This window comes from Protopterus annectens, chromosome 1.part2 (assembly GCF_019279795.1).
Source record: "Protopterus annectens isolate FY-2018-M chromosome 1.part2, PAN1.0, whole genome shotgun sequence".
NCBI classification, from domain to species: Eukaryota; Metazoa; Chordata; order Ceratodontiformes; family Protopteridae; genus Protopterus; species Protopterus annectens.
In genome coordinates, this window is record NC_056727.1 from 681,627,007 (window position 1) to 681,699,095 (window position 72,089).

The window sequence follows — 72,089 nt, forward strand, 5'->3', positions numbered from 1 at the left end:
TATGGGCATAGGTCCGAATCTGCCCCATTAGTTCACTCTTTTCTAATTCCAATTCCCACGGGCCACCCCTAGGATTCCTTGTTACCTGTTGGATGACTGTAAACAAGAGGTTGTGGGATGGAATTCCCATACTATGTTTAGCAAGGGCATTTGTAGTTACTTTTTTGTTAATATTATATAAATGTTCATAAAATTGAAAGCACTTGCAACAGGACGAAAGCTAGGAAGAAAACGTATTGCTATTTTCAGCGTTAGTGTGTATTAAAGTGAGCTTCCTTCGGGCTTCATTGTGTGGCCATTTTTATTGTTTATTACAGTTCTTTGGACTCTGTGCCATTTTCTTCTAAGGTGGTTCATCTCCTGAATAGGGGGGGCAAGTAAAGAAGCATCATTAACACGGCCTTCTTTTCTTCATTTTCAGTGCACTCCTCATAACCCCAAACAGTCTGCATTTCTATTGCATAGAATACAGTCTGGATGGAGGGGGTCTTTAGTGTTGGCTATCTAAGTCCAAGGAAGTCATTACCTCACTGTATTTGCACTCATCAGACCTATCATTGAGTACAATGCCCCCTTTGGTATGTACCTAACCAGGCATATCCAACAACTGGAACATCCACAGAGGCTCCTCACTAAAAGAATACAGGACATAAGTAAAATGTCCTATGTAGACCGCTTTAAGGCCCTATCACTGTATCTTGTCTCCTACTGGCTTTTGAGGGGAGATCTATGCTGGTAGAGTACCTCTGATTCCCTGTTCTTTGCTATTGCAACTTCTTTCTTAGCTTCTTTGTTAGTGTAGCATGTCCCCATCTCCATGGAATGTCACACCCCACTCTGATGGACCTCCTACATATTCACAAAACAAGCAGCACCAGAATGACCTGTTCTAAAGACTTAAACCTTGCCTGTGATATAAATAGGACCTGCTGGAGAGACAGGTAAGTATCCCAGAGACTACCCTACCCTGTCTATGGAATAGGCTTCCCATCATGTGAAGCAGATTTCCTCTCTAACCCAATTAAAGTGCAACATGGACAATTGGATGGGGAACAGGAAATTCATCCCTGGTGTGGCACCTATGTCTCTAATGGACACAGGGAACCTGTACATTTTTCATCTTCCAGGCACCTGCTTGAAAATGTTTCATCTCCCAAACCCCTGCTTACACTTATCAAGGGTATCAGAACTTGTCAGAGATTTGAGATGCATGGCTAGGTTTATAAATCCCCTTGTGGTTGTTAGCCTAGTAAACACCTATGAACCTATCTGCATTCAATGGCTAGAGTTTCCAAAGCATCTGTCATTTATGAATGAACTATTAAGGAATACTCTTTCCAATCTGCTGACACATACATCACTGGCAATACGATATCAACAAATGCAAAAACAAAATGCAAAATTAATTTTTGTGGCGTAGACTGTCCCCATCTCCATGCAGGGGAATTTGTCCCCTGAACACCCAAACTTTATTTTTTCTAATCTAACACCAATATTAGCACATAACAGGGAAAGTAGTATTACTGTCTGCACCAATCTTCATCAAAATATGCTATCTTTTGCAGCAGAGATATGTTTTGGTCACACATACACAGCAGGATTGAATGCCAAAGATCTTCCTCAACAGTCAGGTGAACATACCATAGTGACGTACAACAAGAATAAACAAGCTGTGCTAAAAGCATTTTCAGAAACTAACTGAAAACAAGGATTTCTACTCAGCTTCAACAAGGTGAACTATTTAGTTTCTGAAAGGTCATAAACATAAATCAAGGTTTTCTGCAAGCAGTGTACCACAATGCAGTTAAGGCAGAATATATGGATGGGGAAATATATAAAAGAATAAAAAGCATGAATGGTGGTCCCAGACCTACAATGAAAAAGGGATTTCATGAGCTGGATCTTAGAGAAACATACAGCCCTGTCGAATATCTGCAAAAAGGACGCTGAGCAGCAGTGTTGTGAATGAGACAATGCACAGAACAATGAGAATGGTATGACAACTCGTGACTGATTGTCACAGTATAGAGAGTAATCCTTCTGTGATAGGGACAGCACTATTATCATACCAAGGCAAGCCAAAAGGTAGGCTCACAGTATGACAGTAATATTAAATAAGCATAACTGCCAGCATTATGTCTGTGAGAGAAAATATGAATAAATATTCTCAGCATGATCTGAAATGAAATTGAATAGGAAGTGGTTTTGGTCTGGTAGACTAAATAACATTAAATGTTCTCAGCATGACAATGCACACAATAAAACACAGTAACCATTTCCTATATTAGATTAAATGAAATTAAGTGCTCACAGAAAGTCAGTTAAAAAATAAGATGTGGAAGTGCCTTTGGGTCTGGTAGACAAAATAAAATTAGATGTTTTAACATGGAAATTAAAAAAGCAGCACTGTTTTCATGTGTATTATGCAAAATGAAATGAAGTGCACACAGAAGTAGAAGTGTACGATATGGCAGTCGCAAACACTTACAATGTGCAAACAAAAACATGTGTGATAGGCACAGGGAACATAGCGACACCCCAAGCACAAAGAGATGGCATAACATTATGATGTGTTGACTATATGGATCAATACAGACTGATGTATTTATGTGCTACTGGCAGTGTGCAATGTGTAAGAGTGTGTGTGTGTGTGCGCGCGCGTGTGCCCGCGTGTATGTGTGTGTGTGTGTGTGTGTGTGTGTGTGTGTGTGTGTGTGTGTGTGTGTGTGTGTGTGTGTGTGTGTGTGTGTGTGTGTGTGTGTGTGTGTGTGTGTGTGTGTGTGCGTGTGTGTGTGTGCACGCACACACGGTTTGTGCAACAAACAGATACACCTCTATAAAGAGTCAGTGTGGGAAAATGCACACAGGTGTTCTGTTCTGTCCTACAGGTCCTCGAAAAAAAGAATTGTAAGAGAGAAAGACAGCTGGTCAATTAATTGCATACTTTTTGCATTAAGACAGTAATAGTCAGAAACTTTGACTGTTTTCCTGAATTGTAATTTACTGGCAAATGCTGACCTAGATGTGACAATACTCAACCAACACACAAAGGATAAAGTGGAGGAACAGACTTTTCAACTTTAAGCATGAAGAAGTATAAAAACATTGAAGGATGAGTCAGAGACATAGCAATTACAGCTAAGTTCATAGACTGAGTTTAATAAAATGACAGAAGAAAGAGAAAATGTTTGCCTTAGAGGACCTCAAAATGAGGGGCTGAGCAACATTTGCTGAAGTGAACCACAGAAAAACTGAAAACTCAAAAAAAAGTATAGGTTGGAAAACAAAGTAGAGCAGTGGCAAATCTTTGAGATTTATTCAACATTGTCCAGGAGCTCGGAATAAACAAGTCAGTCCTGGAAAAGCTAGAAAGAGTGGAATAGACTGAAAGACAGAACTTAAAAGATTCACCTGACTTATCTTCAGAGCCCTATGAGAAAAACAGCATATAATGACATTAGAGAATTCTGTGGAGATGTGCACGTCAACTCTCTGACTCCCAGGTCACCATTGTTAGGTACCCAAATGCAACAGTAGACAAGAAGACGTACAACTGACACATTTAAAGGAGACATTGCTGAATGTAGAAAGTTTATACGGAAAGTTGTTTATAGGTGGGTATAATACATTATGCCCTTCTACAAATATTAGTACATAAATACACCTTCCACACTGATGAGATCCACCACAATGAGGGGTATGATCTATGTAATATCAGTATTTTTCTAATGCAAAGCAAAAGTGTGAAGCATTGTCACAGCAAGACAAGCCAGGCAAAACCTATACAGCGGTAGGTGGGTTTTCTTTTAGTCTCGAGTGCAGGACTGCAAGGGTTAATACAAATATATTGTCTGCAGATAAAGTCTGTGCTAAGGCAGGACATCCACAGGAACCATATTGACATAATCACACATCATGCATAGGGGCTGGGGGATTATGGGTAGCGAAAGGGGGGACAGCCTCCACTAGTGTCAATGTGATGTTAGGGCAGAACCCTCCTATCTCCTCTATGCATTGCTCAGGAGACTAAACATGGGCAATTTTTTAATGGAAGACAATGAATGATAGGACAGCACCAAAACTACTTTTGGAAAGTGAGTCCACAGAAATAGAGAGAACATATGACCATATAACAAGAATTCAGTGGAATGCTAGGGTTGAATGATTTTGTTGAATTTTATGGCAAAGTTTTAAGCTTTCTCATAATCTCTATAAATATTAGTCATTCTGCAGATGTAATATAAAGAAACTACTACTGCAGCTACTATTAGCTGAAAAGCAAAAGAAAGAACAGGCATTTTTGTGAAACAAGATCATAAATCATAATGCATAATGGAGCTTTGCAGTGTTTAAGGAAAAACAAAATGTGTATGTAAGATAATGAGGCAAAATAAAAGCCTCAGAGGAAAATGCTGGATTATGAATGGTAAAAGGCTTTATGTACTCTACCCTCAGTTCATGAAACATGGAGGAAGTCAATTTCTTAAAAAATGGATCTACCAGCCTTAAAATAGAAATATCTATACCTGAGCCTGCAAGATGTTACAAAAGCAAAGAAAAATCCTGTAAAAAAATATAACATAATATGATATGGTAAGTTGAGGCCAAAAATGTTTCCATGCCAATAGGAGGGTCAATGTCCAGGACTCATAAACCTGGTCCACAGCTGTATGGAGCTGGTATGTGGTACAAATTCCATATCAGAGCCCTATATAATTCATAAACTTTTAACTAATGCTGGACTGGGATATAGTACCTATATAAATGGGGACATGCGTCCATGTCTGTGATTCATGATTCCTAAGCAGACAATATATTAGCAGCCACAGCTGTGTGAAAATATGGAATTGTGTGTTCAGACTAACATCTAAATGAACACAGGAAGTCTCAAACTACCTGCAAGGCTGCTGTATCACCTAGCATAACATGGCTGGGCAACAGCAGCAGCCTATAGGTTATTATAACACACACACAAAAATAATTACTATCCAAGTCATTGCCTGAGAGTGACAGCTTGTGTAGTAGTGGATGCCTTTGTTTAAATATATGGTAAATCAAAGTGCCCTGTAGTCATGGCCAGAGAAGCTACAACATCTGTGAACTGCTACTGACAATGGCTGTAGAGTGTTACAAACAGCAGACAGCCTTTCCCTACCATATTCCATTGCCATAATAGGTGTAAGTACACATAGCAGTATCCCTACACAAGACACTGTGTGCTCTGTAACACCTGCTATGTACACTCATGTATGTAATCATGCAGTATGTGCAAATATAATGCACACATAAGCAATGACAACCCAGATCCTGCAGCCACGTCATGGCAGTAATAATCCCCTATGTAGGCTATTGCTTTATGCAGCACATTATTATCTGGGCTGTGAAATGAGTACTCAGAATTTTTAAATAATGCTACCTTGTTCTCTAAAACATTTACTTGGACTGAATCATAAATCCAAAACCAGATGAGGCCGAGGGTCAATGTCTCTTTAATTATGTTTGTTTGGAGCAGTCGGACTTGATGCTTAAATATGCTAAGAAGGTCTGCATGGCTGAGGGCATCATGGGATATCAAAGCCCACTGATTTGTTCAGTGTAATCTCTATTTACCTTTAAGAAGCTGGCTGAGTAGGGCATTGAGTTCATGACTATGACATACCTATGCTACCTACACTGTTAGTTTCTGTAAATGTATATATGCCGATTGATATGAAATGTACTTATAAACCAGGAACAATTTGTATAAAAGTGAACTGGTCAGACATTCTACCATAATATAGCAGTAATACCATCAAGCATTCTTTTAAATTTAAGAAACTGATCACAAATTTATTTACTGCATCTCTTATGAAATGTAGTGACCGACTGTGTATCGAAATGCTAACAAAGTAAAAGATAACTGATACATTATAACTAGGAAATAGCCTAACTATGCATAAGCATCAGTGCACAAAGCCACTGTAAAAGAATATACACAATATTCCGGAATCCCAAGCTCCATACATACACAATTCCAAGCTCAGGAAGTTGTTTTGCAACTTATACTAGTAGCTGAAGCTTTAAGTGCTCAGAGCTTAATAAAAGTTGAACACTACAACTCACTGGGGTTAATGCTTTATCTGTTAAGGCCCAGTGGGCCAAAAGATAAGGCATCATCCCTCCCAAAACAAGAATTATAGGTTCAAGTGTCATGTGGGATGATGATCTTTTCAACAGAGGGAGTTGATATTGGTGATTCAGCCTGCACAGCATATTCGAATCTGGCCAAGGCCTTCAATGTAATTGTTAGCATTGTAAACTAAAAGACTTTAATACAGACCCCTATGTGGTTGCATGAATTGTAAACTGACTGAAAAACAGAACTCACATAATTAAGCAGGCGGGTGTAGCATCAGTAACGAGCAGAGTACCCCATGCATAGCTCTTACTTGTCCAGATTTTCACAGAATGTCCAGATTTTTGCCCAATAGTTTTGGTCTGATCCTCATAAAATTTGTGTTTTCTGGCAGATCACTGAAGATTGAATGTACTAGACAATGACATACGTTTGAGTTTCTGACTTCATATTTTTCACAGAAAGCATACTGACACAAATCCTGTTATTCTAGCAACTTTCTAAGTTTATAACCATACTATTTAACATCTGTCCTTATTTTTGGGCTTTTGTCCACCCCATTGTTTTAGGCTTTGTCCAGATTTCTTGCTTCAAGAGGTTGAGAGGTATGACCCCTAGGTTAAGTGCTGGGACCCCTCCTTTTGACATATATTTTTCTGTCCTCCATACTGTAAACCCAGGCTTATGACTAACTAGAATTACCAATGACAGTAAGCTGGATGTTATTTTTTATGCCCTTCCAAATGCAAACTCGCTACAACAACAATAGGCCCTTATTATCCAATGGTGCACACAAAAGGAGCTTAAACTAAGTGCAAACAGGGCAGTATTATAATGTTTGGTTAACACTCCCTGTCCACAACTTAAAGTTTGGCCGGGACTCCACCCAAATAGGAACAGTAGTCAGAGACCTTGATACCTGGGTTGATAAGTCCCTCTGCTTTGACCATTATGTAGCAACATAAGTCATAGAATCCGTTCATCTAACCCAATTAATTATCAAAATCATTTCATCTAACTCCAAAGAAGCTGTTATCCCTTTGTAATGAGCACTGTAAAGCCAGCCACTAGCTTCATAAACTACATGGTGTAAAGTCACAAACCACATCGAAAATCAGCTTCTCTTAAACTTGTTTATTTTTGTTCAAAAATAAAAAAAACTTAGCGCTTTCATCCCTCATATAACACAGCACTTCTTCAGAGTTCAAAATTCAAAATACAAAAGACAATGCATGTCATCTCTTCCTTCTATAAACTTGAATAAATCAATCAATTAAAACATTAATGTTGCCTGTTCATTAAAAAAACACATATTAGAACCTTAAATAAAGTACAGTCAAACTAAATTTGCTTTAATTCTTTAAAAGCTTGCTATAGAAATATTTTTTTTAATTCCTGGCTTTACTGTGGCATTCAGTCATATTTGCCATAGTAATTCTCTAAACTCTAATAAATTTTCATAATCACCTCCTCTTTCTCTTGTAACCACCCTATCTATAATAAAAAAGATAAATTTACTGAAAGAATGAGTGTTTGAATAAGGTATATATATTTTATTTTTTGGTGGTCTTTCCTGCATAATATGAAGCACATGATGTGCAAGTGGCGATATATATCACTCTGCTAGTATTGCAGTTGCATTTCCCTGGACATCTTAAAGCTCTGTCTGCTCATTCTACTGTACGATAGGGACCATCACTGATATATTTGCAGTATTTACAACTTGCATACTTTGGCATTCTAGAAATTGGACTACTTGCAGTGTCTGTGCTTATGTTTTCTAACAGGTTCTTGATATTCCTGCCCCTACTGTGAACTATAGTCAGTTTGTTACCTAAACATGCTTTTAGTTCTTCTGTGAATACCATCTCCCAGCAATCATTCAAGATTTTTAACAATTTCGGGGTGACTTGATTGAATGGGATGATCATAGCCCCATTTTTATTTACAGTAGTTACATTCATTATCTCACTACTGTCTTCTTTATTCCAGTGGTGCAAGTCTTTTTTGACATAACCACCATATGTGACTTACCAGGTATAGGGGCATATTTACCTTTTATCCCTGCAATGATTTCTTTTTAATTTGATCTAATAAGGTGTCAGGATAACTTATTCCTTAAACATTTCAATTAGAATATCTAGTTCCAGCTTAAAGTCCAAATCATTAGAGACAAGTCTCGACAGTTGTACCTTCTGTCCTTTAGCTATGCTTCTCTTCTGAGAAAAGGAATGGCAACTCTAATAGTGAAAAAATGTACTAGAGTATCCCTGGGATTCATCAAATTCTGTGTAGGAATAGTGCTATTCCTGCACGGAGCGGATTGTGCCAGTGCATGCACAGCAGTGTGCCTTGCATAATCATGAAGGCGCACTGCTGTCTAATCTGCATGTGCATGATCTGTGAATGAGTGCAGGGGGCATATCCGAGCATTGATCGCATAGTACACATGCCCCCTGCACTCTAGAATTGCCATATGGCAATTGTAAAGCAACTAACAGTGTCTGTGAACACTGTTATCACAACATAACAGTGTCCATGGACAAAATACATTAGAATACACACAGAAGCACAGCCCCCACAATGGTCCAGCACAGATAATGTCCACAATGGTATGCCAATGTACATGCTGGAATACCAAATACGTAAGCATGTTCCTGAGAGGAACATGAAAAATAATACCCCCTGTATGATGTAGTTGTCCAGATGTCCTGCCCTAAGAGGCAGAAAGCAATGTGCATACCCCTAAAATAAATAAAAATAAAACACATTTATTTTTTTTCCATCACCAATAAAGTTTAAGCATAGCTTAGCAGGTGTGCATCATGCAGCTGTCTATAGCATAGCTTAAACATCCAAAGGAGCTAAATAGAAACATGCAGCCAAAATAGTCAAAGTGAAATAGTGTAGTGGTTGGAGCATTTGCTTAGTACACAGCCATTCATGGTTTGAGCTCTAATACAGTCCATTCATTTTTATATGTGAAAACAGCACTAAAAGTATCTTTTTTTATAAATAGGTAGTGAATAATATATATATATATATATATATATATATATATATATATATATATATATATATGAAGAAGGAATCAACCCCACAATCCTGATAGTTCATAAAACAAAAGCTGAACAATGCTAAATTGTGCTCAGCTATGCTTAGCCAGAGTAAGCATTGCTTAAATTGGTATCCTTAGCAATAATCAGCATAGCTAAGCGGATTTGCCCACTGGTAAGCAGTGCTTAGCTTCTACTCCTTTAAGCAATGCTTATTTGTGCTAAGCGGGTTTGCCCATCGCTTCAGTTAGCTCAGCATATTCAAAATTATCCAATCACAGCAAAGTGTGGGAAATCAGCCTTATTTAAGCCTTGCAGGCAGGAATACAGCCCATAACCAGTTGTAGCTCATAAATGCAGGCACTATGGCTGGTGTTGGTGAGGGTGTGCACTGTCTGGTGCAGCGCTGGGGCATTCAGAAGTGCAAGGTCATGGTTGGACTCCTAGTAAAAGACCATGAAGGGAGACTACTGCAGGACCAGTACCAGGGCCCCAATACAAAGCAGAGGACTGGGACTGTCTGGCATGTGATCTCACCAGTGCCACTGGCATCCCTTGGACCGATGAGCAGGTCCGGCACCATTTTGCTGACTTGAAGCATAGGAAGAGGGAGCTCTTGGACCAGTGGGTCTAAGATGCATGGGCTAGGAATGTCCCAGATGTGTGTAAGTATCAGTATCAATAAGTGTTTTCCAAAGTCCAGCCTGTGTATGTGATGGATAGGTATGCATAAATGTTTCTCTATCTCCTGTACAGCTGCAGATGAGAGGGCCATGAACATGGATGCCCATGTCAGCAGGCTGCTAAGGCTGCATCACAAGGCTGGTGTGTACAAATCTAGCTTGTAGTATTCAAGCAAATAAATAGAAAGGAGTACAATGTCACCTGTCCATATTTAAAAATGGGTATAATTTGTACTGAATAAATGAGAGTAATAGTGGCATACAGGGTATATATATCAATAAAAGTGTCAGTACCTGTCAATAAAAGTCAAAACCACGGACTGGTTGCATTTACTTTGGTATGTGGTGGTATGAATTGAAATGTGTACAGTTTCTGCACAGCAACTATAGCTCTGAAAGCATTAAACAATCAAGGCTCATCTGACAAAGATTGTAGAGTTGTAAAAGAGGAGATTAACTATATGAAATATTCCATGCACCAAGATCTGATACCTGAATAGTACTGTTGTGTTACCCACTGTTTTCCAGACTGTGCTATGTCAAAGTATGAATACACAGTATAAGAACTATCTGCCATGCATGGATGTCAGAATTACAAGGTCAGATTGTACAACCAAGAGAGTATTAGGCAGAAAACAGTCAAATAAGAGACAGCAGTTTCTCAATAGCTCATTCTGATGAAACACAACATGTGTTGTAACAGGCACGGTTCAAATTCCAGGAGTGGTCATAAGCTGTATGCATAATTTTACCCATGAATGCATTTTCTTAAGCACATGTTTGGGTTTGTTTGCTCTAATTTCCTGCCAAGGAGTGTATCATATAATTTCTGTTTGCAGTTAAAAGTATTCTCTAGAGTCTCCTTGCTCCTTTATCTGTTTAAAACTTTAATTTAATGGATCACTGGGATAAACGTTTCTGCAGTTTTTTCTCTACCTAAATAGTGTGGGTAGTTGTAGCATTGTCCATATTCAGGCTTGTGTTTTGGGTCTAGTTGTTTGTTTGTAGAGGCTGTGAGTCTGAGCATATGTTCCAGGCCATCTTAGTTTAGCCAAAGCCATTCTTGCATTTCAGTGAGAGGGGAGTGTGTTTATGGTCATTGGCTGATTGGGGTTACCTGGACTATGGCATGGAGTAACCACAAAAGGAGGGGGGAGTATCCATATTCATAAAGGATACCCACACCTCCAGGTTAGTGGCAACGCACAAAGCATCGGAGACCATCCAGGTGCAATTAACCATAGGTAAAACTGCCCTACAGTTTGTAACCTGCTACAGACCACCTTCTCAAACTCAGGAAACCCACACAGCCTTCCTGAAGACACTGGAGAGTATGAATGTCTCTCCAAACACCATCATATTGGGTGACTTCAACTACCCAAACATAGACTGGGAACATTACTCAAGCCCCAACACCCTAGCCCAAAGGTTCCTTGAGTTCATAAACTCAAATGCTATGGAACAACTAGTCACCATTCCCACAAGAGGAGAAAATATACTAGACCTGATCATCACAAACATGGGGACAAAATGCTCCACACCGGAAGTATATCCCTCATTGGTGAGATCAGACCATAAATTAATCTCACTGGAGATCCACATCCCGCCCCCACCCCCAGCAAAAAAGACCACAGTGAAGAACTTCTCAAAAGCAAACTTCACACTTCTTAAGACTGGAGTGGTATCCTTCAAGGCCCCCGAGCCAGTGGAAACCACAACCCACTCTGCTGAAACCCTTACAAATGCCTTCTACGAGCACCTCCAGGAATGTATGGATCAAGCAATCCCTAATAAATCAAGACCCTTTCCACCAAAGGCAGGCGCCCGGTCTGGTGGACTCCAGCCATAAACAAACTTTACAACAAGAGGAGAAAGCTACTACATGACAGAGCAAAATCCCTAAAAGGGAAGGCATCTCTGATCAATACTAGCAAAAAACTACGATCACTCATAAAATCATCCAAGGCCAACTTTGAGAGAAAAATCACTAATGACACAAAAGACAATCATAAAGCCTTCTTTAGCTATGTTAGAAACCTGGGTGGAAACTCCCAGATATGCTCAGAATTAGTCCAAAATGATAAAAAATCACTGAACCCACAGACATTGCCAACATACTGGCAGACAGGTTCAGTGCAAATTTCTCCTCCCTCCCCCCCAAAAGGAGAAATATCTATCCCACCAGAGTCTAGCCTCCCAAACATCTCAGATGCCCAGGTGAGAGCTGCTCTCTCTAAAGCAAAAAACACAGCATCAATGGGACCGGACGGTGTCCCTGGCTGTGTGCTACATGAACTCAATGAGGAACTAAACCTACACATAAGGCTGCTGTTTAATCTTAGCCTTACTACAGGATACGTACCCAAAGAATGGCGTACGGCAACTGTGGTCCCACTCCACAAAGGCGGTGCTTCTACGGACCTTGGAAATTACCACTCCATAAGCTTGACGAGCCTTGTCTGCAAAGCTATGGAGAGGATCATAATGGAACTCATAAATAAAGACATTGGGGACCTACAGACACTGGATCCTACCCAATTTGGCTTTGTCAAGGGCAGATCCTGCCTCTTGAACTTGGTCGACTTTTTCAAAACAGTCACTAAGGCCATTGATGAGGGTAAGGCAGTTCACACAGCCTACCTTGACCTAGCAAAAGCGTTCGACACAATACCCCACTCGGGCATCATAGAAAAGCTCACCAGCTTAGATGTAAACCCATATGTCACAAGATGGGTGACTTCAACTACCCAAACATAGACTGGGAACATTACTCAAGCCCCAACACCCTAGCCCAAAGGTTCCTTGAGTTCATAAACTCAAATGCTATGGAACAACTAGTCACCATTGCCACTAACCTGGAGGTGTGGGTATCCTTTATGAATATGGATACTCCCCCTCCTTTTGTGGTTCGGTCTGGATTTTGGGGCCGGAACGCATGATATGAGGTATAACCTGATAGTGCTGGGGTGCTCTCAGGAGCCTTGAACCAGGTTTCAGTCACAACTGGCTCAAGGACAGAACACACAGGGTTAGAGTTGCTGGTGCCATGTCAGACTCTAAGCCGGTCACGAGCGGTGTCCCACAGGGCTCAGTCCTGGGCCCCCTCTTGTTCGGCATTTATTTTTCTGAAGTGCAGGCAAACATAGGGGGATTGTGGCTGACAAAATTTGCAGATGACTGCAAACTGGGCACCATAATTGACACTCCATCAGACACAGACATCCTCCAGAAAGGTCTCATAGAAATGGATAACTGGTGCCAGAGCCATGGCCTTAAGCTAAATGCCAAAAAATGTATAGTCATACCCTTTGGGAAAAACAAGGTAACCCCTAATTACCACATAGGTGGTAATCCATTAAACATGGAAGAAGTTATCAGGGACCTGGGGACCCAAGTTGACAGTAACCTCTTTTGACACTCACATTGCCAAAGTGGTTAGGAAGACCTTCTACATTGCCCACCTGATCATGAAGGGATTCACATCCAGATCAGGAGGGGTCATTGTACCCTGTACTCTTCACTTATCAGACCAATGATTGAGTACAACGCCCCATTCGAATGTACCTTACCCGACACCTGCAGCAGTTGGAAAGACCCCAAAGTTCCTCACCAAAAGGATAAAAGGGCTCAAACATATGTCATACGATGCCCGACTGAAGAAACTCCAGCTCTATTCAGTCGCATACCGTCTGCTCAGAGGTGATCTGTGCCTGAGATACAAGGCCATGTCCAACCCGGAATTAATGGACATGCTCCACCTCAAAAAATCCAAATCCACCAGAGCCATGAGAGCAAGAGACTTAAACCTCAACACGGATATAAATAGGATGTGCTGGAGGGACAGATTCATCACCCAGAGACTCCCTACACTATGGAACAGAATCCCAGTCCATGTGAGGCAGAGCCCCTCACTGACTCTGTTCAAGAGAAATCTTGACAAGTGGATGGGAGATCGTAGGTTTACCCCGGGAATCATCTATGTATCACTGCTGGACAGAGGCACAGCAAACTAATGGGTATAGTATTCTCATCCTAAGGGGTGGTGAAAGCCACACACACTCTGGCTAGGCTTATAAATGCCCTAGGGCAGATAGCCTAGTATGAACCTATGAACCTGTGCAGAAATGTAGCATTCATCTTGTAACAATGCCTAATGTGAATCTGCTGACAAAACCTCTCCCTCACAACTAACTACGTCTCTCTGCTCTGCACATGGGACAGCAACCTGAACCCAGTAAGTATTGGGTTTCCCTGTTGTGGCTCACCAGTACCTCGGGCATGCTAAAGTTAATGCATGTGACCATGCACACAACTGTTATACTCTACCATTTGATAATATCAGCATGTTCACCTGTGGTGGTGTTTACTGCATTGCATCATGGTGGTCATAACAGGAGCCTATTTGCAGGAGATGTCATATATCTGTAGCATACCTCCCAACCTGTCATTGCAGGACACCTGGACAAATACCGACAAAATGGGGGGACAAAGGCCCAAAACTAGGGTCATATTGTAGAAATTAGTGGTATACAGTGCATATAAATTGTGCACACACCTGTTAGAATGCCAGGTATGTGTGATATACCAAAATGAGAGCACAATAAACAAGTTCAGAATACTTCCAACCTTTTATGTGACCTATAACCTGTACAATTTAATTGTAAAGCAAACAAATCTGTTAGGGAACAATAATGATACATAACAATAGTACAACAATCTAGATGCATATGTGTGCACAGGTTGAAGCTAGTACTATGTTGAGGCAGCTTTCGATATAACTACAGCAGTACATCTTATTGGATACACAACAGCCATCAATTACAGAGACTCTTTAAGCAACAGCAACTAATAATCAGCTGTCCTACCAGGATTATCCTAACATATACCCAGTTGCCTGCTACAGCAACAGCCATGGTTCACATAGAGCTGACAAAGCTGCTAAGGGACCACATGTTTGAGATGTATCAGCCTGGAGAAGGGTACCCAAACATTTCCACAGCATTGCACATACCATGGAACACAGTGCAGACAGTCATCAAAAGGTGGTGAAAATATGGGGCTGCAGTGACATTGTGAAGGAGTGGGCATCCTACCAAAATCTATGAGAATACAAGAACAAAACTAGCAGGGTGAGGCTGCCAGGAGCCCTAAAGCAACAGTGAAGGAGTATCAGGAATCTCTAGCAAGTATTGGGTGTGTACTACATGTCACAGCAACCTTCCATGGTCTCCATATGTCCTGCCTATAGGGTAGGGTTGGAAGATGGCAGAAGTTCCTCACACCTAACAATACCCAGGCCTGTTGAAAGTCTGAAAACAATACATCAGGTCTCCAAAAAGCAAGTGGGAAAATATGTTATGGTAATATGGGACCATGGTTGTACTCATTGGCCACAATTCTGACAGATGGTGAAGCATGGGGATGGCAGTGTCCTGCTTTGGTGTTGCTGTTCACAAGCTGGAACTGGGGCTGTAGCCAAGTTAGAGGGGATTATGAACAGTTCCAAACAATGGTTCTTTGTGGCTCCAAAATATTCTGGTGTCTGACATATAGCTGTGGATGGTGAGGAATTCTACCTTTCCACGCAACAATGGGCCAAACCATACATCCATAACAAAAAAAGGATGGCTTCACCAGGACAAATGCAATGCTCTGCACTGGCCGAGTCAGCACCTACACCTATGTCCAATAGGATATATGCAGGGCGACCTAAAGAGGGCAGTGCACAGGGGATGCAAACATTGGCAAGTCAAGATGTGCCATGCTGATAGACACCTTTCCAAGAGGACTGCATGCTGTGATTAAATCAGAAGTTGCTTTAACAGAGTATTACTTTAAGGGTATGCACACTCATGCAACCAGCCTATTGTACCTGTTTTGGTTACCAGATGTTACCTGTAACTGATGTGTATGTTCTTCATTTGGATTGCACAGGTCATATGTCTAATGAAATGATGGCAATGTTATGACCTGATTTCTGAGGTCTCATGTGATATATCACAAAAACATGGCATGTTAACAGGTGTGGGTACACTTACTATATCCACTGTAAGCTTGGGAAGTTGTTTGAGTAACCGGCTTTGTTTTAAAATACATGTACTGCAGGTTATGCAACCTGCATCTTCAATTAGGACATTACTTAGTGGCACCAATCCACAGGCTAATCCAGTAATGTATCAGCCAAACACAGGAGTTATGAGGAACAGACCATATATATGAGCCACGCATGTAGACATTCAGAAAAACCCTGTATAGTTGGGGGGTATGTTCTACAGGAGTTGCCACAGTGCTATACAGGTGAACAGTAATCATTTATATAGGTGCAGTGTGTGTGCTAGGTGAAGGGCCATCTCCTAGTAACACCACTCATGTATCCCAGAGGTGTATATTAGTAGTTACGGTAATTAGAAAGGGCTGCACTGCATGATGCTAAGGCTCTGTCCAGAATGTGTATGTTATTGTCTGACTGTGTGTTGTGGATGCCCCCAGTTGGCTAATGTGAGTTCTGTGTAATGCCTTTGAAGCACCTCAAGTGTGTGTGTGTGTGTGTGTGTGTGTGTGTGTGTGTGTGTGTGTGTGTGTACACCACCAAACCTTATAGTGCCAGTACTGATTTACATATGTTGTTTTTCCCTCACAGGTGGACATAGTGGCTGTGGTCCCACGCACTCTGATACTGATGTCAGTGTCTCTGCAGAGTCTGACCATGATGATACTCATATTGAGGGACAGGTGGGGTTGTCAGGGGGTGATACTGTGCCATCAGTTGGCATCCCACTATTATAAACCCCATCCCCGCACACAATCACAATGTCCATATATACCCCATCACCAGTGGCCACAGATAATGGACAGTTGGCGGGTGGTGGCATGGAACAGTCTACTGTGGTGACTGTGGGAAGTGCGGGTGCAGGCACTAGCCATAGCCAGAGTGCTGGTAAGGTCCCACACAGGCAGATGGGCAGGTCTGCTCAGAAGAGGATTGGAGCCCTTCATTGCAAGTGCCATGGCAGCAGTCACCAGACGCATGTTTCAGGCTGTCATGTGGGCACAGGCATGTAATGAATGTAATACCAGACATATGGATGAGCATGTCCCTGGTGTCCATGGCAATATGAACTCACTGTAGCCAACTGTGAGAATACTGGGGTCATGGATAGATGGCAGGGGAAGATCTTGGCACTCTTTGACCATGGAATATCTGTGCCTGAGTGCTTGGTGAACATTGGCCAGCAGCCATGTGGCTGTAGGGCAGCACCACGATCAGCTGAGGGCCTATATGGCCATGCACCATTACATTCCCATGCTGGCAGCACCACCAGCACTACTGAAGGGGGTGTGCGGTCCACGCCATGATGCAGCAGATCATGGGCACATGATACTGGCTGGTTCCAAATGGATGCGGATCCAGCAGGCAGCAGTCACCAGCAGGGAGTAGTACCGCATCTGGACTCGGCCCTGGTGATGCTGGTGATACCCCTGGCAGGCCCAGTTCCCATATCCACGGCCAGAGATGGTGAACTGTGTACCTTGCCATGTACGACCCACAGCTGTCCAAAATACCCCTGTGTAGGTCACCCACATGGTGTGACTGCGTGCATGCAAACACACACCCACACATACACACACACACACACACACACACACACACACACACACACACACACACACACACACACACTCCACCCCTGCATTGCCCATTTAATGAACACCCCCCAACACACACACACATGATGTCAACCGTGTGGCCCAGCCTAGGCTTCTGGCAAACCCACACACCACCCTGTGTATATGATGATATCTGTGCCACATCCATGCCATCCATACCATCGATGCAGAGACATGCTTATATGGGTCTGATGCAGAGGGTGACTTTAGTGCAGTGTAGCTATTTAATGCAGTGTAAGGTGCTGTCATCTAACATTTGTAATGGGTGCACATCAGAGTGTGTGTGTATCTTATCATCCATAATGCATTATTTGTGTTAGTAACACTAAGCGAATGTGTTCTAACATGCTGTATTCTGTTTGTGTTCCAGATGTCTACGTGTCAGTAGTATGTGGCACTGCAGACATCACCAACAAAGGGTATGAAAGTGTAGTACAGCTGTATTTGCACACATTTCTCAGGTCTGTGTAACAGTTCTTGCATGTTTCTCACAGATTATAGGGCTGATGAGTTGTATCTCAGTCTATGGTGGTTGACATCAGCTCTAGTATACTGGACAATGGTAATGGTAAGTGTGGTGGGTGGAACACACCTCAGATTGCTAATGCTGTCAACGCCAGAGGATACTGTGTTGACCAAACACACAGAGAATACTGTTCGCACACACACACACACACACACACACACACACACACACACACACACACACACACACACACACACACACACACACACACACACACAAACATGCACACACAAGATCACAGTTGCCAGTATTGTGTATGGAACCCCTACCCATCAAGTTGTGGTACCTCACTATTATGCAGTTATTGCATGCGGCATAGGACTACTAGTGTGATGAGTGTTACAATGTACTTGTAAGGTGAATAACATCACGTGGCCTTGTGGGGTATGGCACTGGTGGCTGTACTGGGTGTGTGAGTACTCATGATAGTGTTGAATACAAGTCAACACACTCACAGCCACTGCTATATACACACCAATGCACACACACTCTCACACACACACACACACACACACACACACACACACACACACACACACACACACACACACACACACACACACACACACACACACACACTTGCCAGTACTGACATTAGCAGACCAACCTATCTTATTTGTACTATACTATTCCATACTGTTGCACAGTTGCACAGGGCTTATAGGGCCGAAGAGTGTCTACAGATACCAGTACAGTTGATGTGAACAGAAGACCTCATATAGTAGACTTAGGAATGTGTACTGTATGTACCATGGCATAAAATATAAATCCATGCCCACCCAATGAATGTCATTTGCACACAAACACACATACAATACTCTTTTCTCACACACATTTGCCAGGACTGGGAGTAGAACCCCTACCTATCTATTTATTGTTATTACATTATTACGCATTTATCGCACATGCCACAGAGGTTATGGGGTGCCACTTGTCCAAAGGTACATCTAAGGTGAGGGGCATCACCAGGCCTTGCAAATTATGACAGTGGGTGATGTACTGGGTGAGAGAGGTGACAAAATACTATAACCTACACATAGACACACTTACACACAATAATACACTCACACACATTTGCCAGGACTCATATTAGAACCCCTAGCTATGTGGTTATTAGTATTATAGTGTTATGCAGTTACCGCACACACCACAGAACTTACAGCTTGTGGAGTGTCCCAAGGTACCTATATAGTGAATAACATCTACAGCACTTGTAAGATATGACAATTATAGTTGTACTGGGTAAGATGGGCACCAACTACTTTCACCCACATGTTTACACACTCACAAACACTTTTAGATACACTAATGCACACACACACACACACACACACACACATTTGACAGTACTGAGATCCATGGGTTCAAAGAGTCATAGGGTTGTACATGGCAAATGGCCATGGATGCTTTACAAGGCTAGCCCATGGGAATACACTGGTATCATGCCACCTGATGATACTCCCCAGTGTGTCTACTGAGTATAGTCACTGGAGTGATCCCCAGGGTGGGTATTCTATTCCCTATCCACTCATCCTGATTTTTCTTGAAGTGGGCCAGTGATGTGTTTGGCTTGACATGTATGTGGCATCTATTCTATGGCATGGTCAGTCTCTGGGTTGTGAACATGTCCTGTTGATTTTGAGGATGGGTTGAGGTATCTGGGGCATGTTGTGTGGACAGGTTGGTTTCCTCAGATGTAGCATTCCTGACAAGGTTGGGTCAGACATGGTTGCATATGTCAGGCAGAGATCACATCTAAGTAGCCAATATGAGACAGAGATTCATTGCAGTTGTTGGAGTCTGTCCATATGGAGCAAGTGTGTAGTACTTAAGATCCTCTTTGTGAGGTACATTTTCAGCCTTTCCTGTTGTTTTTGGTGTCCAGTGGGGTACAGCCAAATGGGCCATAGTACACATTGACTGGCCTACTGAGGGGTGTGTACAGGGAAACACTGTCCTTTTACTTCTCGGATTCAATACCCTGAGTCAGAAGAAGTGACACATGGAAGGACTTTCAAAAGACAGTGGCACTGTGGTGGCTACCATACAGCTCACTGTCAACCTGTGTTCCCAGTTCTGTTATACCAACATCAGTGTTCAGTGGACTACCATCAATGTATTACGTTATGGGAACCATGTCATACCCATAGGGGATGGCTGCGCATCATCTGGCATTGAGCTTCTGTCCAGGGTTCTGACAACAGTCATAGGTCTCAGAGAGGCCTTTGTGAAGGATGTCAACCTCATGTGGGGGGGGGGTAATAATAGCACCAATGATGTAGTCATCTGCAAACATTGTCAGCCAGGGTGCCTTTGTATTGGGTTGGTCCTCAGAGGTGTGGATCCCAAACATGAGGGAACCCAGGTCCACAACCTGTGGGACTCCATTCCTGACTGTTCATCAGTCTGACATGGAGTCTGCTGCTTTCACACTATCTGTGAGCTGGTTTGCAGGCCACCTACTGATGTAGGTGTGGCTGCCTACCTGACTGTGTTTGTGTATGATTCCTGAGTGGGGAGTGATATCCAAGGATTAAATGAGCAGCCTATCTTGTTATCTATTCCATACTGTCTCATAATTATTGAACATGGCACAATGCTTATAGGGCTGCAGAGTGTCTACAGGTCCCTCTACAGTGGATGACAACTGTGGGCCTTGTAATATGGACACTGGGACATGTACTGGGTAGGCAACAGCAAAATGTAGCAAAATCCACCCCTAATGGTATGGTTCTTACACAAATACAACAACCGCCCCAAAGACAGGATACTGTTCAAACACACACACATACACTTGCCCAGACTGATATTAGAACCTCTACTTATCTATTTATTACTAATACAGTGTTATGCATTTATCACATGTGCCACAGAGTTTAGAGGGTGAAGGTTTTCCAAAGGTACTTCTAAGGTGAGGAACATTACCAGCCCTTGTAAAGTATGGCAATGGGTGATGTACTGGGTGAAAGAGGCCACAAATACTTTAAACTATACATACAAACACACATTTGCCAGAACTGGGATTAGAACTCCTACCTAACTAGTTATTTGTATTATAGTGTTACGCAGTTATCACACACACCACAGAGCTTATGGGGGGGGGTGAGGTCTGACAAAAGAGACTTCTAAGGTGACTGATATCTGCAGGACTGCTAAAGTAGGGGAAGGTGAAGTGTACTGGGTTTGAATGGACCCAAAAGCTTTAACTTGTACACACACAATTTAACACCTTCCAGGCTGGAGATCAGAACTCCTTCCTAACTAGTTATTTGTACTATAGTGTTACACAGTTATCACACACACCACAGAGCTTATGGGGGTGAGGTCTGATGAAAGGGACTTCTTAGGTCACTGAAATCTGTAGGACTGATAAAGTAGGTGAAGGGGAAGTGTATTGGGTTTGAATGGACCCAAAAGCTTTAACTTGTAAACACACACACACACACACACACACACACACACACACACACACACAAATCACACACACACTTTTACATTTGCCAGTACTGAGATTAGAAGTCCTACCTAACTAATCATTTGTAGTGTTACACAGTTATTGCATGCACCACAGAGCTTATAGGGCTGAGGTCTGATGAAAGGGGATTCTAAGGTGACTGATATTTGCAGGACTGGTAAAGTAGGGAAATTGAGGTGTACTGGATTTGAATGGACCCAAAAGCTTTAATTTATAAACACACACACACACACACACACACACACACACACACACACACACACACACACACACACACACACACACACAAAAACACTTTTACATTTGCCAGGACTGAGATTAGAACTCCTACCTAACTAGTTGTTTGTAGTATAGTGTTACACAGTTATCACATGTGCCACAGAGCTTATGGGGCTAAGGTCTGATGAAAGGGACTTCTAAGGTGACTGATATCTGCAGGACTGCTAAAGTAGGGAAAGGGAAAATGTACTGGGTTTGAATGGGCCCAAAAGCTTTAACTTGTAAACACACACACACACTTTTACATTTGCCAGGACTGAGATTAGAACTCCTACTAACTCATTATCTGTACTATAGTGTTCCACAGTCATTTCACATGCCACAGAGCTTATAGGGCAAAGGTCTGATGAAAGGGACTTCCATGGTGACAGACATCTTCAGGAATGCTAAAATATGGCAATGAGAAGTGCACTGGGTGGGGAAGGCCTGTTCATTCCTAGATCCTACGGACATTTCTCTAAGTGTATGAGCATGCCCAGTGTGGCCTTCTATAGTATATGTGGGACATCCATTCCAGGGATTGTTGTACTCCAGTCCAGTTTTTTTGTGCTATAGCCATACCTCTCAATCTGTTGCTGCAGGATATCTGGAGACAGCCTATCAAAAATGGGGAGACAATGGGCCATACAGTGATTGTGACTATTTCTCTCAGTAATGGATGCGTTGCTAGAGTTACAGGGCTTGTTTTAGCAGACAGCTGACATATATGCAATTTGATACTGTCATGTATTGATTTAACAGATGAACACAGGATGGATGATGCACACACCAGGATTATGGGTCAAATGTTATGCATTCTTGCACAATCCAGCCTGTTGAGAGGTGTGCTTACAAGCAATTGACTGCTGGTGCTGTGGAAATGGTCCAGCACCATGGTGATATATTACAATGGTGGAATCTCTGTGCATTTATGTTCTGGCCTGGTCTGATTTCCAGTCCACAGTTGGGTAATATAAGTCAGACTTGATCAGGGTGACAGGCAGACTCCAGATAGATTTGTAGGGGATAAGATATACGGGTGTGTTTGTCCTGGGTCAGATATGCTTGCCTATAGCTACCAGTACTTTGCATAGGGTTCTTCTCAAAGGTTGACTGCACTTGGAGGGTCTTGTGTGTGTCAGACTGTTTGACCAGCCTGGAGGTGTGTGTTTGTCTCACATATATGTATGACCCACCTCATTTTGCTTGGATGGCCACATTTTGGGGTCAGGATGTTGCACAGGATGAGTGATCATGAAAGGGTGTGCTACTCCTTATGGCTGTGGGCCAGGGTTCTGTGGGTGCAGACATGTCACCATCTTCCAGGGTTAGGACTTCCTGGAATGAGTGCATTCCCATGTTTAGACTTCTAGCCCTGCCTGTCAACTGTGCAGTGTTTCACAGAATGTCCACATCCATGACTCATATATCTTGTTGTTTACCCAAACAAGTGTGGTTTTCAAGGAAAAGTGTTTTGCAAATCACTCAGGGTTGAAGTCAGATATTACTGACAGCTGACATTGCAGTTTCAGATTTCATACCCATCAGACATTCCATGCTGCTACAATCATTCCATCAACTTTATAACATTATTAGAGCAGTATTTCAAAGGTGTCCTTCTCTTTGAACCTTTTTCACCCCATGCTTTATCCAGATTTCTCGCTTTCTGACACTGGCAGGTTTTCTCTTAGCAGTTAGCAGCATGTGCTTTCTTTGCAGTTTGCAGACTGAGTTATGTTGGTGTTTTGGACCCCATGACAGTCCCCAACAGGGCACTGTGGGTGAGGCATGTGCATTTGCAAGGCAGAGCATTCTGATGATCATATATTCCCAGGCTGCCGGCAGTGGACAACCCTGGGATGGTACCAGTAAGCTGACTGTGTGTGTTACTGATAATTGCTTTCTGTTTGTGTTGATCCATCACTCTAGTTGATGGCTGGATGCTGCTTAAGGCTAAGGACATGTTACTGCATTTCTATGGGACTATGTGGGGTGGTGACACATCTGTTCACAATACACATTTGCTGGGACTGTGCTGATATTTGCTTAACATTTTGGTCACATTTAGCATAGTAATGTGCCCTATCTTTGAGACTACAGGTACAACAGTATCAAACACAGGCATAAACATTTGTAGTTTCAGACTTCTTACCTTTCAAAGCCATACTGCCACTGCTACACCTGCTGTGATATCAATGTGTAAAAGTCTTTAGGTGGGGATTTCATGGGTGTTGCCATTTGGGGCCTTTGCCAGACATTTCTGTATGGTTTTCTACAGCTGATCTTCTGGGTGAGGCTGGGGGTGGGTATGAGACCCCCACTTTGACATTCATGCATGTGACCTATGACCCCCAGTCGTTTGGCTCACCACATATACTGCAGTGGTATTTGTCAACTAGGGTGGTACTGCATGGTGTGAGTAGGCCAGTACTGGGAATATACTTCCTGCTGTCCCACAGACCTGTCAGTTGTCTGCTGCTATCCCAGTAAGCCACCCCATTCCCTTGCATGGTCGAATCAATACCATAGATATGCTATTAGAACATTCCATTTATTTTGTTAAGGAGACTGACTTACCTTGTCCCTGAGGCTGTTGTGAGGATGGTGCTTGAGGGCTGACTATGTCAGATGCACACAGTACACTGCCTATACATGGTAAGGTATAGGTGGTGTGATGTTTGGCATTCATTGCACTGTGTGTGTGAGTCAGAGAGAGAGAGAGATCAGCCCCTCGGGCCCTACTGTGTCAGTGTATGTGCTATGCATTGCCTCTTTGCCAAGGATAGGGCATGTTGGGCATGCCTCCATCTTCCTACAGGGTCAGGCTCAGGATGTTCCTCCTCCAAGTCCCTCTGTGCCTGTGGAGACCTTGGCAATGGTGGGGGGCTGTCGGCCCTTCCCTGTTTTGCTCCTGCTGCAGCTGTTTCCACAGGATCATGTTGTATAGCATGGCATATACTACAAACATGTGTACACATGTGGCTGGAGAATACTGCAAGGCTCCACCGGATATGTCAAGGCAGCAGAACCATGACTTGAGCATCCAAAACACATGCTCTATAATGATCCTGGTTTGTGCGTGTGCCTCATTATGCCATTCTTTTGTGGGCGTGTGTGCATTTCTGATGGGTGTCATCATCCAGAGCTCCAGTGCGCAGTCAGCATCCCCCACCAGGTGGCTATATGGGATGTCCCCACTGGCAAACGCCTGGTACAGCTGTGACAAATGCCAGATGTGGGAGTCATGATAGCTTTCAGGGCTGCCAGCACACACATTCCTGATAATGCCCTGGGCATCGCACACAACCTGCCAGTTTATGGAGTGGAACCCCTTGTGGTTTAGATAGACCCTACCCTGGTCACCGGGTGGTGCTTTGATGTGGATGTGCATTCAGTCTATGGCACCCCGGACCTCTGGGTATACTGCTACATGGTGGAAGAGATGCATATTGCTGGTCCTCTCCTCATGGGTGCTGGGGAAGTAAATGTGCTCAGCAGCATGTGGTTGCATGGCATCCAGGAACTGGTGGAGTATCTCGGATGCTGATGCCTGTGAGACCCCCATGATATCCCCAGTTGGTCTTTGGAAAGTACCTGTAGCTAGTATTCTTAAGGCTACACATACCTTGGTATCCAGTGGGATGGGTTCCCCTGTGTTGGTTTTGGGTCTGAGGTGAGGCTGGCAGAGCTTAAAAAATTGCTGAAGTATGTCCCTGTCCACCCTGTAGCACTCTACTATCTCCAGATCATGTAGCCCCTGGTAGGTTACCCTGCGTCTGAACAATCTTCTCCTCCTCCTCGGTCTGAGTTGGTTGTCAGCATTATCCTGCTCACCAACCTCAGTCTCTAGCACATACTAATAGATCAGAGCAACAGCAGTCCCTAACATGTTTTGTTAGTTTTGTCAGTTTAAAATTCCCCCGAATGTGTACACCAGTGGTGTAGAGTTTGTGGAAAAAAACAGACAGAAAGGTGTTAGCATAGTTTACAGTAGTGTGCTGGGCTGCTGCCTGTGTAATTGGCTGATTTTGATACATTCCACCTGCCAGCTATGGTAGTTTTCCTTGATTGACTTCCTTCTGCTGTTTCCCCTTCCCATTTCCTCCCCGTTTAAGCCCCAATGCACACATCACATACCAGGTGTTCAATTGTAAACAGTTCTGCTATTTCAGTTGTTTTTGTTTTTTGGTTTTTTTTTTTAGGCCTGTTTAGCTAAAGTAAACAGTTTTAAGCAGAACTGGCCCTCCCTGGATGCGAACACTCTCTGCATTTCATGGAATAAGACAATACAGCCTCAGACACACGCCCTTCCTTAGCTGTGCTTAGCATAGGGCAAACATAGGCCACTGAGCTCCAATGTGCGTACAGCAAGCATGACACACACCCTTTTCATGTTAGCTGCTCCTCCTGTCTACACGGTGGTGTTAGAGCCCCTACATGGTTAGGTGCGGTCTGATACTTAGAAGAAACTTGTGATTCATTATAAATCCCTTCATTTGCATACACCACTGCCTTACTCCATAGTTACCACACTTAGACTGACCATATATTTAGGCATTGGCATACCCACTAAATATAATCCATGCTTTATTACGAGCTGTCATGCCTCCATTTTCTAATTTGCAGAAATGTGTTCAGCTAGTAACTGAACACATTTCTGCTTCTTAGACTATTCCTGTATGGACACCTGCCTACTTGCTGAATCGCTAATTCACCTCACCAGCAAATGAGGTAATTAGCATTAGGCAGTGGTGTTCCTGCAGGAATAGTGCTGCCAAGCTCATGCATGTCATATCAGCTTTTTACTGAATCGCTATGTGACCATATTCCATGCAGCAGCTGCTGCACTATTCCTACACTCCGTGTAGGGTTTAATGAATCCTGGGGTATGTCTTTTTATGAAAAATATTGGAAGTAAAATTATTAACTAAATCCTTTTTAATTGTGAAATCCAATAAGTTAATACTTTCTAATCAATAGGATGAAGTGAATCTTAAAAATTCAATAGTAGTAGCGTTTAAATATTCAACAAACATTTCAAAATAATTGATGTCACCTTCCCATAATATGACAATATTGTCTAGGAATCTATAATATCTATAAATGTTGTTCTTATAAGGCGGCTTAAAACCAAACCTATTTTCCCACTCATCTAGGACCAGATTCACATTTCAATGCGGTTTATGACTTTACACCACAGTTTATTCTCTGAATGTAGTGTCTGGCTTTACAGTGTTCATTAAGGCATTCTATCATGTCTGCAACTTGCATGGACTGCAAATATCCATCCTGTCATGAAGGCTGGTTTGAAATATGGTGAATGCAATGGAGTGTCTGAACTGCAAATGAAGTCTGTTCCATAAGTAGAAGATGTGTTGGGTTAAAAGATTTGTCACACGAGCAGGTCCAGTTTACAATGACACTGCAGATCTTTGGCTCAGGTATTCAGAGTATTCTAAATCTGCTGAAAGTAAAAGGCATAATGTAAACCAGAGTCTTTCACAGTCTTTCATGCTAAGCAAAAGACACAGTGCAGGAGCCTGTAGGAGACTGAATAAATTAATAGAACATCTAAACCGTTTTGGGCATTGTTCGTTCTTTTTTTCTTTCTTTTTTGTTTGTTTGTTTAAAGTTGGGCAAAATAATTACAGAGGTACTTATCAGAGGGCACTGTTTTCTGTAATGTGTCTACTGAGTGAAGAGTAGATGAAAATTATAACAAACTTATATGCAGAGGATATTCTTTCAGTAATTAGATGGTTGAGATACAAATATTTACTAATTATGATCAATACACATTGGTCAGAAATAGTCGTTGTCAGTGAATGTGTCTAGATCTATAATGGTTGCATCAGCACCTGTTCCCACCTAGTATCTCTGAGAAGCAGGTCTTAAATGCCCTCTCCAAGGCCAAAAATGCAGCCTCTATGGAACCAGACAACATCCCCAGCTGTGTTCTACATGGGTTAAAACAGGAATTAGCATCACATTTGGGCACACTTTTCAATTACAGCCTAAACATTGGCTTTGTCCCAGCAGAATGGAAAACAGCTACCATCATCCCTTTGCAATTAGGGGTTGCATCCACAGACATGGGAACTAGAGACCCATTACCCTGACCAGCCTTATCTGCAAGGCCATGGAACGAATCATCATTGACCTTATTAACGAAGATATAGGAAATCTCCAAACGCTCGACCCACCCAGTTTGGCTTTGTCAAGGGCAGATCATGTCTCTTAAACTTGGTGGATTTCTATGAAACATTCACGAAAGCCCTAGATGATGGCAAATCTGTGTATACAGCCTACCTATATTTAGCCAAGACCTTTGACACAATCCCCCCACTCAGGCATCATTGATAAACTCACCCAACTGGGTATCAGCCCATATATTGTCAGGTGGGTTGCAAACTAGATCACTGATAGAACTCATACGGTCAAAATAGGGGACTCAACCTACTCCAGCAGACCTGTAACCAGTTGTGCTCCACAGGGAGAGGTTCTGGGACCCCTACTGTTTGGAACCTACTTCTCTGAATTGCAGGCTAAAACTAAAGGACTGTGGCTCACAAGGTTTGCAGATGACTGCAAACTGGGTGTGATCATTGAAACTCCTAGTGATGTCAACATCCTTCAAGGTCTTATGCAGACTAATGACTGGTGCTAAAGTCATGGTCTTAAACATAATGCAAAAAATGCATTTTCAGCCCCTTCAGCAAGGGTGATGTTCCTACAAACTACCACATCTATAGTAATATCCTAAGTACACAGCCAGTGGTGAGAGGTATGGTCACACAGGTCAACAGAAAACTTAACTTCGATCACCATGTCTCCACAGTGTTTAGAGGGGCATTTTATATTACTCATCTCATAAGTAAGGCCATTGCCTCCAGAAAAAAAGAAGTTATAACCCCTCTGTACTCTTCCCTCATCAGGTCAATAATAGAGTGCAACACTCCCTTTGGTATGTTGCTTTCCAAGCACCTGCAACAATTGGAGAGACTGCAAATGTTCCTTTCAAAGAAAAGTCAGGGTCTTCGAGATCTGTCTTATGTGGACAGACTGAAATCATTGTCACTTTACTCTGTGTCATATAAACTGTTCAGAGGTGACCTGCAACTTGCACATAGAGCAATCTCTGACCCAGCTTTAATGGAGATGCTGCACATTCGCAAGTCAAATGGCACACAGGTCACTCGCTGAAAGGACCATAACCTGGTATGTGACATCAACAGGATTTACTAGAGAGACAGATTTGTCTCACAAAGGTTGCCCCACATTTGGAACAAGCTTCATATTCATGTTAAACAAAGCCCCTCATTGGCCCTATTTAACTGTAATTTGGAGGACTGGATGTGTAACTGGAAATCCACCCTAGGGGTTCCACCTGTGTCCCTCTTGGACAGGGGCAATAGGTGCTGATTTTAATATCTACTTGAACCAGACACCCTTGGGAACTCGGGTTGAACTTGACTAGGCTTGTAAGGGCCCTGGGGCCATTAGCCTAGTAACCTCCTATAATCTTGTGATCCTTATGTGGTATATATCTGATAGTCTTCTTTCCACAAATAAAATGCTACTGTTGCTATATTTTTGGTACTGAGCTTCTGTTCATGATTCATAATCTAGATAGTAACAAGGTCAAGTCCTACTTGAAGGCTATGAGTCTGTATAAGGGATTTAATAATGGTGCCAGGTTTACAGTCATCAAAAAACTTGGTTAGCCACTGGATTTTGGCATCAACCATAACATTAACGAAGTGATTATCAAAGTGTATGTGGGCCAAGGACTAAGCTCTGTGAGACACCACTAGTGATGTTTTGTTCAAGGGAAGTGGTACCACATGAGCTCTCTGTATGTATTCTGTTGATAAGCAAGTTGTCTGTCCAGTGTATATCATAGGGGTACAATATGTAGGCAGGAGAGCTTGTCAGCACTACCTGGATGGAGATTCAAATGCCTTAGCTAGGTCCAGATAGGCAGTGTGAAAGCAGAGGTACTTGTCTGCGACTTCAGTAACACTTTCACAAAGATGTACAAGAATCAGCAGACTGGATCTGCCCTTTATGTAGACATGTTAATTAGGGTCAACAGACTACAGGTTGCTTATTTCAATATTTGCAAGCTCAGCTATGATGGATTCTATCACCTTGCAAATGAGAAAAGTGAGACTAATGGATTTATAACTCCCAGGGTCTGGGAAGTTAGCCTTTTGGTGTGGAACCATGTAGCAGGTTTCCAAACATCTGATGTGGAATTCATAAGGAGGCTAAAGCTGAACAGAATCAGAAGAGGTTCATGAAAGTTATGTTTTGGACTGACAAGGAGACAACCAGGTGAGTTGCCAGAATTCATAGTACTGATACATTTGCTTTTGGCTACTGCTAGGAACTAAAAAACACTAAAAAAAAATGATTTTACTTCTTTACTTATTGCATACTATCTCAACCAGAACATCTCTTAACGCAAGTTAAATTCTCTTCCAAGTATAAAAATTAGCATAAGGTTAAAGTTATTCTGTAAAATAACGTCATACATTCCTGAACCATCATATTTCCAATCTATGATTTTTGTATGAGGGAACATTTTTTCAGGCCATGCAGGAGTTTAAAATATTTGCTCAAGCATTTCCTTGTAAAATTCTAAATTCTCTCAATTTATTTGGATAATTAGGGATAACTCATATTTTGCTCCATTAATCATCTGTACTATATCAATTTAATTGTTTACTCCATGCTGTTTTTAATGTTGCTTTACATGCTATACTTATTAATATTTTCCAGTCTGCCATTTCTGTTCTGGCCTTAGTTATAAAAGCAATTGTTTGCATTTTTTTTACAAATTTGCTGAGAAGTCTCCACATATCTTTCTTTAACAAACGCTGGACCTTTATATTCAAGTTGTTAAGTTTGGTAACTTAAAGGTTTGTCTAGTTTCATCCTGCTTTGTTAACTCATCTCCTACAATTGATGCATTTTTAACACAAGTAACTTTACAAATATATTTTTAACTCAAACATCTGTACAAATCAGTGTGATAGCCAAATAACATAAAATTCTTTACAAAACTCCAGCTAGCTAGGTTGGCATATGTACTGAGACCTGCACGAGTGGAGCTAAGTAGATTTTTATCTGCACTTTTATCAAATAATACACGATTTAAAGTAATTTGTTTGTGTTGCATTGAGCAATATCTAGCTGGAAGTTGACTGTTTTTCAGTAGGTCTTATACAAGTGGTATTTTCAGTTAAGGCTTGTTGAAAAACCAGCATAGCCAGTGATAAGTGGGGGTAGTTTACCTCATTGTTATTCGGTTTCTGTCTTACACAAGCGGTACAGTGAATTGCTTTTTGTTTAAACTGTGAGCTTTGGCCAACTGAGACCTGCATGAGTGGAGCTAAGTAGATTTTTATCTGCACTTTTATCAAATAATACACTATTTAAAGTAATTTGTTTGTGTTGCATTGAGCAATATCTAGCTGGAAGTTGACTGTTTTTCAGTAGGTCTTATACAAGTGGTATTTTCAGTTAAGGCTTGTTAAAAAACCTGCATAGCCAGTGATAAGTGGGGGTAGTTTACCTCATTGTTATTCGGTTTCTGTCTTATACAAGTAGTACAGTGAATTGCTTTCTGTTTAAACTGTGAGCTTTGGCCAACTGAGACCTGCATGAGTGGAGCTAAGTAGATTTTTATCTGCACTTTTATCAAATAATACACAATTTAAAGTAATTTGTTTGTGTTGCATTGAGCAATATCTAGCTGGAAGTTGTGACTGTAGGTCCCCACCCACCCTCCCTGTTTTTGTCTTGGTGTTAATCTTGGTGGCTTTGAAACTGCCCACCCCTCTTGTAAATTTGCACTTGGATACTCCGCCTGGGCCCATCTCATTTGCTCACTCAAAAAAAAAAATGTATCTGCTTTTACTGTATTTGTGTTTCTTCCTACTTTATTTTGCTTTTGTGTCATCTTAAAAGTACTCATTTGTATTTATTATGCTTGGTGTAACTCATTCTAAGCCTTTTAGTTTAAGCACTTGGGCTTCAGACCAGTTGTTTTACATTAAGAAGGTTTGTGGTCTGCACTGTAGTGGCAGGACATGTAGCTTACATCCTCCTAAGTTGGGAACTGCTGATTGAGGGCTCAGTGTCTGCTATTCTAAAAGTGTATTAATTCTGGTTTAAGCACTTGGGCTTCAGGCCAGTTATTTTACATTAAGAGGGTTCGTTGTCTGCACTCTTGTGGGAGGAGAGGCTGGACTCTGCCCTTCTGAGCTTGGAATTTCTAGTTAAAGGCTTATAATGCCTGTATATTTGAACTGCTACTTACTAAAACTGGTACACCTTGTTTGTTGTAGCATAGACTAGATCCAGGCCTGCAGAATCTAGCTTTGTTTGTATAACTTGAGCACTAATCCAGGCATTCTTTAAAATATTCAATTGTATTTATTACTGCTTGGTAGTAACTTGATTAAAGTGTAGCTATCATTCTAAGTCTTTTGGATTAAGCACTTGGGCTTCAGACCAGTTGTTTTACATTAGGAAGGTTTGTCGCCTGCACTGTGGTGGCAGGACAGGTAGCTTACATCCTTCTAAGTTGGAAACTGCTGATTGAGGGCTCAGTGTCTGTTATTCTAAAAGTGTATTAATTCTGGTTTAAGCACTTGGGCTTCAGGCCAGTTATTTTACATTAAGAGGGTTCGTGGTCTGCACTCTTGTGGGAGGAGAGGCTGGACTCTGCCCTTCTGAGATGGGAATTTCTGGTTAAAGGCTTATAGTGCCTGCATATTTGAACTGTTTCTTACTGAAATTGGTACACCTTGTTTGCTGTTGTTTGTATGCTTGTTGTTTGTTTGCTTGTTATTTCCCTGAAACGCTAATTCCACCTAAAACGTGGCTTTTCAGCGCTTCTGTGGATCCCTAGTGATATCTGCATTGCTTACTGTACTTATTTCCTTGTTTCACTTGAATGAAAGTTACTGTTTGTCATTTTTGCATTTAAGTTACCTGTAGCACATTGCATTTAAGTTACCTGGCACTTGCTCACTAAAGCAATTATATATGTCAGCACTAAAAAATTCAAAGCACTACACCCTTACAAACTCCCCTTGAGTACCTTGTTCCCCATTGGCCCTTTTTTTTCAATTATAAAGAAATTCCCAATATTATTCCAGCATGTCCAAAGGTTAGTTGTCAATCTCCTCTTTGGTCTAGCTGGTGAATCTGGGAATCTTGAGCCAATGTTACAACTGCCTCATGTACACAGACAACCCTCTCCTCCTCCCAACAAATTCCAACACATGTGAGAGATGCAACCATATAGCCAAACTGGAGGCTAAGCTCTCTCAACTCAGTACTGGCGTAACCAGTCAAGATGAAAAGGAAACCACACTCACTACAATTCCAGTCTCACATAGACCTACCATGACAGCAAACCAAACACATAAACACACAAAAACATACTCGGAGGCTCTAAATAAAAATCTGCCTAAGCAGCAGAGACCTCCAAAGCAGACACCCAAGCAACCGCACACCCAAAACAAAACACGTGCAACACATAACTCACAAAGCCAGTGTGCCGAACAGTCACAGCCCTTAAGGCTAAACAACACACCTGATACACTTGTAATAGGTGACTCTATCGTCAGGCACACTGACATCCCGCTCACCAGACTGAACAAGGAGAAGGTCATGGTGAGCTGCCTGTCGGGCGCTAGGATCTGCCAGATAACACAAGCACTCAGGTCACTCCAAGGCAAGTACAAATATGACTCAGTCATTGTGCACGCTGGTGTGAATGACCTGAGACGTACCTCCCTGGACTACATGAAAAGAGACATAGAGGAGCTCTCTGAGCATGTAGCCCAAGCCGGTATGACCCTGACCTTGAGTAGCATCTTACCCTCACCAAGAATGATGCCACAATATGAAGACAAGATGATCAATTTCAACAATTGGCTTAAGTATTGGTGTCATTCAAAGGGGATCCAATGCCTGTCAGCCTGGGATGACATGCTCGACCAGCCATGATGCTTCACTAGGGACGGCTTGCACCTATCACCCCTGGGCTTTTGGATATTGGCAAAGGCTCTTGCTACCCCCATAGTGCCTTTTTTAGGCAAGGCTCAAAAGACAAACCCACCTCCATAGGTATCACAAGGGATAAGAAACTAAGAGTAGTGCTACTCAACGCCAGAAGTCTAAACCTCAAGATGCATGCACTTGAAACTCTCCTTAGCATGGAGAACATCGATATCTGTGCAGTAACAGAAACCTGGTTCCTGGTTCCGAGTGTACCCAAGCACTACCAGGTTATACCTCATACCATGCTTTTTGGTCCCTAAACTTGGACCAAACCACAAAAGGAGGGGGGTATCAATATTCGTCAAAGATACCCACACCTCCAGGTTGGTGGCACAGCATGAAGCATCAGAGACTATCCATGTGCAACTAACAATGGGTAAAACTGACTTCCAGTTTATAGCCTGCTACAGACCACCCTCCCAAACCCAGGAACTCCACTTGGCCTTCCTGAGAACACTGGAAAATATGAAGGTCTCTCCAAACACCATTATATTGGGCGATTTCAACTACCCAAACATAGACTGGGAGCATTACTCTAGCTCCAACACCCTAGCCCAAAGGTTCCTAGAATTTATAAACTCAAATGCTATGGAACAACTTGTTACCACTCCCACAAGAGGGGAAAACATACTGGACCTGATCATCACCAACATGGGGACTCTATGCTCCAGACCAGAAGTGTATCCCTCACTGGTAAGATCAGACCATAAACTAATCTCACTGGATATTCACATCCCGACCCCACCCCCTGCCCAGAAAACCACAGTGAAAAATTTCTCTAAAGCAAATTTCATACTCCTCAAAACCGAGGTGGAATCCTTCAAAGCCCCCGGGCCTGTGGAAAATACGACCCAGACCGCAGAATCCTTTATAAACGCATTCTATGAACACCTTCAGGAATGCATGGATCATGCAATCCCAAATAAAACCAAGACCCAAACCTCCAAAGGCAGACGTCCTGTCTGGTGGACCCCAGCCATAAACAAACTATACAATACCTAAACAACTACCACCTCAGAACACAACACCTGTATCACATAGACCACACAGTCAGAGTGTCAAGCAGTCACAGCCCTTAAGGCCAAACACTATGCCAGACACACTAGTCATTGGTGACTCCATAGTCAGACACACTGACGTCCCGCTCACCAGACTGAGTAAGGAGAAGGTCACAGTAAGCTGCCTGTCGGGTGCTAGAATCCGCCACATAACGCATGCACTCAGGTCTCTCAACAGCAGGTACAAGTAAGACTCAATCATTGTCCACGCTGGTGTAAACGACCTGAGACGTACCTCCCTGGACTACATGAAAAGAGACATAGAGGAGCTCTCTGATTATGTAGCCCAGGCAGGTATGACCCTGACCTTGAGCAGTATCCTACCTTCACCAAGAATGATGCCACAATACAGAGATAAGATGATCAGCTTTAACAATTGGCTTAAACTGTGGTGTCATTCAAAGGGGATCCAATGTCTGTCTGCCTGGGATGACATGCTGGACAAGCCACGCTGCCAAGGGACGGCTTGCACTTGTCACCCTGGGATTCGGATTTTGGCAAAGGCTCTTGCCACCCCCATAGTGCCTTTTTAGGCAAGGCTCAAATTCTAAACCTACCACCCTAGAACAAAACAAAGAAAAGAAACTAAGGGTAATGCTGCTCAATGCCAGAAGTCTCAACCTCAAGATGCACGCACTCGAGGCCCTTCTCAGTATGGAGAACATCGATGTCTGTGCTGTGACAGAAACCTGGTTCAAGGCTCCTGAGAGCACCCCAGCACTATCAGGTTTTACCTCATATCATGCGTTCCGGCCACAAAACCCGGACAATACCAAGAAAGGAGGAGGGTATCCATATTCATCAAGGACACCCACACCTCAAGATTGGTGGCATCGCACGATGCATCGGAAACCATCCAGGTGCAATTAACCATAGGCAAGGCTGCTCTGCAAATTGTAGCATGTTACAGGCCACCTCGCAAACTCAGGAACCTCACATGGCCTTCTTGAAAACACTGGAGGGATAAATGTATCTCGAACACCATCATACTAGGTGACTTCAACTACCCTAATATAGACTGGGAACACTACTCAAACCCAAACACTCTAGCCCAAAAGTTCCTGGAATTCATAAACTCAAATGCCATGGAACAACTAGTCACCATCCCCACAAGAGGAGAGAACATACTTGATCTCATCATCACGAACATGGGAGCACAATGTTCAACGCCAGAAGTATACCCCTCACTGGTGAGATCTGATCACAAACTAATCTCGCTGGAGGTCCTCATCGCGCCCCCACCCGAAATGAAAAAGACCACAGTAAAGAACTTCTTGAAAGCCAACTTCACACTTCTAAAGACTAGTGTGGTCTCCTTTAAGGCCCCTGAGCCGGCGGTTAACATTACTCAAACTGCTGAATCACTTAAAAATGCCTTCTACCAGCACCTGCAGGGCTGCATGGATCAGGCAATCCCAAGCAAAACAAAGACTCTTTGTACCAAAGGCAAGCGTCCAGTCTGGTGGACCCCAGCCATAAACAAACTCTACAATAAAAGGAGAAAGCTACTACAAGATAGAGCAAAATCCTTAAAAGGTAAGACACCGCTGATCACTATAAGTAAAATGCTAAGAGCTCTCATAAAATCATCCAAAGCTAATTTTGAGAAAAAAATAGCAAAGGACTCTAAAGACAACCATAAAGCATTCTTTAGCTATGTCAGAAACCTAGGAAGAAACTCCCAGATATGCTCAGAATTAGTTCAAAATGATGTGAAGATTACTGATCCTACAGACATTGCCAACATACTGGCTGACAGGTTCAGTGCAAACTTCTCCCCACCCTCCCCGCCTAAAGAAGAGATATCTATACCAAATGATTGTAGCCCCCCAAACATCTCCAACGCTCAGGTGAGAACTGCTCTCTCCAAGGCAAAGAACACAGCATCCATGGGACCTGATGGTGTCCCCGGCTGTGTGCTCCATGAACTCAACGAGGAATTAAACCCACAGTTAGGACAGCTGTTTAATCTTAGTCTCACCTCCGGATACGCACTCCAGGAGTGGCGCACAGCGACTGTGGTCCCACTCCACAAAGGCGGTGCCTCCACCGACCCTGGAAATTACCGTCCCATTAGCTTGACAAGCCTGATCTGCAAAGCCATGGAAAGGATCATAATGGATCTCATAAATAAAGACATAGGGAATTTGCAGACTTTGGATCCAACCCAGTTTGGCTTTGTCAAAGGCAGATCATGCCTTTTAAACTTGGTTGACTTTTTCGAAACAGTCACCAAGGCCATTGACGAGGGAAAGGCAGTCCATACAGCCTACCTAGACCTGGCGAAGGCTTTCGATACAATACCCCACTCGGGTATCATTGAAAGAATCATCAACTTAAATGTAAACCCATACATTACAAGATGGGTTGCAAACTGGCTGAGTGACAGAACCCACAGGGTCAGAGTTGCTGGCGCCATGTCAGACTCTAAGCCTGTCACAAGTGGTGTCCCACAGGGCTCAGTCCTGGGCCCACTCTTGTTTGGCATCTACTTTTCTGAAGTACAAGCAAACACAGGAGGGTTATGGCTGACAAAGTTCGCAGATGACTGCAAACTGGGCGCCATAGTTGAGAACACATCCGACACAGATATCCTTCAGAAGGGTCTCACAGAAATGGATAACTGGTGCCAGAGCCATGGCCTCAAATTAAATGCCAAGAAATGCATAGTCATACCCTTCAGGAAAAATAAGGTTACCCCTAGCTACCATATAGGTGGCAATCCCTGAACACAGAAGAAGTTATTAGGGACCTGGGAACCCAGGTTGACAGTAGCCTTTCATTCGACACTCATATTGCTAAAGTAGTTAGGAAGACCTTCTACATTGCCCACCTTATCATGAAGGGATTCACATCTAGATCAAGGGAAGTCATAGTCTCCCTATACTCATCACTCATCAGACCAATGATCGAGTACAATGCCCCATTCGGAATGTATCTGACCCGACACTTGCATCAGCTGGAGAGGCCACAAAAGTTCCTCACCAAAAGGATAAAGGGTCTCAAAAATCTGTCTTATGCTGCACGACTGAAAGAACTCCAGTTATATTCAGTTGCGTTCCGCTTACTCAGAGGTGACCTATGCCTGACATACAAGGCCACGTCAAACCCAGATTTGATGAATATGCTTCATCTAAAAAAATCTAGATCCCTCAGAGCCACAAGGGCGGGTGACTTAAACCTCGACACGGTTATTAATAGGACGTGCTGGAGGGATAGATTCATCACCCAAAGACTCCCTATGCTGTGGAACAAAATCCCGGTTTATGTGAGGCAGAGCACCTCACTGGCCTTGTTCAAGAGGAATCTTGACCAATGGATGGGAGATCGCAGATACACCCCAGGGGTTACCTCAGTGTCACTGCTCGACAGAGGCACAGCTAAATAATGGGCATAGTTTCTCCAAACTAAGGGGTGGCGTAAGCCACAAAACTATGGGCTAGGCTTATAAATGCCCTCGGGCAGATAGCCTAGTATGAACCTATGAACCTATGAACCTATGAACAATAGAAGGAGGAAGCTACTACATGATAGAGCAAAATCCCAAAAAGGGAAGGCATCTCTGATCAGCATTAGCAAAAAACTATGGGCACTCATAAAATCGTCTAAGGCCAGCTTTGAGAGAAAAATTGCACAGGACACTAAGGATAATCACAAGGCCTTCTTTAGTTATGTTAGGAACCTGGGTGGGAATTCTCAGATATGCTCAGAATTAGTCCAAAATGACAAAAAAATACACCGAACCCACAGACATTGCCAACATCCTAGTTGACAGATTCAGTGCAAACTTCTCCCCCCCTCCCCACCAAAAGGGCAAATATCTATCCCAGCAGAGTACTGCCCCCCTGACATCTCAGATGCTCAGGTAAGAGCCGCCCTCTCCAAAGCAAAAAACACAGCATCAATGGGACCAGACGGTGTCCCGGGCTGCATCCTACATGAACTCCAAGAAGAGCTAAACCCAAACATAAAACTACTGTTCAATCTCAGCCTTCCTACAGGATATGTACCCAAAGAGTTGTGTACAGCAACTGTGGTCCCTCTCCACAAAGGTGGTGCCTCAATGGATCCTGGAAACTATTGCCCCATAAGCCTGACTAGCTTGGTCTGCAAAGCTATGGAAAGGATCATCATGGACCTTATAAATAAAGATATTGGGGACCTACAGAAACTGGATCCTACGCAGTTCGGCTTTGTTAAGGGCAGATCCTGCCTCTTAAACCTGTAACAGTCACCAAGGCCATTGACGAGGGGAAAGTGGTCCACACAGCCTACCTGGACCTCGCAAAAGCCTTCGATACAATACCCAACTCGGGCATTATAGATAAGCTCACCAGCTTAAATATAAACCCCTATGTCACTAGATGGGTTGCAAACTGGCTCAAGGACAGATCCCACATGGTTAGAATTGCTGGAGCCATGTCAGACTCCAAACCAATTACAAGTGGCGTCCCACAAGGCTCAGTCCTGGGACCTCTATTGTTCGGTATATATTTCTCAGAGGTACAGGCCAACACAGAAGGACTGTGGCTGACCACGTTCGCAGATGACTGCAAACTGGGCACCATAATCGACTCTCCAGCCGACACAAGCATCCTCCAAAAGGGCCTCATAGAAACAGACAACTGGTGCCAGAGCCATGGCCTCAAGCTAAACGCCAAAAAGTGTATAGTCATCCCCTTTGGCAAAAACAAAGTGCCCACAAATTGCCACATAAGTGGTAATCCATTAAGTACGGAAGAAGTAATTAGGGACCTGGGGACCCAAGTTGATAGCAATCTCTCATTTGACAACCACGTGGCCAAAGTTGTTAGAAAAACATTTTATATATCCCACCTAATCATGAAGGGATTCACATCTAGATCAGGGGAGGTCATCGTGCCTCTTTGCTCATCCCTCATCAGGCCCATAATTGAGTACAATGCCCCTTTTGAGATGTACCTTACCAGACACCTGCAGCAACTGGAAAGACCCCAAAAGTACCTCACCAAGAGGATCAAAGGGCTCAAACAGATGCCATATGCTGCCTGGTTAAAGAAACTCCAGCTCTACTCAGTGGCATACCGCCTGCTCAGAGGCGATCTGTGCCTGACGTATAAAGCCATGTCCAACCCGGAATTAATGGACATGCTGCACCTCAGAAAATCCAAATCCCATCGAGCTACGCAATCCAGAGACTTGAACCTCAGCACTGAAATAAATAGGACATGCTGGAGGGACAGATTCCTAACCCAGAGGCTCCCTTCACTCTGGAATAAAATCCCAGTCCAGGTTAGGCAGAGTCCCTCATTGACTCTCTTCAAGAGGAATCTTGATGAGTGGATGGGGGATCGTAGGTTTACCCCAGGTATCACTTCTGTGTCACTGTTAGACAGAGGCACAGTATACTAACCTCGAAAAAGGGCATAGCAAAATTAATTTAAAATGGGTGGCGAAAGCCAAACACACTCTGGCTAGGCTTATAAATGCCCTAGGGCAGATAGCCTAGTATGAACCTATGAACCTATGTACTGCCCTATTCTCCCTGGCACTGATGGCACTACCTCATAACATCACATCTCTGCCCCCTTTGGAAACTCAAGCTAGTTTTTCATGTGACCCTGAAAAAAAATGTTGCTTGAGAGAAATGGTTCTGTCTGGGAACACATTAACATGTACCCTGACTTGAGATCCCATCTGTGGCATTGCTGATCCCATTACAGTACTGCAATGTCATGTCATTTGTCTGCAACCATAAGCTCCACCTTAGTAACTTGGCATTTTTGTGGCTGGCACAATATAGCCATGATAAGTGATTGTGGTCTGTAACCACAGCAAATTTCCTTCCATACAGATAAGACTGAAGTTTCTGCAGTGCTCATACTATGGCTAGACATTCTTTTTCTACAGCTGCATAACATTCTACCCTGGGTTGGAGTCTATGGCCGAGATATACAACTGGGTGCTCTTGTCCCTCTGAGGAAAACCAGCTGAGTACCACTCCCACCCCATGGTTTGAAGCATCCACCTGCACAACAATTTTTTTGATGTAATCTGGACTGTCTAACACAGGGGATCCCCCCAAACCCCTTTAAGCTTTTGGAATGCTTGCTTGCAAGCTGGGGTCCACATTACCTTATCTGGACTGTTTTTCCTAATCAGGTCTGTGAGGGGAGCAGCTATTGTACTATAATTGGGAAAAGACTTTCTATAGTACCCCACTGTCCCCAAGAATGCCCTCACTGCTTTTTGTAACAAGGGCAGACTCCTCCTACCATCCACTGCAAATACTCAGCACCAGAGCCTCCCAATCATGATAAGGCTTCATCATGTTAACATGGTACAATTTGTCCCTCTGCCTCCTGCCTAGCAGGTTTACCATGTAATTGACATCAGTGACCTTCCTTACCACTTTGAAAGGTCCCTCCCAAGCTGCCAGCAGCTTATTGTATCTGACAGGAATGAGAACCATAATCTGGTGTCCCACAGCATTCTCTCGATCTCAAGCATTCTTGTCATACCAGACCTTTTTCTTCTGTTGGGCTCCTGCCAGGTTCTCCTGGGCCAAGCCCATGGGCTCTCTAAGCCTTGGCCTGAAATTTAGGACATATGCAACAACAAACTCTTTGTGGGATTCACACTCACCCTCCCACTCATAATAAATCAAATTTGAAGGGCCCCTCACCATATGCCCATACAGCAACTCAAAGGGTGAAAAACCTGTGGATTCCTGGGGTACCTCTCTGTATCCAAATAGCAAATGGGGCAAATATTTCTCCCAGTCTCTCATAAACTGGTCTGCAAATGCCTGTAACATGGTCTTTAGTGTAAAGTTTAACCACTCCACAAGACCATTAGTCTAGGGGTGGTAGAGGGTGGTCATTAGGTGCTTGACAAAAAACTCCAGCTTTACTCCATTGCATATTGCCTACTCTGAGGTGACCTCTGCCTAACATATAAAGCTATGTCAAACCCAGAGCTGTTGGATATGCTACACCTAAAGAAATTACAATCCCTCTGAGCTACACGCTCTAGGGACCTAAACCTTGTCACCACAGTAAACAGGAGATGCTGGAGGGATAGATTCCTATCCCAGAGACTTCCTATACTCTGGACCAGGCTATCCATCTATGTCAAGCAAAGTTCTTCATTAGCACTCTTCAAGAAAAATCTTGATGAGTGGATGGGAAATAGGAAATACACCTTGGGGATCACTTCTGCATCTCTGCTCGACAGTGGCACAGGAAATTAACTTTCTTGGGTGGCGTAAGCCAGGGAACCTTGTTGGCTAGGTTTACGTAGGTCCTTGGGCTGATAGCCTAGTACCTACCTATGAACCTATGAACCTATAACCCCACAGTGCTTCTACAGACATGCCAGCAGGTCTGACATGAATTTGCACCTCTGTTAATCAGTATTTCTCTTGGAAAACCTACCTTGCTGAAAATATCTAACAAAGCATTTGCCACCTTCTCTGCCTTGATGGAGGACAGAGCTACCATACTGCCTCAGGGTATCTAGTAGCATAATCTATTACCATCAGAATATACTTGTTTTATGTGGAACTTGGGGTACTGAGTGGCCCCACAATATCCATAGCGGCCCTCTGAAATGGCTCCTCAGTCACAGACAAAGGCATCAAAGGAGCCTTGATCTTGTCTTCTGCCTTGCCTACCTTTTGGCACTGCTCACATGTCCTGCATTACCCTGTTACATCTCTTGCAATCCCAGGCTAATAAAAGTTTGCTTCATGCCCATATGACCTGCAAAAGAAATGGCATGGGCTATGGATAGAAGTGCCAGACAGTAGGCTCTGGGCACTACCAACTGCTGTATTACCTCACAATCTAGCCCTCCCTCAGGGGTCCACTCTCTATACAGTAACCCTTTGTTCCAGTATACAGCCTCCCCTTTTCCTTGAGAATCAAGTTCCTCTTTAGCTACCTCCCGCAAGCCTCGTAATGTAGGGTCAAAAGCTGAGCCTGTCTCTGTTATACCTTTGTGACCCTTCCCAGCTTTCCACTGGAAGCTTGGTCTCTTCTGACAGTGGTGCCTCACTGTCAGCCTGGGTACTACCACTCACTTCTGCCCTTGCAGTCACCCTGTCCATGGGAACATCAGTACCTACCAGCAACTGTGGCTCACTTTCAGGCTCACTGCTATAGGGTAGCTCCCTCCATGAAATAGCCATGTCACCAGCACCATCTTCAAGTTTGGGGTCTATCTGAGTGTCCCCCCAGGCTACCTGACCCACATGCCTGTCTCCAAGCCTGACTGCATGTAACTGCATGCACACAAGGTACTGCACTATGAAAATCATTCCATATCAAGCCTTCTGCAAATGTATCCTCAAACACACCTACATGCTTGCTTCCTTTTCCACCCACCCAGTCAAGGTGAACCCTGGACAAAGGTATTTGGAATGGGGTCCCTCCTAAAGCTTTGACTGGTGTGGACTGCCAAAGGAAGTACTGCTCCTCTTTAACCACTGCAGGCTTCACAATGGTTATGTCAGAGGCCGTGTCTCTCTTAGCAGTGGTCTATCTTCTATCCAGTAAGATAAGATACAAACTTCGGTGATAATTTGGTACCCCTGTTGTCTCCAAAAAACTTACCACTTGTATGCTATGATTCCCACTTGCTGGCCCCTTCACCTTTTGTTCCCCAGCTTGCCTCAGTGAAAATTTTTATCCTATATGGTCCCTCTGGTTTCAGTTAAAACATCTAACCTTTGACCCTGGTGGTGTACCTGAACTAGTGACTTCCCCTGCTACTGGTGTACTCTTTTGGGGTGGTTTAGGCTGCCCACCATGGGCTCCCCTGTAACCATGTGTGGCACTGGGTGTCCCCTTCTTGTGGAGTGATGCTCTGCTTGCTAAGTAGAGATCTCTTTTTTCTCCCCAGCTCATCTGCCGAGTTACACTCCTGGTCTGCCAACCAGATTCTAATGTCTTCAGGCAAAGTGCTAAGGGCCTGTTCCATCACCAAAAGGTCTGCCAACACTTCAAAAGTGGTGATCTGACACCCACTCACCCAAATATGAAAAAAAGTGCTTAATTCAACAATGTAATCATGTACACTTTCATCTGCCTTGCAGCTTTGCTCATAAAACGTTTTTCTGTAAGCTTCACATGTTAACTTAAAACATTCTAATAAATGTTGCTTTGCTTTATCATAGTTTAAACAACTAGTATCAGACAATTTAGAAACAGCAGTTACAGCTTTACCATAGTGTAAGGAGGTCAGGAACCGTACCCAGAGCTCTATGTCAACATTATACTAATTGCATACTCTTTCAAATATATGAATAAAACTATCAAAATTATCACCCTCTGTAAACTGTGGAAGAAATTTACTGACCCTTATTGCTTCTGGAGTTCAGTTATTCCCTTCCCTATTACCTCCATGACCCTGCCAATGAGTCAGCATCTCCCTCTCATATTGGCGTATTTCTCCTTTTCTTCAGCCCCCAAACACTACAGTCTGTCTTTTTCTTCGACTTCCAAATGCCCCAGTCTCTCTGCTGATTCTGATTCCATCTGCATCTACAGTCATTTGGCCTCCAGTTCAAGTCTCTTTAACTCCAGACAGATTTTTAAGTCCTCTGAGGAAAAGGTGAACTGTCCTGTTTGTGAAGACTGCACATACCCATCAACAGACTGGTTGTCTTCTGGGTTGCTGGTCCGTGCTGCAGCTGTGACCAAAGCTGAAGTAATTTCCTCTTTAGTCAGGCTGGCATGCTTCAGTCCCTTTGACTTTGCACACCTTGACCAACTGGTTCTTTGTCAGCTTGCTATAATTCTTTGCTGACATCCTCGTCTGCTTTTCCTGACTAAACTAAACTAACAAAAATAAATAAAACAGTTGTGAAAATGAAACTCTGTATGTTTACCATATGGCTGTGGTTACTGAAATTCAATTAATATCCCACCCAGCTGCCACCAATATGTGATGGTTCTCTACTCTGGGCCAGCAATCAAGGAGACTCAATCTTTACCATGGACTCCGGTGAGGGATGGTCACTAAGAGCAAAGATGGATTCACACAGTATTTTCTGATGCAGCTCCCTGCACCAAGCACAATTTCCCTTAAGAGCACACAGGGAGCATGATCCAGACCCGGGGCTGGACAATCTTTCTCTCTCCAGGTCCATACAAAACTCCACAATGACCACTCTGGAGCTCTGTGTTGCTGTTCCCAGTAGCTGACACACACACTTGGATATTTGCATTTCAGATGCACACATACATACCTGGGAAAAGCTGGCAGAGATTTACTAGATGTTCCCCTTTCTGCCCAAATTCTGAGGTAATCATGCTGCCACCATTCAGCTACCCTAAGGTTCTTACAAATGGTACCCAATTATACTGTGTAAAATTAATGCTAATACAAATGGTAGATTGTGACCAAAGCAGCAAGACTTTCAGGAGTGGCCACAGTGTCACTAAAACAAGCATAAGTACTCTCAAGATGTTAAAATTATTCTCTAAAGGACCAGCTACAATGAATGGTATTAAAATGTTTAATGAAAATAATAAAACAGAAAATATGAGAATACTGAATACAATAAACAACAGAGTTTCAACCATAGCTATATATATATATATATATATATATATATATATATATATATATATATATATATATATATATATAATAATACAGTTAGATAGTTTCTCGCAGATGCCAAAAACAATACTAAATTATTCTCACTAAATGTCCCTGACTAACTAAATAATTACTGTTCCCTGCCTACTTACTAAACTAGGCAAGTTGAGTGTTTTACCACAGCAAAAGCCAGATTATGTCTCTCTCTGTCTGTATGGATATGTGAGATATATATCCTGTCACAGTACACACATATATATATATATTGGTCCAACCCATGGTCCAATCACACAGAAATTCACAATTGGTCATTTAGACCAGGGTGAAACAGAGCTCTCAATTTTGAACCAATGGTTGTCCCCCTTTTTTAAATGAGAAAATGATCCGCGCACATACATACAAGTTTGAATCAGCTTTAAGAGAATTCCAATGTGTCTGTGTGTGATGTTTTTAATAAATCATCCCTGTTTAGGCTGGACACAAATCTTTTGGCAACATGTATCAACCTGGACGATAACCCCTCTTAATGAATCTAAGAAACTGAGATTTCGGTATATTATGATGACATGTTGTGGGGGAAGCTGCTGGTAGCATGTAATATTATTGAATTCAAGGGGATTTTAAACATCATGGAGGATAAAAAAGTATGATCCTGTTTCCTAGTAAATTCTACGTAGAAATACTATCCTTGATTTATGATAGGTCAATTAAATTCAATCCCCCCCCCATATATTGTTATATTCAGATTCAAGAGATCAGATTCTGGAATAATGAATAATAATCTTCCCACTTGACAAACCGCTTGACACATTGGTCAAGAATTTATGGTCATCCCTGGGCAATCTAAAAGATACATTCTTGGATTATCAAAAGGTTTCTCATCATAATCACCACATCCACGAGAAATTTTTTTTTTTTTATCTTTTTAAGTGGTGGTTTCCAATTTAGACAAATCTGTGGTGAGTTTCTTAACCTGTGTGGTAAAAATCATAAACTGAACTTATTATTCTGTAAACTTAAAAAGCATCTATCTTAATACCATATATGCAGATCTGTTTATGGCATTACATTGAGAGATCATAATTTATGATGCTACATAATATATATATATGAGTGAGATGGATATACGGTATTTGGATGACTGACTGTTGGTTGGAAAAGAAAGATGAACAACATCTCATGGAATTTCTTGATACCTGAATAAACAACATATGGGGATTGAATTTTATTTTGACCTATCAAATCAAGGATAGTATTTCTGGATGTAGAAATACTAGGAACTAGGATCATACTTTTTATCCCCCAGATGTTTACAACATGTCATCCATAATATACCGAAATCTCAGTTTCTTAGAGCCAGGAGAATCTGTTCTGCCACCAATCCTTTCACTGATGCCCAAGATGATCTGACTTGTAGATATTAAGAAAGATTTGTGTCCAGCCTAAACAGGGATGATTTATTAATATATAAAGATAAGAACAATGTCAGCAGTTACAACCCAAAACATCATACAGAGACATTGACATTCTTTTAGCTGATGATTCAAAACTTTGTTCATTGCCGGATCATCATTGCTCTTTTTTAAAAAAGGGGACAACAAACCATTCAAAAAAAAGACAAGCTATTTGGTGACCTGCACTTGTTCTGCTTTCTATGTTGGAAAGACTTCTCGAGCTTTCCGTTCAGAATTTGTGAGCATTTGGTGACATTTATAAACATTGTTTGCAACATGTATCTGCTTCATATAAATTTTGTGGTCATGACTGTATTAGAGGGAAATGTAATGATAAACAGTTTTTGGGAGAATTTACTTAGCTCCAAGAAAAATGGCAATCCATATATATATGTGTGTACTGTGACTCTGGTTTTCCATTTTTTATTTCACTGAAAAGGCTCATAGGCACCTGCTGCTTGGTTAGATATATATCCTGTCAGTAATCTTTCTTGTCAGACCTCCTACCCTTCCAGAGTTCTCTGAAAAAACATACATATTTGATCAGTTACCACAATACAACCTAATATAAATGCATACATTCTTTCTGTCCAGAAGGACCTACTGTTAATGTATTTTTAACACAAGTAACTTTACAAATATATGTTTAACTCAAACATCTGTACAAATCAATCTATTAGTTAAATAACATATGATTCTTTACAAAACTCCAGCTAGCTATGCTGGCATATGTACACATGTACCTCCCTATTCTCCCTGGCACAGATATCACTACCCCATAACATCACATCATGTTCCAGACTGGGGATGTATGATATTATGCTATCTGCAAAAAGGGCTATTTTCTCATTTGTGTTTCTCCTTTTATATTCAATTATATATTATTGCCATATGAGCTGGCCAATGGCACAAAAGACAAAGCAAATAATAATGGCAAAATTGGACACCCATGCTTTGTTCCTCTTGTAAGACTAAATGCTTAACACAGCTCAACACCACTCTTTACCCTAGATTGAGCTCCTCTGTAAGTACTGAATATTTAAGATTAGCAATTTTTATCGAAACTCAGATGGCTGAAAAAATTTCTTAATACATCCTCAATATACTGTCAAACATTTTTGGAGTTCAATCTTATTAATACTAATTTATGGTAAAGGCCCAGTGCATCATCCCTTTGAACTATAATACTACTGTTAATGTCAGCAATTGTTCGTCTACCTTGTATAAACTCACACTAAACCTGACATATTATTCTTTTATATATTTTTGCTGTTCTTTTTGCCAAAATTGTCATAAAGGCTTTATAGCTGTGATTCAGAACTGAGATGGGTATGTATGACCTTAGATTAAGAGGATCTTTCCCTTCTGTTGGTATAACTATTGCCTACTACTGATTCTTTTCAAGTCAAGGGCACATCTTTGCCCCAAAATTTTGTAAAAGGTACTAGCCAGACCTGAACTGTTGCCTTTTCCTTCTTTTTCCATACTTCTCTTTCAGTTCTATCACTTCTAGGAGTTTCCTTGTATTTTAGTATCTCATTGCTTCTCCAATTTCAGTTTCCTTTATTTTTATGTTAATATCCTTCTTTCTACTTCTGCTAAATCAGGAAGTTATAAGTCACTCAGATATGTTGCCATTTCTTGTTTTACTCTCAACCTGTAAATTTTGACTATATCATCTATATAATGCACTGTGATACTTTACCATTGTATTTATTTTTCCTGGGTTCTCGTCTACTCTACCATTGTCATAATTCCTGCTTTAATTTATAATACTTTCAAGTGTTTGTTGCCTCAGATGTTCAGCAAGCAATTTGGTTGCTCTAGGATTATTGTAAAATAGTTATTTTAAAACCATTGCTCTATGTTCATTTATATTTTGAAATATTCCTGCTAAGCCCTTCCAGTTGCTTCCAGTTGCTTTACACCTATGTGGTCCATTTATTTGTTTTGCTTCTCTAAACTCCTTACTTTAAAAAATCACTGCAGAGACTTATTGTGGTTATTATTCCATATGTCTTTTGCTTTCATTGTGACCACATTTCTAATCTTTTATAGTTGTTCCAATCATTTGCAAACTGCCTACTACTTAGAGTTGTGTAATAACACCTCACTAAAAATTTGATCTACCCAATCACTAAGCAGTTTCCTTTTGAGTAGAAATACTGGAAAATGCTAATGTTTGACGCAATAATCTTTATCTAGTAACCATTTGAAATACTGGGACCCAATAGAGTGAGTCCCAAAATATAGAGACTGAATGTCCAAAAGATTGGCCTTAACATACAGTATAAGTCCAAGATGCCATTTCTTGGAATATTCCCATTCTCTGAGGTATGGCCGATTTTGGAGTTGCTCTATATAAGTTCGGGGGTGCAGGGGGGCTTGCCCCCCACAAAAAGTTTAAAAGAGAAGAATGATTTTTGAGATTCGATTTGCTCTTCTCCTATTTTTCTGGTCTTATTTTCTCAGCTTGTTGGCAATCGGCATTTTGAATGCCAGCTTTTCAATAGGCAGCCTCTTTTTTGTAGAGGTGCATAGTTTGACCCTATTCAACGGATATGTTTTTGTTTTTCTCACAATCATATTGCAATATTCTTTTGATAAGTTCTATCTAATCTTTCCCAAGAACCACATTTCAGTTCGTTTTGTCTTATTTAATTGCACTGATGAATCCAAATGCATTTCTTTAAATATTTGTCTCATCCAGCACTTGCCAGAGATGTTTTCCTTCTTTTATGTAGCCTTCCAACCACCAGTTAGTACCATACATCCTTGGTCATAGTCTTTACCTTTTTCCATAATATTATTCTATCTTGTCTCAATACTTTCCATGGAATATGTACAGTAGCAAATGCAATACTTATGCCCTTTCTCTTATAATCAATTGTAGCTTATCAAGGAAGGCAAGTTACATTCCAGAAGCAGTGAAGCTAGAATTAACAAGGGTGACTTAACTAAACAGCATACAATAGCAGTTATTTTCTCACATATACTTTCTCATCGCTATAATGCTTTCCTGCCTGTTAAGCCTTTCTTAATTAAGATTAAATCCCATTTCTTTCTTTTGTCTTGTATTCCAGTAAAGAAATCCTTTTGCCCAATTTTCTTTACAAAATGTGCATTTATTTTGCTGGCATTTGTTTACTGGGGAAGTCCAACGGCATAATAAATAGCCATTTTCAGTGGAAACCTGGGAAGAAAAGCTGCAGAGAGTTAAATAACATTAAATTAAACAGTAGTATAGAGATAATTAATTTAACAGTGGAATACATGGGTTAAAACAAAGCATGAAGTGGCATCAGTGATGTAATAATAAAAGAAAAAAAAGCAATTAAAAATGATAGTCAGCATATACAAAAGGTATTAGAAGCATACTCTACTGCGCTATGAAATAGTAAAAAAAAAGATGATACAAGTCTACCCTAAGAATGGGGATAGGGCAAATGTTGAAAGGGTATAGATAGTATAATGCAAGGTTAGCAAGAATGTAAGATATTTCTTGATATAGATCATACAGAAGAGGTGCATGGGCATGGCCATGAGTTAGTGAAATTATTTCAGAGAATAATTAAATACAGGGATGCTTGATATAGTTCTGATTGAATGTGTGTAGAGTTCCATAGTTTGTCTGTGCAGTGTGAGTATAGGCTTTGCCCCATTAATTTTTTTTTTGGGTTTATAGATTTCAAGCAGTTTTTTGTCATGAGAGCATGGTGTGCAATTTGGGAGATAGTGATGTACTGATGACATAGAAGGGCATGTATTGGGGATATATAGTATTTTTATTTTATTTTATTTTTTTTATTATTTTATTTTATTCTTTTTTATTTTACATTTGTTTACTGGGAAAGTCCGACTGGACACAGATCAATTTTCAGCGGAGGCCCGGGGAGAAAAGCTCCAAAATGCAATTACAATATATGAGAGAAAAAATAAAGCAAACATATTAAAAATATTGTATGAATACACAGTAAAGTAGAGATTAACAATTCATAAATGTAGACAAGTAGTGATGTATATAATATACATTAAAGCACACTAGTGTTTAGGATATTAGGTATGTGTGCTGACTTAGTAAAGGGAGTTATTAGTTCTGTAAGTTAAGTTTAGTAAAGGGGTTAAGTTTGGTAAGGGGAGTTATTAGTTATGTACATTAATTATCAACAACTTAACATTCTTTCAGGGTAAACTGTTCTTAACAGAATCCATGCAACAATCACTTGGAGTGGATTAACCTGGGGAATGGCATGAGCAAAGCCAGTTGTTTACATAGTGGGTTTTTAGGAGTTTTTTGACTTGAATAATGGAGGTGGTAGAAGGTACTTGACTTGGTAGTGAGTTCCAGATTTTGGTAGTGTTGCAGGCAAAGAGGGCTTTACCAGCATTGTTTTTATGTTTGATGACAGTTATGAGGTTCTGGTTACTAGATCTTAAGGCTCTTGAGCTAGTGTGGGGCTGAATTAGATACTGGAGTGCTAGGGTTGTATCAGGAAGGTAGTAGAGCTTATGTGCTATAGAGAGTTGATTGAGAAGATGTATCTGAGGCAACTCAAGCCAAATTGAGCTGCTTAAGGGATAGACAGTGATGAGACCTATAAGAAGCTTCGGTAGCAAACTTGGCAATCCATTTTATTTAGTTTAGTGATAAACTGTTTGTTCCTATAGAGGAGTCCAAGCTTTTTGTTAAGTTTCTTGATGGTTTGTGCTATGTGGATGTCAAATTTCTGGTTATTGTCGATTTCTACACTTAACAGTTTAGGGTGTGTGGTTGGAGTGATTTGAATGTTATCTTTGGAGTTGATGGTAAAATCATTGTTTAGAGAAGGAGATCTACCTGGGATGAAAAGAATTAGTCTACTTTTTGGGATTAAGAATAAAGTTTGATGTTAGTGAACCGAGTTTCAGCTAGAGTGAAGTTATTTTGGGTTAGGGTTTGCAGTTCAATTAAGGTGGGGGCTGCACATATAATAATGGTGTCATCTGCGTATTGTACTACTGAGGCAGTGAGTGAGGATGAAGAAATGTGGTTGGTAAATAGAGAGAACAGTAATGGGCCAAGGATGGATCCTTGAGGGACTCCTGTGGTTACTGATAACATGGGGGACAATTGGTCCTGCCATTGAACTGCTTGCTGATGGCCTGATAGTAACTATTGAACCATGATATAGTGGAGGGAATTATATTTAGGATAGACAGAGTTTCAAGTAGCATACTATGGTTTATCATGTCAAAAGCTTTTGACAAGTCTAAGAATATGGTAGATACGAATCGACCCTTGTTTCTATGATGGTCAACTATGGTGGTAAATGATAGTAGTGCTGAGGTGGTGTTATGGGAAGGTTGAAATCCATGCTGAGATATGGAAAGTAGGTTGTTATTTTGAAGGTACTGCATTAGTTGAGTATGAACTATTCTTTCTAATATTTTGGATAAAGGTGACTGGATTGCTATTGGTCGATAGTTGGTGAGCTCTAAGGAGTTACCTCCTTTGTGCAGTGGAATAATATGTGATGTGTTACATGTGGTAGATACCTTGCATTCTGACAGTGACCTATTTATGAGAATTGAGACAGGATAGGCTATGGCTACTGCTTATATCTAAAGGAACTCAATGGTAGGTCATCAGGTGCTAGTGTGGTTGGTTTAAGTTTCTTTAGGAGTTTAAAAATTATCTTAGTGGACACAGAGTGCAGGATAAAACTGGAAGTTCTGATATGTGTAATGGGGTGGGTTGGGGTAGTTACTGGTGTGGGGCTATTTGTACTATTTTGGGCATTGGCAAGAGTCTGGACTGTTTCGGTAAAGAATTTGTTGAATTGTGTGGGAATGTTATCCTGTTTGTTTGGTAACACAGGGGTTGGAGTAGTGGATTTTCTTGAGTGGGTTTTATGGGTTAAAAGACATTTTGTATGAGGTAGTTGATGTGGGAGTTCTAACCAGATGATAGCATATAATGTAGAACAACGGTGAGCTCTGTGCTGAAGGTTAGCTGCTGTTATCCTAGTATAGCAATGCTCTAGTTGTGATTCAAGGGAGATCTGGAGGTTAGTTAAAATGTGTGAGCCATAGAAAACAGAGGGTAAAGGACAAGAGTTAGCTAGGGTGACTCTACTAGAAGCAGTAAGGAATTTTTTTATTTGCTGTACATAGCAGACCTGGCTTTTCATGATTTTTATACAGTTTTGTATGTGAAGATCAAATTAAGTTGTCATCTGTCGTGATTCCAAGCAATTTGGTATAGATAACTACTTCAATAACTGTAATGTTTAGAGAGGTAATGTGAAATGTACTTTTAACATTGGCATGGGACTTTGAGAAAACAGTAGTTGGCATTAAGCAAATGTTGGTTTTGATGTAGCTCAGATCAACTGCATTGAAGGCGTCATGTGCCATGGAATGCAATTGTAATAGTGTGTAAGATGAGCAGATGAATTGAGTCGTCTACATATAAAATAAGGCAAGCTTGCTGAGAGAGAGTATATAGGCTATTGATGAAAATTTTAAAGAGCAGTAGATCAAGAATAGAGCCTTGAGGAACACATGTTTAAAATAGGAGAAAAAGAGAGAGAGAGGAGAGAGAGAGCAGAGAGACATTTGACAGATTGTTATCTTTCAGATAGGTAGTGAGAGAATCATAGAAGAGTTGGTTTGGAAAGGCCCAGAAAGGACATTTGAGTCAGAGGTTTCTCATGTGAAACAGTGCGAATGGCTTTTAAGAGATCTAGAAAAACAGAAGAGATAAACTTTCATTGGTCTCTAGCCTAATTAATGGTGTCAAAAAGTTGAGGAGAGTTGTAGTGGAGCTATGGTCTGGTCAAAAAACATGTTGTGCTGGGGTTAGGAGATTATTTTGTAAGAGGTATTGAAGGAATTGCTTATGACTACACTTTTCCAGCATCTTAGAAAGTGAGGACAATATAACTTCTGGCCTAAAGTTAGAGGTATCATAAAAGGTACCTCCTTTATGGAGGAAAATAATAAAGAATGTTTTCCACTGGGCAGGGACATGGTTACCTTGAATAGATCTATTGATGATAACTGAGACTGGTAATGCAACAGAGTCAGCAGCAAGCTTAAAGTGCTCAGCAGGCACACCATCAGCAGAATGGGACAGGGTTTCAGTTTCCTTAATAGCTGTTTCACATATGATGAAGAAACTGGTTATAGATTAAAGGCAGGGTTGTCAGGGCTTGTTGTGTTTTATTACACTTTGAATACAGTTTGATACAACTGTTACACCCTAGTTAAAAAGGCTTTGAAATAGTTTATAACACACAGCAAGAATAGAGAAAATATATGGCAATCATACACAATCGCACAGAAAATAACCCGTCATTAGAGAGAACAAAATATTATTCGCATTACTGGTCTGTAACCTGGTATAATCTTAGAGAATGCATGTTAGCAAAGTAAAAAATTTGGAACACTGTTTAGACAAAAAAAACAACTTTAATAACAATTAAATGCATAAACTTGAATAAAACATCAGATATGCTGAGTAAGTCATCAAATACTATAGTTAAATATTTTAACTTACTATGTAAAATTCATGATTGATTTCATTGTTAGCATGTTAAAAGCTATTGTAAGTTAAAGTAACTATATTTAGATATTAAATAATATGTTAAATTAACATTTACATATTAAAATGATAAATAATATATTAAATTCATATCAAAATTCCTAATTAAAATATTAAATATTAAAATGCTTTTATTAAATTAAATTGGGGTCAAATAGTCTTGAGTCAAAACATCCGGGGTCAAACTGTCCAAGAAATATTTTGATAAACACGTGCGCACACACACACACACACACACACACACACACACACACATATATATTTATCTAAATATATATATATGTGTGTGTGTATAGCTATATATATATATGTGTGTGTGTGTGTATGCGCATGTGTATAGCTATCTATCTATATATAGATATATATATATATATACACACACACACACACACACACACACACACACACACACACACACACACACACACACACACACACACACACACACACACACACACACACACACACACACACACACACACACATACATTTATACACAAATATGGGTCTACTTCAGAAGTCTGAAAAAACAAAAGACTGAATCCCAAAAGACAGAAAATTCAAAATACTGAGCACATTTTTAATGCAGGGGGCAAAGCCCCCTACACCCCTCATGTGGGGGGCTGTGCCCCCTCACCCCCTGTTGACTATATATACCAACCCCAAGACTGCACAACAGTAATGTAAATTCCATCGTTTAGTATTTTGAATTTTGCATGTTTATATGGCTGAGACCGTCTTGTGTAGTGGCAGTGTTACAGGAAGTTTTTTTCTGTCAGTCAAGATATAGGGTTAGGGTTGGGGGCAGGGGCAGTGTTAGGGTTAGCACGCATTACTATGGTGGATCGAAATTCAGGACAGTTTGACCCCAGAGAATTTGACCCTGGACAGTTTGATCCCAATGCAATTGGATACACTTTTATATTAAAATTCACATTTATTGTCTCTGAGAATATTTCTTGGACAGTTTGACCCGGATGTTTTGAGTCAAGACTATTTGACCCCAATTTAATTTAATAAAAGCATTTTAATATTTAATATTTTAATTAGGAATCTTGATAGGAGTTTAATATATTATTTATCATTTTAATATGTAAATGTTAATTTATTTAACATATTATTTAATATCTAAATATAGTTACTTTAACTAACAATAGCTTTTAACATGCTAACAATGAAATCAATCATGAATTTTACATAGTAAGTTAAAATATTTAACTATAGTATTTGAAGACTTACTCAGCATATCTGATGTTTTATTCAAGTTTATGCATTTAATTGTTATTAAAGCTGTTTTTTTGTCTAGACAGTGTTCCAAATTTTTTACTTTGCTAACATGCGTTCTCTAAGATTATACCAGGTTATAGACCAGTAATGCGAATAATATTTTGTTCTCTCTAATGACGGGTTATTTTCTGCGCGATTGTGTATGATTGTCATATATTTTCTCTATTCTTGCTGTGTGTTATAAACTATTTCAAAGCCTTTTTAACTAGGGTGTAACAGTTTTATTGAACTGTATTCAAAGTGTTACAGATCAAGATATGGAATGTGTTAATGCAGGGGTCAAAATGTCCCAGGTTCTATATTACATTATCGAAGTTTCAAAACTTCAAATCTGATATGGTCAACACCATATAATCAAAGTCTTGAAACATCAAAAATGTAGTAAAACACAACAACCTGAAAAAAAAAAAAACATTTAAACACTCTAAGCCGGGGGGCTGCACCCCCACCCCCCGCTACTTAAATATACCAACTCCGAGATTGCACTACAGTGCATAAAAGGGAAATCATCCCTTTCCGCATTGTACAGAGATCTCTGTTAAAAGATTTGAAGTTTCAAGACTTCGATCATATGGTGTCAACCATATCAGATTCAAGGTTTTGATACTTTGATCTTCTTATATAGACCCATCGGCCCATACCCGGTGGTTCAAAGTGGCATTCCCAAAGCACCATAAACATAATAGGTTAGTCTGTATAATGTCTTTAACCTAATAGGTAAAGGTAAAAATCAAACAACCTGCAATTTTAGATGAATAGTTTCTCCCTGGTACTTGCTTCTTTCAGTAATTTAAAAATATCCTTAATTGTTCAACTTCCATATTAGTTGTCAACTATTTTTGCTTTTTTAATTTGTGCAAGTCTTCTGAGTTTCTAATACCATGATTTGAATGGACCTTATTCCTAAGTCAAAGTAGGATTAAAGTTCATGAAATTAGTGTTGTTTCAATCTTTGATGTCAGCCAAAAGTGCTCTTCACAGCACCCGCATTGTGCCCACTAATGACTCCGGCAATTTGTACAGGGTTACATGTATTGGTAAGATATATAAATACGATTGTAGGTTCTTTTTTATAAGACCCATTGCTCCTACTACTATTGCTCTCATTTCTGCCTGCAGATCCTGATATTGTTTGACTGTGTGTCTCTTTGTATGCAAGACACTGTAGTCACTGGGTGTGGCGATTTCAATGACCAATGCTACTTTTGTCTTCTTTTCATGGACCACTATATCCAGTTTTCTAGCATCTATCTTTTAAACTGTTCATAATGGATGATCCCATGTGATGTAAACTTCATCATTTTCTATGATGCTTTGTAGCTCATGTTTCCAGTGTTTTTCAGCCACTTCAATGCCATAGTGTTTGCACAATCCCCAGTGCAACAATCTTGCTACATTATTATGCCTTTCAGTATACAGTCCTTCTGCCATTAGTATGTCACAACCAGCAGCAAGGTGTGCAACTGTTTCCAATTTGGTTTTAGAAAACCTACATTTGCCTGTTTCTCTCACATGTTCAATGGACTTTATAAACCAACATATACACTGCCCCCTCTCTTGGGCTGCCAGTATTAACCTTTCATCTCTTGGTTTGCATTCACCTCTCCTTAACCATTCCTGCATTTGTTCCTGTTCAACATGAGGTTCTTCCAGAAGTTTTCTATACTTGCAACTAAAATTATGCATTTTCCACATTTCTTGCCTTCTCATCTGGTCCTTCACCTTATATTCTTTCTTTTGTTTTTTGGCACATTCAGTTGCTGTCTGATTTTTACCTACTTTTGGTTTGATTTCCATTCCTGCTTGATGCCGATATGCTTCTGATAGATTAAGCAGAGAAGTCATCTTAGATTTATTTTTCTCATGTTTCAAAACTTTCACTACATTTGGGTCTTGTGAGGTCAGCAGATATGTGTAGAGTTCCACAATTGCAGATCTATACATGTAATCAATCTCAAGGAGGCCCATCCCTCCTTCGGAATGGGAAATGTATAACCTTGGTATGCACTGATTTTTATAAATCATCTGATGAGCATGAAGCATCCATCTTGCTTTCCTATCTAATCTATCCAACATGTTTTGGGGCCAGTCAGTCATTCCAAAACTGTAAGTTTGGACAGGAAGAGCAAATTGGTTTATAGCTTGGATTTTGTTCCTAGATGTCAAGACTGTTTTCAGGACTAATTATAGTCTTCTAACATATTCCTTACATTTGTTCATGTTTTATTGTTGATCCTTCATCAATTCCCAAATATTGATACACTCCTTCTTGCTCAAGTTCTTTTATATCACATTCTTGGCCCAAACCAATGTTTTCCCGGTGTTGCAGTTTTCCTGCTTTAAAGGTTGCTTTTGCACATTTATCAAGACCAAATGACATTCTTATATCATCTGAAAAAGTTTTGACAACTTGCAGTTGTGCTTTCACTTCTTCATCTGAAGAGCTATATAGTTTTAACTCATCGACAAAGAGAAGATGAGAAGTCTTTACACTTTGTTGTTTTCTAGGAGTCATATTATAGCCATGGCCTAAGCTGTTAAGTAGACAGCTTAATGGGTTAAGGGCAAGGCAGAGCAGCAGTGGTGACAGAGAGTCACCCTGGAATATGTCTCTTTGAATTTTTATCCCTAGGATAATAATTTGTCCTTTATCATGGCTTAATTGCAAAGTGGTCTGCCACTGTTTCATGGTCACTGCAATGTAGGTGATCAGTGTAGGGTGTATCTTATACATTTTAGCACTATTTTATCCATGAATGTGAGATATTATCAAATGATTTTTAATAGTCAATCCATACCATACTTAGATTCTTTCCCTTTTTACAGTTCTCCAATATGACTTTAATAACAAATGATACTTTGTTCAATATGACTTTCTTTTATTGCCCTTTTGTTCTACTGCCATAATTGAGTCTTCTTCTACTATTACTATAGACTCTGTCGACATCAATTCCCGTGCATAGTTTATATGTCATTGGAAGGCAAGTTACTGGTCTATAGTTTTTAGTGTAGCTTGCAGGTTCACTCTTAAGTAGGAGCATTGTTTTTCCTGTTGTTAGCCAGGTTGGTGTCTGTTCAGGGTGCACATACAAATAGTTCTTACTCATGGCTAAATTTTCATGTAAAAATGTTAACACTTTTAGCCAAAAGTAGGTACTGCATCTGGGCCTGGGGTTTTCCAGTTGGAGGCTTTTCTTAAATTTGTTTCAATCTCTCTATTACTTCATCCTATTTCATATCCTGTACCTTTAAACTTCTTATTCTTTCTTTTACTTCTTCTATCCATTTAGCATCTTTCTTATGTTCCCCAGGATCTTCGTAGATACTTCTCCAAAATGTTTCTATTTCTTCTTTTTTTTTGGTGGTCTTTCAATTCCTTTTACCTTGTTTCCCAATTCTCAATAAAACTTTTATGAGTCATCAATAAATTGATTATTTTCTACTTTTCCTTTATATTTATTTGCTTATCTTCTAAGTTTTTCCACCTGTGCTGAAATTTTTAGCTTGTTATTTGCGATACTGCATGATAGATCCTGGTCTGTTCTTATACTTTGCATTGCTTTTATCACGTCTATCTTTTTCAGTATTTTTGTTGACCTGTTCCCTCTTCTATATTCGTCTAACAATAACACTTCTTGTCTTAATTGCTTTATAGTTTTCTCTATTCGATACTTCTATGATGGTGTTCGATTTCTCCCCTTCGCTTCCCTCACTATCCTGTGTTCTTGTGGTAGAACATTATCAGTTTTTAATTTAGCCACACAGTAATATATCCTGTTTACTTCTATTATATTGCATGGATCTCTATGGACAGTCCTAATTATTGTGTTCATTTGCTTTATCAAACTTCTGACTTTTTGGGTTTTATTGACCTTCTGCAGTCTATTTCTTTCATTGATCTTAATATGTCTGTCTATGTCTATTAAATCAAGCAACTCTTCTCTTAGCTCATTTTCCTCTAAATTGAGGGCACATTTCCTGTGGGCATTCTATAGAAAGTTCTGTAGCATCTTCCTGTGGCACATTCTCTTTGATTTCGTCCTGTGCCATCCGTTTCTCTGTCATATGGGAACTCACTGGCCTATCACTCCTCAACATTGACTGCATCAGAGTTTCCACAGTTTCCTGTTCCTCCCCTTGCTGTCTAGCTTCAAGTGAACATTTATACTGGTTTCCTGTGGATGGCTCCAAAATATCTTCATATGGCACCTGACCAATAGCTTCTTGTTCCATTGTTTTCCCCTTAATGTGGATATTCATTGTGCTATCCTGTTGTGGTGCTTTCTGAATTAGATATTCTACACTGAAGCCTTCACTTTGCAGATACTCCATAACCTCAGTTTCTATTTCTTTAACTTCTCCATTACTAATTTCCTTTTCTACCATTCCTCTGTTGCCTTTGCTGCTATTGTTGCCTGTATATATATATATATATATATATATATATATATATATATATATATATATATATATATATATATATATCTTGTCATGCATTTAAATGCTAGCTATACGTAATATTTCCAGTGCCTTTTTTTGAGGCACTCTTCCTAATTTATTTGTTTTAGTTGCTTATAGCTAACAGTTTACATTTATTTTTCCATTGCATCCCTTACGGTCATAGAACCTTTACTGGAAGCAAAATCACACAGTTTGTAGTTTGAATGTAACTAGAGCTTTTAGCAGCCAGTTTTCAAGAATGCCCCAGTCAGATATTAACTTTTATTTTTAAGTAAAATGTAAAACATAGTACTTATATTTTACATTTATATTAATCAGTTTATTTAGCTCTGGTGCTTATTGACTTCACTTATTTTAAGTTATCATTGAGTGCAGTTCCCACTTTAGTTATATCCACAATCCTTTTACATATAAATATTTATCACTTTTATACATTGTCCTCATTTAATGTTTCCAGTGCATCTTTATAGAATCTCTTAACTATTTTTGAAGTTCTTTCATTTCCCTTGTTTTAGTTATCATTTTCTTTGGGAAAACAGGAAAGGCTTCATAAGAACTCTTTACTCCCGAACTATCCATAGATTGCTTTTCTGAATTTGTTGACTGGTTATGTGTTCCTTCATTCCTTTCTAAAACAAACCAAGCAGAAACTTTGCAGTGTGGAGGGTGTGAAGTTCACTCCTTGAAACGTTTCACACCTAGTTGACTAATAAAATATGAACTTTAAAATACATACTACAAAATAATAAAATAGTAGGTAGTCCACAGTTGAGTTAAAAATTGAATATCCTTTACTGAAACACATAAGCTGCTTGGTTTGTTTTTGACCCAGTTTAGGTTGCATACTGGGTTTTCTGAGACTTTGAGGGATACCACGGATTTTTCTTTTTGCCTTCATTCATTTCTCCCTTCTTTCTCCAATTGTCTACATTCAGTCTGTTCCTCTTTTACCTGTCTAGTGTTCGTTTAGGTTTTATTCTAAGTGGGTACAAGGCAGGAAGTATTGTGGGATACAAAAATTTGAAACAGTTTCATTTCTCTGCAAAGTCTTATGTAAGGAAGAAAAGCATTTCCTAGTTTGCATTTGTAGTGAACATTCATTATCCACATAGATTTCTGGGTCTTTCATTTTTAATGTTGTTCCTTTTTCTAAATGAAATCAAAATAATTTCCTTTTTTATCTCGTGTGTCTGCAGTTTAATCATTATATGTTGCTGTGGCTTCCTCATTCTCAAATTAAGATTATTTACTGTGTGTACTCTCTCTGTTTTAACATCAGCAATACAACGAGTCCATGTGCTGAAGTATTTCTACATAAAGCTTTTACAGTTCTATTCAATTTGTCCTAGTACTGCTGCAAACTTCATGAACTGTCCTCAAGTTTAGTTATTTTCTGTGACGTGATATTTTAGCTGCTATTCATTTTTTTTTCTTCTGTCTTTTTTTCAGCAGTTTGTATATCAGGTATTTACAATGAATGTTTGGTTAAATATCTTCTATTTCCTGCAGGCTGCTATTTGTTTCTATTCCAACAGACAAACACATCTTGAAAATCTCAGAGTGCATTTGTTCAGTCTTTTTTCTACAGGATGACTGAGGAATTTTATTCAGCTTCCTTTGCCATCTGATTTTCCCATTTGTATTCCACACTGCTTTTTCTCTCCTTTTGAGATTTCATAGTTGTTCTCCCATTTCCTTTAGTTTGTCTCTCCTTGGATGACATTCTTAATAGCATAAACACTTCAGTTATCACTTTCTGTTAAAATGTTAGAGTAGGTTGCAAACGTTTGCTATTTTTAACTGTTGTCAGACAAGAACTCTTGTTTTTAGCGGCTCATTCTCCAGGCCACTGGCTTCGATTAATGCAAGCCAGATTAAAATTTGCTATACTGGTATGTTCAGAAAATGGAGTTTTCCTAAGGCACTGTGGGAGTAGCAAATGTGCAAGTCATCCCTGGTGAAGCAGGCTAGCCTGTGGACGGCACAGTAGTGCAGTGGTTAACGTTGTCGCCTCACAGCAAGAGGTTCTCCGGTTCGATTCTCGGCTGGAGTGCCTTCTTTGTGGAGTTTGCATTTTCTCCCTGTGTTCGCGTGGGTTTCCTCCGGGTACTCCGGTTTCCTCCCACATTCCAAAGACATGCATCTGGAGCACTTCTCCCCGGGCCTCCGCTGAAAACAGGCTCTGTGGAACCTAGTCGGACTTTCCCGGTCAACAAATGATAAATAAATAAATAAATTATCTTGAATGTTGACATATATTTGAACTCTCATTGTTGGGTGACAGAGTATGCACAAAAGGTGTGATGTAGAAGGAAAAGGGTAAGTAAAGCTTAATGATATATTTGGTGTGTAAATTCTGCAAGATATAAGTTTGGGCTTCCTTTTGAAATGTCAGGACTTGCAATGCCAAGTCCCAGCATGGAGAAAAAAATGAAAATGGAAGAGAAGACTAAATGTGGAACATCATACCACTCCTTAAAACTTGTTTCTTAGGGAGCCAAGCACCCCTGGACTCCTTGATGTGAGGGGCAAGGCCCCCATACCCCATGGACCAATGTACACCAAGTCTGAGAAAGCCATGCACCAGCAAAAAAGGAATATTTTTAGAAATGACAGTCTCAGACTTAGTATGACTTAATATAATTAAGTCAGGATTTTCGGCCATACAGCCTTCACAGTTTGTGACTCAGTATTCCAAGTCTTAATATTTCAAATGGGTACCATCATGTTGTGCTAGATTGTGAGATGGTGAGTGTTGGTATTGCTGTTAAAAAATATATGGAAATGTGGGAAACAGCAAAACAAGAGCTAAGAAGTGTGGGAAGATCAGATATCCTTAAACTTAGGTAAAACAAAAATGCAAATGTTAGTAATAGATTATGTAGGATAGGGACAGCAGTAGTAAACAGAACAGAGGATGCTGGGGGTGAAGAAAGAAACATGGAAGGGAAAGCAGCATTGAATGTGATAAAGCAAAAAGGTGGGTGCAAATCAGTAGGAGCTAAATGAACTGCTCACAAAACTGCTTCATGACAGGAGGTCTGATTATTAAAATGTTTTACTTAAAAAAATGCAGGGAAAATGTGACTTTGTTTAATTGCCACTCCCAAGATCAGATGCCAAATAGTCTTAAAACAAATGCTCTTTATCAGACTATTCTTTTTTTACTTTCTTAAGTCTTAAAAGCAGTGAAACGCTATGTGATAACCTGCCTTCTGAAATCTGTTGTTTACTAAGGAAGTTGTCAGAGTACTTCTGTGCTCATATAATTTATTTACCCAAAATAATGTGACATCTAGATCTTGCAAACATAACAATGCAACCATAAATCCTAAAGCCTTTAAAGAGCTTGGAAATTGTACCTCATATAGTTCATCTGCCTTCATAAATATAGACCATAAATTATTTCTATTGATACTGGTACAAAGGCTCCAGCTCTTACAAATCATCTAATTCACTGACTAGTCAAGGGATTATAAAACTGAAGATGCTTAGAATAATATCAAAATAGTGCAAAGTTCAAGAGAACAGCCAAGAGAGTCAAAAACCGCATATGATTTTAATCTTGTACACAGTGAAAACTTTGAATGTTTAGTCATGATTGCAGACTTACTGCAAAAAATAATCCCTGGGATTCAGAAATGTGGCAGATAATACCAGGCAGAGTCAGTCATTGTTTAACTGTTGTGTGAGACACTTGAGGTCTTAACAAAGGGTAAAAGCTGTCTACAAACAGGAGCTACAAAACAGTGGACATAAGACTGGAAAACAAAACAAACTGAAATTAACAAACTAGAACGAGCAAAAACACACAGTCCAAAAAATACATTGAATCCACTTTAATCCACAAACAGGAGCTCACAGCCAGTACAGGGAGATGGAGGTGAAAAAATGTGACTCCAGTGGTGACTGAGGGATGCAGCATGAATATCAAGTGCTCACGCCATGTCTATGCACCTCAAAGTGTCTCAGGGTGGAAAACCGGGGAGGGAAGCAAGTTATTTTTTTGACCTGGTGAAAGGATGGAAATGGGACAGTATGGAAAGGAGGAAGCAAGTAGAGGGAAGCACACACGGGAAATTGTTAAGGAAAGAACATGACTGGGGAGGGGGAGGGCAGGTATCCATTTTATATGTATGAGAGGAATACATCTCAAACTGTGATGTCAACTAACTGTGTCAAAGTCAATCATTATACTAGTCGTTCCTTATACTAGTTGTTCATTATACTAGTCGTTCCTTATACTAGTCGTTCCTTATACTAGTCATTCATTATAGTAGTCGTTCCTTATAGTAGATGCCTGTTGTGGAAAAGTCAGGGACAATACAGTAAAATGAACCAGCAAATAAAGACTTGGAAATAATGTGCACTGTCAGTTGTGATTGCAAATGTGACTTGAAGAAAGGGTGAGTGGGGCAAGCATGTACACTATTAAGGTATGTCAAGATGGGTGGTTACAGAAGGAAGCAAGAAGAGGTGGAGAGGTGATGGAGTGGCAAGAGTGTATTGTGGATGAACAGGAGCAAATGAACACACATAGAAGGCAAACAAGACTGACAGGGGAGATGTTAACACACTAAGGGGTAGAAGACACCAGGCCAAAAATGGGAAACAATGGTGATGGGGAATACTGTAGAGCAAACAAGGAAGGAAGGAATGCATACAAAAGGGAGGGGATCACCATGATGGGGGTTAGGATGGGAACAGAGCAGACAGTGTGTGCTATGATTCAATGAGCTGCAGGAGAAGGGTCTCAATATGGCCAGTGTGGACATCTAGCCACTGAGCTGCCAAGTATTCCATGTCTGACTGCTGCCATAGGGTGACATACTAGTCACCTAATTGCCACTGTTACTAGTGGAAACAATGTATCATATATTTTGTGTAGAGCTTGATGGCCTTTCAGATGCAGGTGATGTCTGGGTGGGGAAGTGACCCTGGCAGGCTTGCCTGTAGATGATAATAATTGCAGTGTCTCATGGATATTCCAGCATTCATCAATGTACTGGCAGCCACAGGTGTAGATGCTGAGGCATACAGTTATAAAACTGACACTACTTCCTATACCTGACACCCTTCCCTGCTCATCCTTTTTCTCTACCCCCCCTTCTTCTTCTTATGCACAACCTTCCCTCTAACCCTACTATAAACACGCTTTCCTTATTTATCTACCTAGCTCACGTATGCCACATCCTCACATACCGATCCTAGCTTATTTACACTTCTCTCTATATCATCACAACTGACATTTCAAGGAATAACCTCCCTACACTCTTCCCTGCTCACCTCTCTGTCCATTCTATTATAATATAATGCCTGCTCAACAACATATCCCTGTGTCAGATTACAAAAATAAATGAATAAATCATGTATTACCCTATGTTTGAATATGAAATACCTATCTCCTATTTTAACGAATAAAAGAACTCATTACATGATTGTACATGGATGGTTGAATATATTACTCTGTATTTGAAGTTAAACTGCTCGGATGCATTCTTCACTATATGAAGTTAAACTATCTAACTATTGTATAATCTAAGGATATAATACTATGTATGTACCTGGATGTTTGTACGTTTTTGGAGCTTTTCTCTTTGGGCCTCCACTAAAACTGTATTCATTTGACCTGCATGGACTATCCCAGTAAATAAATGTCAAATAAATAAATAAATGCAATAAATAAAACATGGAGAAAAACAACAAGTATGTTACAGAATGGATAGTGACATAGAGGATAGAAGAGAAGCACAAATGCTATGAAAAAATGATCACATAGATGTTATTATGTAATAGCCTGAAAGCCACTGTAATCAAAAGTTCAACAGATTCCATCCTGTCAGCATCAATGCTAATGTGATACCAAATCCATGATGAGAATCAAATCCACATAACTCAGCACATACAACCTGCAATGGTAGTGCATTACCAAGATGAGCTACCTTAGCAGTAGCACCACCAATCATCAAATGCACATGCATACCACTTAATGCAGTGTCCCATGAGTGGGGCAGCTCCCACACTATACATAGTAAACCATTTGCTTGTACAATACCAAATAAAATGAAGCACATCCGAAATGTATTATGTTGCATGCAGGCCTTCCTGACTGGCACAAATATGCTGTCAAAGGGATGAGTACACGCAAACCTCTAAACATGGATGGCAAACATGTTTCTAAAACCATTACAATGGAAGGGCAAAGGTCTATAGCCATACAGTTGTACTGCACTGTGTGCAAACATTTAAAGAAAAGGTGCTACATCAGAGTGCATATTGCTAGTAGTGATCTATGGTAATTGTAGCTGAATTGCCAGTAAGAGACAAGTACTATGATTGTAGGCAAAACCTGTGAGCTTAGTAAATACACACTCTGCCACAGGAAAAAGCAGTAAGAGGTGTGAGAAAACTCAAACCTGCACTGTAACAATCAGGCACACTTACCCAAGTACCTGGTAAGGTGCTCCAACCTTATCCTGTACAACTATGTACTCTCTGTTATGGCTTCAGTGCTTCTGGGGCAAAGAGAGTTATATGTAAGCTCTGTACCTCATTCACTGGCTGCATAAATGTCTAATTAAGAAAAAGTACTTACATTACATTTCTGGTGGACTGGCTGTAACCTCAGCCTACCAATGGCCACAAAGGTCAGGATACCTTCTCTTTAAATCATGGTAATAATGGTGACACTGGTTAACAGTGTGTAGGATGCAAGCTGCAGCTCTGACTGCCCTGACCAGAGGGTTTTTGGCATTAAACTTGTATATGGGTCTTCACACCCCTCCTGTAAAACATAGACTAAGTGGTTACAATGTAAGAAATGGAGGAAAATCTTACTTTCCTCTGTACCTCTGTACCTCTGTACAGCACCAGTAATCCCTCTAAGGTACAGTACCCACATTAGACATAGTTGAGCACTGACTCATATCAGAAAAGTACAGCTGGCATCTTGCAGACACACCCCTGATCCAGTTCATGATTTGAGGTGCAATGTGGGGTAACTCAGTTGCGCTCTGTGTGACAGGGTATGTCATGGATGGTACCATGGTAGAATATTGAAAAAGTGAACTTCGAGGAATGAAAAATGTCAGCTATGTCTTTACACTGTAGCGCAACTTATGAGGGGTGACTACTACAAGCATTATAGCAACTCTATTTCAAGTGGGTACAGCATGAAATTACATGCATGTTCCCTGAGCCACATTACTGACCTTACATTCACAATGCAACCTGCAGGTGCTTAGGATAATGCATGGGGCCTTATAAACCTGGGCACAATGTTATTGGACTGGATGCAACTTGTAGAAAGAGCAATTCAGATGCATTAATGAGCTGAGCCCTCATTTCCATAGCCATGATGTTCAGAGACTTGAATTAGCACTATATAAATCCCACTGGCAGCATATGACCTCACTACATTACAGAAGTTGTAGTGCTACACTTAGCTAACTCATACACCTGATGGAGATACTTAGTTCTCACTGAAATGACATTCCTTCTTGCTCAAGGTAAGTGTGACATTTTTCTTGGTAGCAGCTATTGTTAGATATAAACAACTGTTTCTGTACAAGTAACTGATGTGTGGGAATAGGTGGTTCCTGTAAGGATGGAAGAATATGCAATGAATTACAAAAGGGTATGCACAGGTATTAACATCCTTAATTGAGGTTGCACCCAAAAACTAATGGTGTGTTTGATGTATATGGCCTATACCTACACATTAATGCATTACCATAATTTATTTTTGCTAAATTACATGATTTTCTTTTATAGATATTACCACACAGTGCCACCTTCCACTCCATACTCTGCTTTGCAGAGGTTGTTATTACAAATTTTGAAAAGTTTTTTGGGGATCTGCATTACCACTGCTATGATTTCTAATGTCATTATTGAATGTTGTCATTAACATTGTGATGTTCCTGGGGAAGGTTGTATATTGCAGATTGTATGCCCAAAAGTATCATGACATATTTGTGAGTATAGTGCACTAGACATAATTTCTTGCCATGACAACTTCCTTTTTTTTCTATAGGTGTGCCTTTCATGTATGTGATAGATGCTGCTTCTACATACAATTGAATGCATAGTAGTAGCAGTGATGTGCAGAACATGAAGGGTATTATAGTGCATATAGATTAGATGTAGATGTAGTTCTTGGTTTCATATCTAGACAGTGCATTCTTTATCCACAAAGAAAAATGACTATTTGCACAAGAGCAAGTTATCTGACGTTAAAAACAAGGTTCTGCTGCAGGCCCTTCATCATCATGGATGGTGTCTGTTTGGAGTTAAGAGTGCTGACCTGGTGTACTGGGACCAGACTAGTCAGGATGCTGCTGTAGACATTAATACCATGCGCAGGACCACATCTATAAGCAGGTGACATTGGGCCACTACATCTCCCATGACACTGGAAAGCATGCTCAGTGTTTTGCAAAGGAAGAAAGGGGGATAGGAGGGAGGCATTTTGCAGAACAGCCTTTGATAGTGACAGAGGAGGTTCTGGCATTTCTCAGCTAGAGAATGGATTTACTGCAGTCCAGCAGTGTTATGATGGATCATGGATCTGAGCTTAAACCTGACACCAGGCTATACCATTGGTGATATCCCAGATGTGTATTGGTATGCCTGTAGAATGGTTATTTGATTTGGTTCTTATAGCTTTTCACTTTTGGCTAACTAAAATTTGTTTTTAAATTAAGAAGACTGGACCTACAATTCTAGTGGAAGTAGAAAGGTAGCCTGGTCTGTATGAACTGGAAAACACGCAAAGGGGCTTAAAATGACAATTACTTTTGTAGCTAGCTGGTACCTTTTCACTTTTGGCTAGCCAAAGTGATTTTTACATTGAGACTAGGACTGCTATTCTAGTGGCAGTAGTAAGGTAGCCTGGTCTGTCTGAGTTGGGAAACACACAGGGCGGCTTAAAGTAAGACTGCTTCATCAGCCAGAGGGCTTTAACAGACTTAGTTTGTTGGTGTTAATCTGCATTTGAGAGCTACTTTTGCTGTGTTTTTACAATATGAAGTCCTGGAATCATACAGCTTGTGGCAGAAAGTGTTTATATGGTCTCTCTGAGTAGGGAAGCACTCCAGAGAACTCAAATTGTAGTTGCTTATTGGCAAGGTAGTAGCTTTCAGCTTTTTTCTGTCTGCTATAATTTAGGCATATTTGGCAGAGCTGTTCACCACACAGTGGTGGTTAGTAGTACTTTCTATAGTAGCAAACCTATAAAGCTAGTATTTAGGACTTTAACCTGTAACACAGAAAGGATTTGTGTGGAGATAAGGGTTGGGCAGCTTGACTGAATCACTTAGAGACATGTTTTACACAGTCAAGTGGCTATCCCTGCCACACATCACAGTCTGTGATCCGTATTCTTCTATCTTGAGGATACTGCGCACCACAGTAGATGCCCAAAGTGGTTGGTCTGTACAACTTTTCCCCTATTGGGCACCATGTAGACTCTGTGCTGCTGCCCACAGCTCCATTCTTTTTTTGGTGATTTTGAGATGGAAACAAGACCCACAAGGACACAAAAGATCACATATGAGAGTAGCCAACATGCAACATAGGTAGACTTACATCTAGTAAGGAAAGGGCACTGGGGTAGAATCAGTGTTTGCAAAGTCACCCCCAGTGAAACAGTCATCCCAGCATAAACCACTGGTTGCCACAATCAGCTGCAAGCAGTGGTCAGAGAAGGCTCTAATGTCAACAGAGACCAGGCTGAAACCTGGAACTTGACTGGAGAGAAAGCACAACAGTTAAGGGAATTACTCAGGGCTGTAGCACCTCAAGAAGAAGAGGAAATAGGTGGAGTTGAACAAGAATGACAACACCTCAAAACAGCATGTGTGAAGACTACAGAACAGATATGTAGCTGATCCAGGTATGGAAATAAAGTACATAAGGAAAGCTGGTGGTGGAATGCAGAAGTCCAGGAAGTCATCTAAAGAAAGAATGAGTACTGGAAAAAGTGGGAGATAGAAAAGATGGACAAGGCTAGGAAGGAATACTGGTTGGCTAACAAAGAGGCTAAGAGAGCAGTTGCAATAGCAAAGAACAAGGTATCAGAGGCACTCTAGCAGCTTCTGGAAAGTAAGTCAGTAGATGGCACAAAAAATATATCTGATTGCAAGGCAAAAACAAGAATATAAAGAAGATAGTCAGACACCTTTCGTAATTTATGCCAGCAACAAATGATTACCAGTCCACAGGACAACAAACGCAGATGGAAGGAGTACTTTCAGCAGCTTCTGAATGAAGTAAAATCCTCAGAAGATGCACTGCCTTAAACACAGCCTATGATAAAAGAAGAGGAGAAGGAACTCCCCCCCCAGAAGAAGTAAGAACAGTGGTGAGGAAAATGAAGCCAGGGAAAGCAGCAGCCTCAGATGAGGTCACGGCAGATATGATGAAGATGTTGGGTGAGATAGGGGAGAAATGGCAACTAAGGTTACTCATAGCAGTATGGAGAGAAAGGTGTATCCTGGATGACTGGAGAGTAAGCATACTAGTGCCAGTGATCAAAAACAAAGGGGACATTCACAAGTACGGGCAGTAGAGATGCATCAAACTCCTGTCACATTGTCTGAAAGTTCTGGACAGGGCGATTGATAAACAAATATGCAGAGTAGTAGAAAGTAAGAAAGAAGATGAGCAGTTTGGATTCAGATCAGGATGCAGCACAACTGAACCAATGTTTTTAGTGACACAAATAGTTGAAGAAGCTAGACGAGTCCAACTGGGCATTCTATGACTTGGAGAAATCATATGACAAGTCCTGCAGTGGTTTGAAGTCCTAGAAACATTAGTGTGTTAGTGCAGACTATGTACAAGGACCCAATGACTCAAGTATGTACAGTGTTCGGTCTCACTTAGGGGTTTCCAGTGGGAGTGGGTGTGCATGAGGGTTCATTTCTGAGCCCACGGTTGTTTATAAGGTTGATGGACTACATTAGCAAGCAGGTCAGAGGGGACAGATTAACAAAGGTGCTATATGCAGATGATGTGGCATTATAAGCAGGCTCTGAGCAAGAACTTCAGCAAAGGTTAGGGGAATGGAATGCAAAACTGAAGGCACATGGCATGAAACTGAGTACAGATAAGACAATTGTAATGGCAGCAAACTGTAGAGTTCAGAAGAAGCTGAGAATTGAGATAGAAGGGAAATTGTGGAACAGGTTAGCAGCTTCAATTATCTGAGAGGGGTGGTTGAGGAAAAGGGAAGTCTGAATTAGGAGGTCAAAGTGAGAATCAGAGGGGCTGCAGTCAACTGGCACAGAGTGTCAGGTGTAGTATGTGACAGAAGAATGCCAAAGAAGCTGAAAAGTAAGGTGTACAAGACAGTGGTGTGACCAGTACTACTGTATGGTAAAGTAACCTGGGCAGTAAAGGCAGAGCAGATGAGGAAGCTAGAGATGGTGGAGAAGAAGTTCCCGAGATGAGTGATAGGGTGTACATGAAGTACCCGAGATGAGTGGTAGGGTGCACACTGTAAAACAGATGAAGAAATGAGGACATAGCAGCAGAAGCCAAAGTAGCTCCGATTGCAGAAGTGGTCAAAGACATCAGAGTACAGTGGTCCAGGAACATGTGCAGAAAAGCAGAAGGCAATCTGATGAACAAGATTTGTGACAGGCAGTAAGAAAACAAGAGGAAACAAGGGTGTCCAGCAAAGAGGTGGGTGGATTGTGTGAGAGAAGACCTGTGACAATTAGGCATGAATGTCAAAGGAAGCAGGAGAGCAGCACTGAACAGAGAGAGATGCAACAGCTGACATGACACCC